Source organism: Indicator indicator, chromosome 3 (genome assembly GCF_027791375.1).
Source record: "Indicator indicator isolate 239-I01 chromosome 3, UM_Iind_1.1, whole genome shotgun sequence".
NCBI lineage: Eukaryota > Metazoa > Chordata > Aves > Piciformes > Indicatoridae > Indicator > Indicator indicator.
The window spans coordinates 50,142,494-50,193,866 of record NC_072012.1 but is presented as its reverse complement, the minus strand read 5'-3'; the positions used below and the strand labels follow the sequence as shown (position 1 = coordinate 50,193,866).

Genomic DNA, 51,373 nt, shown 5'->3' with positions numbered 1-51,373 from the left:
TACAAAAGATGCTGATCCTGATTTCCTACTATCGCATGAAAACACTTACAAATAAAAGTAACCGTAGAAAGGAAACTGGACCAGATACATGCAGAGCAAATGGCTGCTGGGAAGGAAATTTATGCAACTTAAATGTACTGATACTGAAACTTCTTTGCAGCTACAGCAGATCAGATTTCAGACATCGGCGTAGGCATCTAGCAGTGTTTGAGAAACCTGCCTGACCTTCAGCTGCTGCTTCAGAAAGTTTTCAGTAGGCCCTGTATCATATTTGTAGATGTTTTTAGCACTGTGGATGTGTAGAACAGTATAAAGCACCAATGAAACATGATTTTCAGAGGTAACATCCATTTGAAAAGAACTGACATAAATAACACACTACTGTAGTATGGTAATAATATACTGTTAAAAAAAAAAACCTTCCTCCTGCTTTAAACTGACTTCATTCTTTCCTGTAAATATCTCAATAGAATCCACACTGGTTTAAATAATAAAATATAAAAAAGAGAGAAATTTAGGACATGGTATACACATTCCATTACTTGACCCTGAGTTTGGTATGAACTCAAATCACAGGAACGGTATTTCAGTCATGTAGTTTGTCCAGTGTCAAGGATTTGGGTTGGGCTGACCACTAGACATATGACAAGATGCTCTCTATTAACCTCTCTCTCTTCCTAGAAGGGGAAGAGAAAGGGACTACAGGAAAGAAACTTATGGAAATAGAACTAAAACTACTTTAATGAAAACAATAACATTAAAATGAAATATCTAGAAACATACACAAAATCAGTATGGAACCCAAGCCCCTTGATGGCAATTACATCACCATCACCACTGATGCTGTGGGCAGGCATTGGGGAAGCTCCAGACTGGACTTAGTGGCAGATGGAAACTGGATTCAGGAATGCATATAATGAGATTCACACAATCACAGAATGTCAGGGGTTGGAAGGACCTCAAAAGATCATCCAGTCCAACCCCGCTGCCAGTGCAGGGGGACCTATACCAGATCACAGAGGAATGCATCCAAATGGGTTTGAAGGCAGGATGGACAGAGTCTTCTTCAGACACTGGCCACTGAAGAAGAGAGCTTGAGCTTGACTCTCTGGATCCCTCAGCTTTATGCTGACTTGAGGTACATGGAATGCAGTACCTCCTTGGTGAGTTTAGGGTCACCTGAACTGTCTGATCTTCCCTGCAGGTGTGGTCTTTTACTTTCTGCACCCCTAACAAAGTGCACAAGATTTAGCAAGTATAAGCAGGAGCCTTTCTGCATATCAATCCTTTGTACTAACTAGAAACACCAATTGTCATTGCTACTGGAGGCTGATACTGTCTGCAAAAATATGCCATGGACTCCAAAAAGAGCAATTACTTAGAATAGGTTGAGTTGAAAAGGAAAATCATGGAATATAACTAGTTCTGTTCTAGCTCAAATTAGGACATCCAGTTAAACCAAAACAAGATAATGCAAAGTGTTCAAACAAAGAAAATTAAGTTTGGTACAAAATTTTGGACTGTACAAAGTGTATGCATTACCCACTCTCTGTTCTTGCAGGATCTAAAGAAAATCTAGAGAGAAAGGCAAAGCAGAAAAATAAATAGTAATGTGACAGTGAATTTTATTTTTGTGCTTTCATAGCACATTATTCACTGTGGAAAAAAAATAATTCCTTCGTAATTTACCTTCAGAAAAACACAAAAAATCAGCAGACTGAGAACCACGGCAAGTTGGCAAAGGCATTTAGCATGCAAGATCATTGTAAATAAACTCTCAGGGCCTATGCTGTTAAAAGTCAAGTTTTGCAAGTACTCCAGGAGATATCAATTTGACTTTAGAAAGGCCAAAAGGCTTTATTTAAATTAAATGTTGTCATCCTGCTTAAGAAAGCCACCAATGCTCACCTGACAACATGCAAGGAGGAATCTGATCCCCTGAAACAGACAAGGTAGCACAAATATAGTCAGAGAAATGAAATTAATTGTTTTACTATCTCTGATGCTCGTTTCACACTCCTGTTGCAAAAGCCATTAGGGTCAATCCAAAGTTCAAAGCAGTGACAGCTGAGAAGTCTTCCCAGAAATCTCTTCATTAGCAGTAGTTTAACTACTGGGCAAGAGGTGGCCAGCTCATGATGGCAAACAGGATGCTGGGCACTGCCAGAACATCCTCTGCTTTTCCTTCTTTAGAAGCCTATGTACCGTTTGGGAGGTTTTTAAGGCCCGGCTGGATGTGGCTCTGAGCAACCTTATCTCGTGTGAGGAGTCCCTGCCCATGGCAGGGGCTTTGGAACTGGCTGATCCTTGAGGTCCCTTCCAACCCGGACAATTCTGTGATTGTAACAGGCGCCACCGGTGAGGAAAAGGTCTGCACCTTAGGAGAATAAGCACCCACACGAGCACCCTGCAGGCCTAGCACCCCAGAAGCGCCATGGTTGGTGCTGCTCCCGACAGTGCTAAGGAAAGTGACCACTGGCAATCTTGCAGTAGAAAGCAGCGTGGGACAGCGCCACGCAGACCATCAGCATCGATTCACCACTGCCCTCTACCCAGACAGCCCACGTCCTCGCAACAAGATGGGAGGCGCCTCACGCTTCCCCTGTAGCAACCCAGCGGATCAAACCCCAACTAGCATCCTCCCAGAGGCTTTCCCGCCCCGCGCTTTCCACGGCCTGTTCCTAAGGTAGAACTCCGTTACCCAGTGTGCCCCGTGGCCGGGGAGCGTATCCCCCTCCCCGCTCTTTATCCCTGCTGTAACGCGCGCTTCTCGGCCCCTCCCGCGCGGGGCGTGGTCTCGCGAGAGCCTGGGCGGGCGCGGGGCGGAGGCCGCGGCGAGGCGAGGTGTGGGGCTGGTCTGCGCAGGAAACGAAAGCGCCCGAGCGGCTGGGGCTGGGCCGCGCTCTGCCTCGCTGAGATCGTTGGCCTGGGCCCCATGGCGGCCGCGGAGGCGGCGGCCGCGCCTGCGGAGGCGGCGCTGGATCCTAGCAGACTCTCCCCGAAGGAAGAAGGGGAGCTGGAAGACGGCGAAATCAGCGACGATGACAACAGCGCCTTCGGGCCCTGTGGCAGTAGTGGCGGCTCCGAGCCCGGCGGCGGCCTCGTCAGCAGCAGGCCCTACTCAAGGCGCAGGCCGCCTCCTGGTCTCCGCGGGGGTATCTCCCTCTCCTCATCCGGTCGACCCTTCTGCCGTTCGCGGCATCAGCCCCCGCCGGACATGGGGCACACGCACGGCCACGGCGGATATCGACCCAAGGACTCGTTCCGCTCCCATCCGCCGCCCATGCCGGCGCCACGGATGCCGCCGGGCTCGCACTCCGACACGGGCCCCCGGCTCTCCTTCTGGGAGCGAAGCCATCATGCCCTGGACCAATTCCGCTTCCGAGGCCGGCCCTACAGGGGCGGAGGGCGCTGGGGTAGGAGTCAAGGCGGCGGCGATCGGGGAGGCAACCCTCCCGGGAGGCCACCCGGAGGGGGAGGCGGTGCCGGATTCGGTAGCAGTCAGGGCTGGAGGGAGCCGTCGCCTCGGAAGTGTATCCTTGAGACGTGAAAAGGAGCGGAGACAGGAATGGGTCTGGGTGTGTCAGTGCCGCATTACGTGGCCGAAAGCCCTGAGAAGGGGCGCTTTTCTTTCCTGCTTTGGCATTAGGACTCCTCTGGGGTAACGGAGAGGGAGGTTCCCCTTTCAGTCCAAGGGGTTGGCTGAAGCAGCAGGCCCTGCTTTTCGAGGAGAGGCTTCTGGGAAGCCAGATTAGTGCCATGACCTGGCTTACAACCTGGACGATCAGTCCCATGTAGGGAAAAAACCTAAAAAACGTAGCTCGAAACAAAGACTTTAATTGACTGGGTCCCAGACGGCTGGTTTCTAGCCCCGAAGTGCAAATATTGTGAAGTGGGGTCAGTCTTTTGTGCGTCAGTTTTAAAGTATATAATTAGGAAGTGTCACAGTCGTAAAGCTAAAACCCTAAGCTTGTTAAGTTCCCTTGTTGGGCAACGAAGGATACACTTTTGTCGTTCTTGCTTCCAGCACTCGAGAGGCTCTTTTCACATAGTCGAAGCTAACCTTAAAGCTAAACCTAAGTTGAACTGTGTTTGCATGCAGAGAATGTGGTTTATATGCGAGTTTGGGTAATAGGAAAGCTCTAGTTCTCTGTAAAGCCATATTCAGCATTCCTTGCAGATCGTTCACCACAGTTGCTTTAAGAGTCACTATATTTTCGCCTTTGAGGATTAGGAAGCGCAGAACGGTTGGAAAAGGTTCTTCTCGTTCTTCAGATTCTTTATAGTAAAGAAAACTTAAACAATTAGTGCGAAGTATAACTTGGGGGCAGTCTCCTACTGAAACGTGATGCAACTGCATTGTCTGCAACTGAAAATGTGGACAAATTAAAACAAAGAAAAAACCCCCAGCAACAACAAAAAACAGCCCCAGAGTGAGAGAACTAGTGGTTAAAACCTATTCTTCAAAGCCTGACAGTGTTTTATTGTCTTTTGTACAAATAAGACAGGATGTGTGGTGTTTGCTTGAATGTGTTGGTTAATCACAGAAACAGAATTTTTTTCCTGCTTGTTCCAGCACTTGAGGTTTTGAAAGCTACTTGTTGGATCGTTGTGATATTATACATGCAAGGCTACTCATCCACGTCTTTTTTTTTTTTTTTTTTTTTTGAACGTGGATGGAATCTATAATGATAGAGATGCTTTTATTTAGTCTCATCTGGTAAAGTTACAGCATTGCTGATATCTTCATAAGAATTTGTCATTCAAGTATCTTATCTCAAGAGGCAGTGAGTGAAGATGTTATTTGCCCAAGGTCACACAGTGAGACTGTTCTGGTGCTGAAAATAGATTTTAAGTCTCTTAATTGGCAGTGTTGCTCTGAGTGCTAGAAAATGGTTGCTTTCTGTGTAATGCCTAATTGTCAGGACAAGCACATCATCCTAAACAGACCTTGCAATGCTTGTTAATTCTGATACAGTCTTCCCTTTTACTTGAAAGAGCATTCAGAAAATGAGACTTTTTATTTCCCCTCGATTGTTAAGATGCACACTTCTGTTTTATAAGTGATAAAAGTTCTAATGCTAGTGCCCTTTTAATAAGTAACATTCACTTATTTATGGATCATGTAGTTAAGAAGGGCTTGTGATTTTTCTCTCAGTGTAAGTTGTTTTCTGGGTTTTTCATATCCTTGCCACCTGAAAGAGCCAGTGTTACAGTATTCCTGAATATTAAGGTACCTTCATGTTGCTAATATTAATGGAGTAGGAATGTAGTTCATGGGTGTGTGATTTGAGAGGAGGCATTAACATTAACTGGTACAGGGAGTTTGTGGCCAAAAGTAGTTTTTGGAATTCCTCCAGGAAAGAGAAATGATTATCTGCTAAGAGAGAGATGGGGGTTTGTCTTTATCCTTGGAACTAGTGCTTTGCGTTGTGCTTTGCAGGAGTATATATATAAATGGAGTAAATGACATGGTGGAATGTTTAAAGAATTCTTAGTGCATTTCTTTGGATATTAGCTTTTGATAGGCTTTTGTCTTTGAATTCCTAGCAACTTTAACATGAAGCGGAAAATTTTACAGAGAGAATCGTGGAATTCCAAGCCTGAAATAGGGGACTAAAACATGACTTCCCGTTGAATTCCATACTCTTCACATTGTACATTTTTCTTCACTAACCTCCCCAGAGTCTGCAGCTAGTCTCTCTTCTTTGACTGTAGGATGAAGTTTCTCATGATTTGATTGAAGAATATCTGCTGGTTTTTTTAATGTGCATGTGCTTGTCTGCTTTTCAGAGCACTCCATGTAGTCTTGCATTCTATGTGTAGACTTACATATAAAAAAAACCCCAGACTTACATGTGTGAAACAATTTCTGATCAATAGCATTGTGGGATCTCTAGCAGTTGTATCTTTCTGAGTACAGAAAAATAATCACAGAATGTCAGGGGCTGGAAGGGACCTCAAAAGCTCATCCAATCCAACCTGCCTGCCAGAGCAGAAGCACCTAGAGCAGGTCACACAAGAATGCATCCAGGTGGGTCTTGAATATCTCCAGAGAAGGAGACTCAAAGCTTTGTCTTACTATGCAATTCTAGATGACTTTGGAAGCTATTGTTGTATTTTAATATCTAATAAATTTTATAAACGATCTTAAGTCACTTAATTAGCTTGAGACTTTACTGTGACTTGCAAGATCACTGATGTAGTTGTCTTTTTGGAAGGAAAAACGTGTTGGAATTGAATTCGGCCAATATACTGCACACAGATCTTTTTTTTTTTCAGCGTATTTGTAGACCAGTTGCCTTCTGGATCTTATGAAGTTCACTAGTTTCTACTTCTCTTCCTCTGGATTCAGTTTGCCTGTGTTCAGAGGGCACCTATTTTCGCTTTTAGTTTACTGCATTTATTGTTTTATGAGATGACGATGATGCAAAAGCATTTCGCCTAACCGGGAGTGAGTCAGCTGCTATCGCAGCAGGGTTAATACTGAAAGTCAAATGAGTCAAACCTGACTTAGTATTCTAAAAGATTTGCCCTGGAGCCAGTGAACCTCTAGTAGTGAGCTCTTTTATTCTCTGTGCAGTTGCCTAAGAATATTTTCATGGCTTGCCTTGGACACCATGTCAAGAAAATGTATCCCTTGGGCATGCATAGACAGCCTTTGTTGTGTAATTGGTTATTTCCACTCCTCTTAACATTTTTTGAATGTTTAATTGCGATTCTTCAGTCACTTTATTTCTTTCAGTTGTTGATTAGGCTGTGCCTTACCATATGTGTTGAGCAAGTGTGTAATTGCACTGTGGCTAGACACAGTATTTTATGGATAGACAAAATGAGTGAGAATAAACATAATCTGTGTGTTGTTTTTTTTTTTTTTCCAGAATGTCAGGTGGGAAGCAAATACTTGAGTTACAAGCTCTAGAAGTCTGAATTATCCTTTGTGATAGGGAGACTACTGTGTTCAGTTTTGGGCCCCTGGCTTCAGGAAGGACATTGAGATGTTTTGGGTAGGCCCAGAGAAAGGCAAGAAAGCTCGTAAGGACTCTGGAGAACAAGTCCTTTGAAGAGCGACTGAGGGAACTGAGATTGTTTAGCCTGATGAAAAAGGAGGCTAAGGGGAGACCTTACTGCTCTGCAACTACCTGAAAGAGATCGTAGTGAGGTGATCGTTGGTCTGTTCTCACAAGTGTCAGGACAAGAGGAAGTAGCCTCATGTTGCACCAGGGGAGGTTTAGGCTGGGCATTAGGATGAATTCCTTCATTGAAGCACTGGAACAGGCTGCCCAGGCAGATGGCTAAATTAGGGATGTGGTTTAGCAATGGGTTTGGTACTAATGGGTTCATGGTTGAACTCTATGATCTTGATGGTCTTTTCCAGCCTAAACACTTGCATGATTGTCAGCATTACTGCAGTTGTTTCTGGGAGGATGGTGTGAGCAAGATACAAGACTTCTCAGTAACTCAAGAAATTCTTCTTGTAAATTGGATATTTTAAGTTGTCAGTATATAGTAATGGACACATCTTTTTCATACTTCTTGTAATTATAGGGAATGTTTTTCAAGCTAGCCTATTATATATGAGAATGATCTTAAGTTTTGTTTGACATAATTTAGTCTTTGGTGGTAATACTGCCACTGTTTTTAAGGTTCTGCATCTTCTTTTATTTGTTTTCTTGACAAGTAATTCAGCCAAAACTTTTGGAAGGTCCCCATCTAGAAAGCAAAACTACTCTTCTAAAAATGAAAACTCTGTGGAAGAAAGTTTTGAGGATTTGCTCTTGAAGTATAAGCAGATACAATTAGAGCTTGAATACATTAATAAAGATGAAAGACTGGCTTTGAGCAACAGGGAAGAAAATGAACAACAGAATGATGATAAACCAGTGGACACTGAGGACCAAGTAACTGTAGAAAATGACAGTATTAAACCAGATGCTATAAAAGAAGTATCTCCTGAGGAGAAAAATCCAGTTATGGCCTTCCAGGCATTTGAACTGAAACCTCTCAGACAAAAACTGCCTACTCCAGCTGAGAGGAGCAGATTGAAAAAAGGCAAAGAAGGAACGAAACAGTCATCACAAAAATCTGACGGCACAGAATCTGGTCAAGGTAAATACTTGCGGAGTTGTTTTAGCTTGTAAAGTTCTTTTTGCTTTATGCCATTGCTGTCATATTTATTAGGTATTGGGGAAGATACTGTTTCAGTTGAAATACTGATTGTAATCAAAATGTTCAATGTTAGGAATTATAGATTTAATGTACTTAACTCTTGGTTGAGGTAATTCCATGAATTCTGTAAGCATGCTTGGAAGCATGTTTTTGGTTTTCTTAGACCAACTGGTAGTGTGGCAGAAAGCATGAGGACAAGGCTTGAAGGCTTTAATTGCTATTCACAGCAGAAATCACTGGCTTTCACTGTAAGTTTTCTGTTGTTTCTTGTTTTTTGTTTTAACTTTTTTTTTTCCCAGAAGCAAAAGGTTTTAGCTGAAAAGATACTGAGAAACACCTTTTGCTGCATTTCATCTTTCTTACATGCTGCCTTCAAAATAACAAGCTTTATGAGATATTTTTCACCAGAATTATTTTAGTCATTATTGATTTTTATGAATAGTGATGAACTTATGGCCCAGAAATAGAAGAGATGGGTAGGAGACATGTAGCCAAAGAGTAGAAGTAAATGTTTTGTCTAGGTGGTTCTGGACTGCAGGTCAAAGACCATAGCTGCTCAGACGCATGAATGAATTAGTAAATTACTATGTCCAGCTGACCTGAGGTAGAAGTCCTTAGGTCTGCAGCAAAATGAAGCAGCTAGCTTAAACTTCATATTCTGAAGTGTTCTAGTAAGTGTTCACTGTGCTTGTGAATTTTACTAATTTGTGAATGTGTGCCAACTGTCAATTTGAAGGGAAAGAAACAAAGTAGTAGATGGATGGATGGAGTACCAGTGAGTAATTAGTAGGAATATAAGAAAGGGAGGAGTAAGGCACATAACTTCAGAATGAGAATTTAGAAAGACAAAGCCTATAAAGAAACTGATAAATAAAAAACTGGTAATAGTAAAATCACCTCGTTCTAGGTGTGTTTCTCTGCTTATGTCCTTTCTGTTAATAAAAAGGAAAAAATAGGTGCTGATATTCTTTAAGAGGTAATACAGGGTTTTTTTTTTTTTAATGGGAAATATGAGGGGAAAAACAACAGATCTTGACCACAAAAGAATAATCAGTAGCCTTCAGGAAGAGAACATTGCAAGGCAGGAGAAAGAGAACTATTTAAATAGGAAAACAGTCTTTCTACCAGTTTGAATTGTGGGAAATAAGCTCTCCATGCTGCTCCCTAAATGTTTATTTCCTTCCTCTGATGCAGATAAACATTTATATGTATGACTATACAAAACCTCTTTCACTATGTTTTAGTTATCTATTATATTAGTCGTGATTAGCTCTCATGAAATTATGCAATAACATAATACACGTTATGTATTATATATGAAGTATATGCCCATGAGTATATATGCATTTTGTTGTCAGGTTTTTGGACACTCCCAAGAAATTAATATGTAACAGAGCCCTGGAACAGGCTGCCCAGGGAGGTTGTGGAGTCTCCTGTGGAGACTTTCAAGACCCGTCTGGATGTGTTCCTGTGTGCCCTGTGTTAGATTCTATAGTCCTGCTGTGGCAGGGGGGTTGGACTTGATGATCTTCAAAGGTCCAAGGTCCAACCCCTAACATCCTGTGATTCTGTGATCTTAATGTTTGGGAGGAAAACATTACAGTTTACTATTCATTTCCATAGGAAAATGGGTGTTCTTACTGCAGCTGTGAAACTTTATATTTCATTCTGCATAAGGCTGACCAGTTACTCAAAATAGCTGTCAGTGGAATCTGAGACACTCAAGACGGCAGCTGCCATGAGATGGGAGCATGAAACAGGTGGCAAGAAGTCTTCTTTTCCCCTTGTCTCCAACTCTGTTTTTCTACTGCTTGGGGATTTCCCAACCTCAAGACATCATTAAAAAAACAACAAATCTTGACTTAGGCTTATGGCACCATGGTAGTGTGCATTTCATCAGACCTGGCAAGCTTGTATTAATGTTTGTTGGTGTGATCTTGCACATACCACTGCTATTTTGTTATACAGTGTGCACCAATGATGCTGACAAAATATGTTTGTATGGGTTAAATTCTGCATGTTATTGTAATGTACTTCTGTCTCATGAGAAACAGCTTACTTAAAAATACGGTTTTGTTTTGGAAGGTACAGAAGACAAAGGACAAGGTTCAGTGCGAAAATTTAGCAGTTCAGATGTTACATCTGAGAAGGTAAGAAAATATTCTTGTGTAGATGAGATATGATTGCATTATGATACTCTTATGGCTTTTCCTTAATTGCAGTCCAGAAAGGTTTCAGTAATAGAAACAGTCCATTCTTAAATGACACACACCTGTGTAGTAGGATTTCGTAAGCTTTCTCTTGGTAAATAACTTTGGGACAGGCTTCATAAACTTTCAGAAACAATTTGGTTATTAAACACTTCTTGACTTTTTGTCTTATTGTCCTTTCTTCTCTTTTCTTCTAAAGAAGCTGCTTGATGATGAGGAGGAGATGTCTGAATTGCAACTTAGGCTTCTTGCACTACAGTCTGCTAGTAAAAAATGGCAGCAAAAAGAACAACAGGTGATGAAGGAAAGCAAGGAGAAATTAACAAAAACGAGAAGTGTTACACAGAAAGTCAAAGCCAGTACAAAAGCACATTCAACAAAAAAAAATAGTGCTACAGGTAATCAGTTTAATGTTACTGAACTGGCTATCAATGGCATGACCTCATAAAAAACCCACCATAGAATGTTATGTGAAACGTTGAGCATTGAGCCTTTAATCCTTTTAAAACCCCATACATCTACTAAAACCTCTTGAAGAATCTAGGATTAGGAGAAGCCATTTAGGTAATGTGGAGTTAATAGTGTATTTTTTTCTTTTTATGAAGCCAAGCAAAATTTGAGAAAACAACAGACAAAGACATCAAAGAAGATGCAACAGCAAAAGGAACAAGACAGACGTCAGAAAGAGGAAGACTTGAGGAAACAAGAAGAAGAGGAGGAGAGAAGAAAGAGAGAAGAAGAAATCAGAAAAATTAGGGACCTCTCAAATCAAGAAGAGCAGTACAATCGATTTATGAAGCTAGTTGGAGGAAAGAGATCATCAAGAAGCAGGGTAACAGATTTGTTATGGTGTTTGAGTGTTACATTTGGGATTCTCAAGTAATTTTTGTTCTATATCCCTTCTTTCCCATCTCCCTTAAGAAGAGGAAAAATTAAAAGAAAAGCTCAAAAGTATTTTAGTGTTTTAATTCCTTGCTAAACAGACATTCCCTTTGGGTTTGGTGAGGTCAGTTTTGTATGAGCTGTATGCTTGCAAGTCAGTCATAAAGCATTTTCCTCCTAAAGATATTTTGAACATTGTGATCAAAAAGCAGTCTAATGTAACACAAACCAGTCAACCAAACTTGGCTTTTGTCTCTTAGATTGGAGTTTTGTCTTCATGTTTTCAAACCTTCTGTGTCTGCACTACTTCAGTGGCCTGCCTCTTTCAAAGTATCACCTGGGGTTTGGTTTCTTTGTAGTTTTTTTTAATTAGTCAACATACAAAATATGCCCCAGCTCACAAGATAATTACTTCAGCCTCATTACAGGATGGCAGTTTTGTCAAATTGATATATCAAGGCATGGAGTTCCTGCAGTGGTGGTCATGCTGCACTGGTAGGCTGTCTTCATTCACTCATCTTGAGCTTAGCAGAAGGCACTGGAATCACCAATGTTACGTCTCTAAAACAGTACATGTCAGAAAAAATTACTGTCAGCATTAATTCTTCCATCATGGAAGCAGTTCAGCTGCTAAGATCCTTCAAGTGCTGCCAAAATATCTACTGTATGCCTCTGAAAGGCACGAACTGAAGAGTTGAAGAAGTCATACTTACCTGTTGTGTGTATTTTCACTGTTCACTAAACATCTCTTTACATCGATGTAGTATTAGGCATTCTTTAAACAATCTGATTAGTTAACAGTCTCTAGGCATGTTTAAGTGTGGTGTTTGGCTCCTGGGACTGTAAGAGGATTCTCCACTGGACACATCAGTCTTAGAGCAATCTGAACGTGTTTAATCTAAACACCTAACCTTTGACATAGTGAGGTTGATCCTTGTGTAATTTTGTACTGTTTCTAACAAGGGTAGGTCCAAGTGCCCTTGTTAATTGCCATGACAGATTAACAGAAATAATAAAGGAATTTAATTCTTTCAGTGTTTCAAAAATATATAACCATGGCAATTTACCAGATTTACAGTGACCTATTTAGATACTTTAAAACTGCTTATATGTATCATGACACCCTCCCTCGCCTCCCCCCTCTGCCAAGAGATAATTTCTCAAGTCACTGCCTGCAATGGATTTGATTTAAAGGTAATCTTTATTTTTTTATAAAGCAATTAGAAGATGGCATTATGAGGGCCTGTTTCTAAAATTCCAGTCTCAGTTGGTTTGCTCTAAAAGAATAGCATAAGGCCAGCTGAATAAACCAGGCTTTTTTGGTGTGCTTAGTCCTCAGATACTGATTTGAGATGGTCTTTGGATAAGCCGTCGACAGACAGTGCAGGAGGCATCTATCAGTATGACAATTATGATGAAGTTGCTATGGATACAGATAGTGAAACTAACTCTCCAGGTAAGACTTAATTACAGTTATATGGGGATTGGTTAAAAAAAAAAAAAAAAAAGGAAATGAGCTTTCATTTTAGAAGGAAAGTCTGTGATGTTTTGAGATGTGCCAGTTATAGAACTAACACTTTAAGGAGAGCTAATTATCTTGATTTAATTCTGACTTTCTTATCTCCACTGTAGTAGTATTTTGAAGGCCTTCAAGGTTAGAGTCTTCCCATTGTAGTACTCTAGAATTTCTCTTATATTTCCAAGCATCTGTATAGAAATAGAAAGTAAGGGCCCCCAAGGTGCTGACTTGATAGACAGGAGCTTTGCAATGAAGGGCCTGGGAGTCCCAGTGGACATGAAGTAACCTGTGAGTCAGCAGTGTGGCTGTGGGTAATAAAGGCAAACTGCAGCCTCAGTTGTAGCACTGTGACTGTAATGGACAGGTGGTTGGAGGGGGCTGTTAAGCTCTGAGACTGCATCAGTTTTCTGGTTTCATGGTAGGAGAAAGATGGTGACATCCTAGGAGTTTATCAAAGAGCTTTTTTGACTGAGAGGAAACTGTTTCAGACCTGGTTTTCTAAATTTCTTTGAGGAATGGAGCACTTCATTTATGGAAAGAGACTGGGAGATCTGAGTTTTTCAAGAAAAGGTTAATGATGGCTTTTGCTGATGTTTTCAACTACCTAGTTTACAGTTAGAGAAGACACAACCAAACTTTGGAGTGTGGGACATAAGGACTAGGGACAAAAATCATAGCAAAATAAGTTCTGGTTAGATACAAGGGAAAACTTTGTTAACAGAGAATGGTCAAACACTAGAACAGGTTATTTCAGGTGTGTTGTGGATTCTCCATCCTCAAATATACTTGGAGCTTGGCTGGACAAAGCCCTTAACAACTTGACTTCCGGGGCAGCTTTTCTTTGAGTGCCTGTGCTGTGGCATATGTCCTCAGAGGTTGCTTCCATCCCAAAGAAGTTCCTAACTCTGAGTTTGATGATTAGTTGAGGTATTCAGGTTTCTTTGTTCCATCTCAATGTGGTGTGTTGAGAACTTCAATAAGCATACTACTCTGTTGGCCATTTTCATTCCTCTTTGAGAGGATTTGAGAAAATCCAAGGGGGGTGGATGATCCCTAAGGGAGCTGAACAGAACATAAGAGAGATCTTTACCCCATTCCATTGGTCTGCAAATTTTCTATATAGTCTGGAGCACAGCTTGTTCTTTCTCTTCTCCTTGCTCTTTTTTCCCCCCTTGTCTCTCCTTCTGACCTTGCTTGCTCATTTGTTTGGGTTATGGTAAGAAACAGTGGGGGCGAGGAGAAAGAGATAAAACTTGCTAGTCAGCAGCAGCCCTCTGGGCTTCGTGTGCAAGGAGGGTCTGGACTATATTGTTCGTTATATGTGTGTATATGTTTATTACTTCTTATATTTAGTTTACTTGGCATCTATCTACTTTTGTAAACATTATTTTCATTTAATTTCCAAATTCTGAGTGAGTGTGGTTATTTACTCAGTTTGGGGTGAATGCCAAATTCTGTGTGGTATAAAACCACTATAGTCTTGCTTTTCACCTTCCTTTGTTTTTTCCCCGCTCTCCTCTCTTGTTAGCCTTCCATATACGTTAGTTTGCTAAAATACTGCACTTGCTTTTACCAACATGAAAGCATCTTAAACTCTAGTTTTGTTGCATGATTCAGTATCAGCTCTGCATTTGGTCTGCTGCTGTCCTAGTTTATGTGCTGTTTTTGGTAGCCGGTAATTGAGCGACTGAGATACCCAACTGAAGAAGGTAGATTCTTGCAAATTAAGCATGAGGGCTCAATCATTCTGAATCATTACCTTGCCAGTACTGTTAGGCTGTAGTCGCATTTTGTGTGTAAAACAGAAAAAGGACAAGCAACTACTCTTGTTATATTTACATCTCTAAGAAATAAATGCACTGTGCTGTGTCTGGTGTTACCTTTCAAACTGGTGCATAGTAAAAACATTTGTCCCTTCCTTCTGCTTTGTTAGAGGGGTTGAAGTATAAGCATGAGTTGATGTTTAGTAATTATCTGCCAGATTTCTTACACCGCCTACTTTTTTTCATTGCAGCTTCTTCTCCAATGCCACCTCCTTTCTTTGAGTGTCCAATAGGATATTTCCCACCTCCAGTACCACCCATTTCCTTGCCACTGCCACCTCCAATTCCAGTAAGTAACCTTGAAATGAGTGTGTTTTTGAAAGTGTTTGTAAGTCTCTCATTTCTAATGCTAAAGTTGGGGTTACATTTAGATTATCTTTTTGATACTGATCTGTTTGGTGATTTTTCTTGAGCTATCTGATAGACTTGTGGCTGCTTATTTGAAACTTTATTTCAAGTATATTTTGGCTGATCAAATTCCTGTTTAATGGAAGCTTTCTCCAATTGAACTAAAATTCTCTCTTAGTTATTGGAGGTATGCTATTTTGGAACAGAAAGCAAAAGTTGCCTGAAGCATATAAGGAAAAATAATAAATTGGAATTGTTAGTCCAGGGCAACTTTGCCTCTTATCTGTAGGCCATGGATCTAGGTATGCTTATTCTCTGCTTATTCTCTGACTTGTTACCTGGGATGAGGGGGAAGCAACCAAAAACATAGTTCATCACAGTCCTTCAAACTTGGTACATTTTGAATATATGCTGTCTGTCGTCTTACCTAAGAGTCCACATGGAAATTGAATTAGTGTGGATTTTTTTTATCCCACCACTTTTCCTCATGGAATGGTTGGTATCCTTTTTACAGCAGTAGAAAGTTGCCATTCCCTGCCATGACAGCTTCTGAATTATTGACTAAGAGAAATTGTTGTTTTGTTAGCTAAGACAAATTCATAAAGGACTAATTTTAGAAGCAGTGTGGACCTATCTGGTCAGCCATATTTCCATGGCTATGCCATCTCTGCTTCTGGATTCTCACTTACCTTTAGTTTTTGTATCTGCACTACATTGCTGTCCAAATGTAACCTTGTTTCTGTTAATACCTTTGAGTAATTACTGTTTAGCAGCAGCCTTTAACAGTGATCTAGATCTACTCCAGTTTGAATTATTTTTAAACCATGAAGTAATTTAGATCTGTGTCTTCTAAAACATAAAGTAGTAGTAATTGTCATGTTTCAAACTCTTGTGTATGGTTGTTTGTTTCTTTTTTCTTTTTTTTTTAATCTCAGCCTGTACCATCTTTGAGCCAACTTTATATGGAGGGTATTTCTTGTGTGTCTCTCGAGCCACCTCCACCCCTGCCACCTCTTCCCCCTGAGGAACCTGAACAGCCACCAAAACCTCCATTTGCTGATGAGGAAGAGGAAGAGGAGATGCTCTTAAGAGAAGAACTACTCAAATCTTTAGCCAACAAACGAGCTTTCAGATCTGAGGTACTCCATTCTTTATTGTATGTAAACCTGTAGATAGCAATCATAGAGTAGGACCATAGAATAGTTTGGCTTAGAGAGTAACTTTAAAGTTATCTAGTCCAATCCCCTTGCAATGAACAGGGAGGTCTCAGAGCCCAATCCAACGTGGCCTTGAATGTTTTCAGGGGTGGGGTATCTACCACCCTCCTGGGCAGCCCATTCCATTGTTTCACCACCCTCACTGAAGAATTTCTACCTTATATCGAATCTAAATCTACCCTCATTTAAATCAAAACCATTTTGCCTTGTCCTATTGCAAAAGGCCTTGCTGAAAAGATTGTCCTCATATGTTTAGCATGCCTCCTTTACGTATTGGAAAGTGACAGTAAGGTCTCCCTGGAGTCTCATCTCCAGGCTGAACAACCCCAACATACAGTTTTTCCTCATAGAAGAGGTGCTTCAGCCGCTTGATCATTTTTGTGATAATCTTGTTCAGAACTTAACTATGACCTTTTGTATGGCTTTTGTATGCTGCCTTTCTGTTGACTTAAAAAAAAAAATCATTGTAATTTCCACTGCCTTCCAAAAGAAACCAAGAAAAATGGCACTCAGGAACAGTCATTGAATTGTAAATTGCAGCTTGTCTTTTGTTTCTGAAGCAATGATGAAACCTCAGGGTACTGAAAATTTGAGCGTGTTCATGGGAATGATGATTTTTTCTGGAAAAAAAAAGTATCAGCTGTCAATTAGGAAACAAGACACAACTTTATTCTAGCAAAAGGAGTTAGAGGTGAACTTTTGTTTTGTTGGGGGTTTTTTTGTGTTTTGGGGGTTTTGTTGAGAAGCAAAATTTGTGGTTTTGGTCTCACAAAAATATGATGGATCTTTTGCAGGTGACCTGTGATTAACTGGCATATTGTTGTGTGCCTTTCTGCTATTACTGCAGAATGTCAGGGTTTGTCTAACACATTTGGATGGTCTGCCATATTCCAAATTCCAACATGTGTAGGGAAGGATGTAATTTATGCTATGTCTTCTAAAATAGTTGTGTGTAGTGTATATTTTTTATTGTGATTTTGTTTTATTTTACAGGAAACTTCAAGTAACAGTGGTCCACCTTCCCCTCCTGTTACAGATAATTTGCAGTCCGTGCCAAGAAGCAATCTGTCTGCTGTCAGTATTAATACAGTGTCTCAGCCACGGGTGCAAAATACAAAGTTTGTTAGAGTGCCGAGGCCTCCTCGAGCAGTGATCACAGTAAGGAACTCTTGGTGCTTTCTGTTAATAGGGCTGTGAGTTGAAATTGTCCTTAGGTTTAGACCTCATCATGGCACCCCCACTAACACAATTGCTGCTCCTAAAGGTTCAAGTACTGCAAAAGTAACTCAGCATGTAGGGTATGACAGAGTGTGTGCTGCATCTCCATGTTCAACACTCTAAGTAAGCAAGCAGCAACTTTCCAGGGGGAATCTAAGCCAGCTCAGAAAGAGGACAGCTATAGCAAGGGCTGCTGGTGGAAAAAATGGGCAGATCACTTGGGTGCTCAGGAAAACTGAACAGAATCCACAGAGACAGAAATACAGCCAAATAAAATATCAGAAGGATACTTACAGGACAAGGGGCAATGGGTATAAACTAGAGCAGAGAAGGTTCCATGAGAATATAAGGAAAAAACTTTTTCACTACCCAGAGTAGTTGTAGAGTCTCTTTCACTGGAGACCTTCAAAACCCACCTGGGTGTGTTCCTGTGTGACCTGCTTTGGGTGATGATACTCAGGCAGGGGGGTTGGACTGGATGATCTCCAGAGGTCCCTTCCAACCTGTCCATTCTGTGAAGTGAATAGCAGACTTGAGGTTTTCTAGTGATACAGCAGAGCATGGTGGAGCTTCAATTAAGCATTTGAATTATTAGTACCTTTGATAATCCATGTGCTCTTGTAGAAAAAAATTGACGCTGAAGTAAGAATTTACAGCTTGAGAGCATCAAAACACACCACAATTCATCTGAACTAAGAGAGACCGTAAATGCAGTTAATTTATTTTCCAGATTAGCACAGCCTGATGCATGCTGTTCAGTGGTAGTTAAGACAATGTGATCATTGTTTGTTGCCAAAAAAGAGCTGGTCTTGCTCTTTCTCCTGCTGCTGGCCAAATGGTGTCTCCCTTCTTTTAAATAGGAGTCTGGAGCATCAGTCTGATTGCTTAACATGTTGAACTGTTTAGAAGAGTAACCTTGGGTGGGGAAAAAAAGTACTTCTCCCTCTATTGGGCGTGGATTTTTTTTTTTTGTTGAAGACTGTGTGAGCATCAGAGCTAGCACAAAAGTGGTGACAGATGGCATGTCTATGAGTGCAGGTGGAAGGCAGGAGAGAGTATTCTGTTCAGACAGCAGGCTTAGTTATGTGAGCTCAGGCCATATTCCATGGCTTGACTTCTGTTTGAATAGTCATGGGTGGCATGTGCAACTAGCATTTATTGTGATGTCTGCAGTCCCCTTGGATTGTTGGAAATAGTTCTGAGTACATACTTGCCTGTGTTGAGCCACACTGGAAACCCTTCTGTTGTGTTTCTGGCGGTGAACCATACACAGTGGACAGTAAGTGATTATTTTAACACTACCTGTTACAAAGCTTAGTTTGTTGTAGCTCCTTCCTGTGCAGGTTCTCTAATGAACAGTGTGATTGAGTCCACACCTTTGCCTTTCACTTGATGATGTCTCTAATAAACCAATTTTTTTAACTGAATTGGGAAGAATATGCATTATCCCTCAGGCTATATTGCTATGAAGTCTGACTGTAGCTGGTGAATAGACTGTGATCACTTGGTCACCTGATGCCATCATGGAAAAAAAAAAAGGTTAAGATGGTAGCAATCTGGATGGTCCCCTTTTGGTCATTCTGAGGCCTCCTTCTCTTTCTGTAGGAAAACTTGGCTCTTCAGCTTTCAGTGGATTTTTTTTTTATTTTGTCTGTACCCATCTTTACAACCTAGTTTAAATTCTAGATATAACTATAGTCATTGTTCAAATTGGGCATGCTCATTCCCTCCTGTAATCACTTCATAATTAATTACATTTTAAAATGTTCTTATTTTTAAATACTAAAGCTGTTCTGAGAAAAAAACCCAACCTTAAATGACTACATATTCTTTTGTCCTTTTGCTGTTGTATAAATGAAGGTGAACAGGTGAGGAGGTGTTGGTTTGTTGTAGTAACATAATGTCTCTTACCAGCCGTGCTGTTGAAAGAAAGGCATTATGGAAATGTTACAAACACTGCAACTGACATTCGGTCCCCATTGCCGGTGCTGGTTAGCATAGTTACAGCAGACAGGTGAATAGGTTGTGTTTGAATCAGCTGGCTTGGCTAGTCACCTTGACAAAAGGGCTTAATGGAACAAAGCATTTTGCATTTGTTTAATAATTTTTAAAAGTAGCTTGGAATGTAGAATGTTTATATATAAGATAGGTGTTTGTGTTTCCTGTGAAAGCAATGTGATGTGGAAGTATTAATTGCTCTTAGAAGCAGTTTGTATTGAATGCTTATGAGTTTTCTTAACTTCTGTAGTATTTGATATTACTTACTAGAGCCTAAAAAAGTCAACTTAAAAAAAATTAATTTTGAACTCAAAACCTGATGGTTTTGCTATGAGCATTGTTGGATGCATACAGAAATGGAAAAATCACAAAGGTACAGAAAATATAAATTCCTCAGGGTTTTGAAATCAAGTTTCCTAGTTTGGGGAGCTTGGTAGCTTTTGAAGGTTTGAGTATGCTGTACCGTATTGCAGAAGAGGTTTTGAGTTTACAGACCTTGGTGTATCTTCTGTGGATTTGAGGATCTCTGAGGACAGTGAAACAACATGCAGATACTGCTTTGCTTTTTCAATGTAACCCTTTTTTGTAGTAGTTATGGACACTCAGGGGTCTGTTCACCACAGGTTGAAAATGTTTTGGAACATTATGAAGAGATCCTGTGCTACAGCTGAGGCTGTCATTCCCCTTCCTCACTCTCACCTTTTTCCTTAGAAGAAAAACAAGGAGTGCAGCTGGAGACAGTTTACTCTACACATCTGTGCCAAAATTGGCTTGGCACCTTTGGTCTTTTAGTGCCAGGAACCAGTGATAAAGGGGTATATTGGGCATCTGAGGATGAGGAGAAGGATGGAGTGCCTTACCTGGTTAACTTAGGTTTCCATGGAGCTACAACCAGAGGACATTTGAGGAGAGGACCAGTGCCTTGCTCTGTTTCTTGAAGCAATATAATTTGGAATTTCCCCTACTCTGCTCTGGGGGTGCAAAATGATGCATCAGTAGTACATTCAGAAGTAGTTAGTACAGTCCTTATTTTAAGAACTGTCATTGGACATCCCTGAGCAGAGCCTGGCTCCCTCCTCCTGACACTGCCCTGCACATCTTTATCAACAGGAATGAGGGCACCCCTCAGGCTCCTCTGCTCCAAGCTAAAGAGCCCTACATGTTGATAGTGTCAAGAATAGGGATTGGAGGGCCATGATAACAAAAGTTTACCTCCTTATGTTCTCCTAGTAAATACGTGCTCAGTTGTATTTGTCTCTGACTTTTTCTTCTTGCTGTAAAATTTCTTCTGTTCTCCCCACAGCTTCCAAAGCACAAGTCTGTTGTGGTTACATTAAATGACTCTGATGATAGTGAGTCTGATGGGGAGCCATCTAATTCCACCAGCAGTGTGTTTGGAGGACTAGAATCTATGATCAAAGAAGCAAGGAGAAACGTTGAGGTAAACATTATCAGCATTTAATAGGTTTATTCTGTAATTTTGCTTTGTGTATGGAAGTTAAACTTCAGAATTAGGTCAAGAGGTGAGCACATTACTCCTGCCTGGACCATTACTTTTTAATTTGGATTGCATAAGACAATTAATGGTGGTGTTGGTGGTGGTATTTTTGTTTGTTTGTTTTGTTTCTGTTTTTTTGTTAAGATGACATCCTGAAGAGAGATTTTCTTTATTTTTTTTCCTCCCCCCAATTAATTCAGTGCATCTTTAATTACTAGCAAAAAATGTTGTCTTAAAAGATCATATCAGCCTTAAACAGCTTTAAGTTTGTGCTGAAATGCCTCTTAAAAATAGTAGTTAACAGCTGTATTTTAAACTGGTCTGACTGGTGTTGACCTGGACCTCATTGCAACAGGCCTCGAAAATCAAAGCACCTCCAAAAGCAGAAAAAGAAAATGATCCAATGAGAACTCCAGAGGCTCTACCAGAAGATAAGAAGATAGAATACAGACTCTTAAAAGAAGAGATTGCCAGGTACAACTGATTTTAATGGTTAATATACAAAGTATGTTCTTTGTAGTCTGTTGTTGTAACTAGAAGGAAAATGTGAGTTTGGAAACCACCAGGTTCTCCGCTCGATTTGTAGAAGATTGAAGAAAAGTCTCTGGATTTGAACTGAGTTGGAGCAGTTGATTGTAGTTACGGAAAGCTTTTCATTTTAACTTGAAATCTTGTCCTGCTACTTTTAAGATTTTGAAGGAGTACACATCCAAATGAATGTTGAAGCTACTGAACGTCTTTGCCTTTAACATCTGTTTTAGCCGTGAGAAGCAACGCTTGATAAAGTCTGATCCACTGAGGAACAATTCATCCCCTGCAAACTCTGATGGTGAAGTTGATGGGATTGGAAGGATAGCAGTAGTGACAAAACAAGTCACAGAAGCAGAAGCAAAGCTTAAGAAAAACAGGTGTGTATTTTGCTGTCATAAGTCACAGGTTGTGTGCTTAGCAGCATGAACATAGTAGATCTGCTTGAATGTGTAGCATTTAAAGTACAGCTAACGACTGGGCTTCTGTTGTCTTGAACAGCCTTGAATTCAACTGCACAAAAGGAATTGTGTTGTAGTGCCTGTGTGGTGTTTGATGGTGACTTATGTATGATTTGGCATGCTGACTGTTTTCAGATGTACTTCTCTTCAGTGACTAGAATATCTGTGCCACCTAGTAACTCTGAAATACGAGAAAATGAATGTGCTTTTCACTACTTACTACATTTGGAGGGTAGCACATTTCAGAGGGGTGTGCCATTTGTTTATAAATGAGTGCTTCTGCAGAACAGGCATGCTGGTTGAAGCTTTTCCTATTTGCTGGTTATCTTTGTACCAGGCCTCTTCCATGTGTCTCACACTTCTTCCAAATTACTGTGAAAAACAAAGTGCTTTGCATCCTCCTTCTCTACTTCTGTTGTCACCTGATTGTTTCTTTGTGGTCTGGTGCACAAACTGTGATTCAGCCATGAAGGACATTCTTCCCCTCCCCTTTACTCACTATTATATCAAAGTCTTTATCTTGCTTCCTGTAATGTGTAGCTTTTCATAATTAAGTACTCTGCTGCTATGCCATAATGCTGTGATTTGGCAGTCTGCTAATGTGTGTAAGTACTCCAAGGAAAAATTAGGCTGTTACTTAAAGCAAGAATATGTGTTTTGGATGTCTTAATGTTAAACCAGTATTAAAGATGCACCACTTGCTTACCATCACAGAATTGTCAAGGTTGGAAGGGACTACAAGGGTCATCTACTTCCAACTCCCCTGCCATAGGCAGGGACACCTCACACTAGATCAAGTTGTCCAGAACCACATCCAGCCTGGCCTTACTAGCTTCCCATTTTTTCACAAGTAGAATGTTTTCATCTGCTTTAAACTGAGATGCTGAACTTGGGATGCTAAAATCTGCTGCATGTACTATCAGTGTTTATTGCTTCATGGATGTTAAGGCTGTCTGGAGAAACTTAGAATGTTGCTTAAGTGAAAAAGAGCTGGGTTCTTAAATAACTAAGGTTTCAGAGGAGCAGTGAGCTCTGAGAAACTTCCCTTTGGAAACTAGTTTCTTACAAGGCTTTTCTGCTTTTAGGATTCTGTTGATGAAGGATGAATCTGTCTTGAAGCATTTGTTGCAACAAGAGGCCAAGAAGAGAGAGAATGTTCGAATTGCTGAAAACAAAATCAACAAACTAACCGAACAGCTACAAGCAACAGAGAAGATCTTGAATGCTAATAAGATCTTTCTCAAGAAGCTTCAGGAACAAGTAACATTAATTTTGAAACATTTCTCTTCCCTAGAGTTGGAAATCTTGAAAGGGGATGCTTGATTTTTGGAGGCAGTAGGCTTTCTTTGAATTAATCATTATTAATTCCCATGTCTTTTCTGACTGTATTTTATGTGGCCATATCTGAAACGATCTATCTTACTGTTGTATTTATTTTTTTATATATATATATATATATATATATATCTTTTTCAGATTCATAAAGTTCAGCAACGAGTTACAGTGAAAAAAGCTCTGGCATTAAAATATGGGGAAGAACTTGCTCGAGCAAAAGCAGTAGCAAGTAAGGAAATTGGAAAACGGAAGCGGGAGCAAGATCATCTTGGAGTAAGTCTGCATGTGTTTAAGCTATTCTGGAGCTGAACAGCACTAGCAGTTTTGATTAGAAACTTAGTTCAGGTGAGATTTCAGCAAAATAGGAAAAGCCTTTCCAAAGCCTTGTAAGAATTTTCCTGAAGGTTTATTACATTTTTTTTAGAATTCCACAGATGAAGCATTAATCATTTAAAGAAGAATACTGTTCAAAGCCTGCATTTCTGTGCCAGGAGCATGTCCTTAACAGATAAATAATTAGAGGAGCTACATGCCTGTGAAGGAGGGATGGAAATATTTTGTCTCTAGACATCAGTTATCTTGTTAAAACTATCTAGAAAGGACTCTGAGGAGGGGATCGGGTCTTATGTTGAAACAAAGTACAGAAAACAAAGGCTAAAATTTTCATGCAGATCTTTGTGTCCCCCCTCAACACCACTACATGATTTGTAGCATGCCTTTTAAATGTGACTGGAACTTCTGTTGAAGCTCTGCACCTGATGTGGTGGTTTTTATTGAAAAACCTGACAACCTGCCAGCTGAATTGTGGCAAACTGTCATGTGGTTTTCCTGTTGTTTGTAGAAGTTTTCTAGCATGAGTTGAAAATGCTCTGCTGGGTATATTTACATATATTCACAATTTAGCTACCCCATAAACACTCCCTTATACAAAGTCAGCTCTTTCCCCCTCTCCCCCCAAAGGAGCCTGTATGCAGCCCACCCCTTCTTGCTGCCCCTCCTTCCTTCTCCCAGGTACCTCACACTGTGTAGTCAAAACAAAGATGATCTGGCAAGGCCGTGGAGAGAAAGAGACAGAATTTGCAAGCAGAAGCAACAGGGCAGAAAATAGCAAGAGCTATCTGTGGTACAAAAGATAAGATTTTCAACACAGCAATGGGATGAATGTTAACCTATCTATTAGTGTCACTCTGTGTCCAATCCCTAACGTTATTTATCTTCTCAAAGTGTCTAATCCAGGTACTAGTTCAAACTGTCACACTCATCTCACATTTACCTTCTGTCACTAGATCATTAAATGTGAAAATCACAGAAACATTCAGTTTGGAAAAGCCCCTCAGGATCACCGAGTCCAATCCAGAACCCTACTCTACAAGGCTCACCCCTAAACCACAGCCCCAAACACTACATCCAAACCACCTTCAAACACATCCAGGTTTGGGCATTCCACCACCACCCTGGGCAGCACATGCCAATCCCTGACCACTCTTGTCCAGAAAAAATGTTTCCTACTGTCCAGTCTAAATCTGCCCAGTGGCAGTTTGAGGCCATTGCCTCTTCTCCTAATGACTTGGGAGAAGAGACCAGCACCAACCTCTCCACACCCTCCTTTCAAGTAGTTGTAGAGAGCAATGAGGTCTCCCCTCAGCCTTTTCTTTTTGAAAAATGAAATAAAGGCTTCTTTTTTTGTTGTTTTTGTTCTCCAGCCAAACAAGATGTTGAAATTGGAGAGTTCCCCTGCATCAAGTCCAAAAAAGCATTCAGCAGAATTGATTGCACTAGAGAAAAAACGACTGCAGCAGCTGGAGTATGAATATGCTTTAAAGATTCAGAAGCTGAAGGAGGCCCGTGCACTTCAGACCAAGGAACAATCAAATATTGCACCTCATGCAGAAGAGGAATCTGAGTTTGCATTACCTCAGCCATCACTTCATGATCTTACACAGGATAAATTGTCTTTGGACAGTGAAGAAAACTACTTTGATGATGAAGTTCTGTCCAATTCAAACCGAGAGCGAAGGAGATCTTTCAGAGAGTCCAGTTCTTTCACTAAACCAAACCTTAAGCACATGGACACTCCAAAACAAGAAACTATAAATAAACTTTCTAAAAAGGCATCAGAAGAGCCTGAACTGTTCCTTGGGTTGAATATTGAGGAACTGAAAAAACTGTATGCTAAAGCTGACAGCTTGAAAGAGCTGCTAGTGAAAAGTACTGCCTTTATAGTACCTAAGGAAGATCTCTTGTGTGGTCAGGTAAATGCTTTCAGACTGAATATAAAGATTATTTTTCAGTGTTAATGCAATTGCTGTATATCTGTTTATCTCTTCCCCAGGAAATTTCAGTGGATGTGGATTTCATTACTTCACAAAACAAACAAACTGAAGCAAAACCATTTCCCTTTGGAGTGTATCATAGTCCTCTTCTAGTATTTAAATCCTACAGGTATGAAGACTGTATTAGCTTGTGGACTTCTGTGTATTTCTACTTGTTTAAGTATTTTACACTGCTATTTAGAATCATAGAATCAGTCAGGGTTGGAAAGGACCACAAGGATCATCTAGTTCCAACCCCCCTGCCATGGGCAGGGACACCTCACACTAGATCAGGCTGGCCAGAGCCTCATCCATCCTGGCTTTAAACACCTCCAGGGATGGGGCCTCAACCACCTCCCTGGACAACCCATTCCAGGCTCTCACCACTCTCATGGGGAACAACTTCTTCCTCACCTCCAGTCTGAATCTCCCCACTTCCAGCTTTATTCCATTCCCCCCAGTCCTGTCACTACCTGATAGCCTAAAAAGTCCCTCCCCAGCTTTCTTGTAGCCCCCTTCAGATACTGGAAGGCCACAAGAAGGTCACCTCAGAGCCTTCTCTTCTCCAGACTGAACAGCCCCAACTCTTTCAGTCTCTCCTCATAGTAGAGCAGCTTCAGCCCTCTGATCATCGTGGTGGCCCTTCTCTGGACATGTTCCAGCATGTCCATATCCCTCTTGTAACAGGGGCTCCAGAACTGGATGCAGTACTCCAGGTGATGTCTCACCAGAGCTGAGTAGAGGGGGAGAATCACCTCCCTTGCCCTGCTGGCCACACTTCTCTTGCTGCAGCCCAGGCTCTGCTTGGCTTTCTGGGCTGCAAGTGCACATTGACAGCTCATGTTGAGCTTCTTGTCCACTAGCACCCCCAAGTCCTCTCCTCAGGGCTGCTTTCCAGCCTGTCCCTGCCCAGCCTGGATTTGTGCTTGGGATTGCCTCAACCCAGATGCAGGACCCTGCACAACCATGGCTGTTAAACCATGTCCCAAAGTGCCATGTCCACACATTTCTCCTCCAGGGGCAGAAACTCCACCACCTCCTTAGGTGGCCTATTCCAATGCCTGACCACTCATTCCCAAATATCCAATCTGAACCTCCCTTGGCACAACTTCAGGCCGTTTCCTCTTGTTCTATCACCTAACACTAGGGAGAAGAGACCTACCCCCTCCTAAATCCAACCTCATTTCAGGTAGCTGAGATCCTATTTCTCAGTAGAGAATGCCAGAACAGAATCTAGAATCTATTTAGATGGAGAAGTACTGTTTTGGTTCCTCCCCATCTTGTTGTTTCTACCTTCCTTCTAAGTCATAGGTTGGCAGCACTTTTGGATAGTAGTAGGGGTTTAGAAATAATCAGATTTTAATGCAGAAGAACTGATTATTTTTAAAATGTTTGGTTTATAAACTGATGTCAGCTCGTCACGCTTTGTCAGAATAATTCCTTTTTCCTTTCAGGTTTAGTCCCTATTTTCGAACGAAGGAGAAGCTGCACCTCAGCTCAGTAACCTACAGCAATATGATTGAGCCAAGGCAGTGCTTCTGCCGCTTTGATCTGACAGGCACCTGTAACGATGACGACTGTCAGTGGTGAGTTCTTGTGGCTGTTGGTGGGTTGAGCTAAAGCTTTCTTCTAGATGTCTGCCTCAAACGCCAAAAGAGGCACCTTGGTAATTGCTTGAAGAGGTCTGTGTTTAGTGAGCCTGTCCACAAGTTCTAGGAGAGGAAGTTGGTTTTGATCAGAGTCAGAGACTGCTCTGGGTTGGAAGAGGGACCTTCAAAGCTCATCTAGTCCAACCCCTTCTGCAGTCAGCAGGGACATGGGATCAAAGGATCATAGGATGTTAGGGATTGGAAGGGACCTTCAAAGATCATCAAGTCCAAGCCCCGTGCTGAGCAGGGCCATAGAATCCAGCACAGTTTGCACAGGAATGCATCCAGATGGGTCTTGAAAGTCTCCAGAGAAGGAGACTCCACAACCTCTCAACTAGATCAGGTTGCCCAGAGCCCTGTCGAGCCTCACCTTGTTTGGCAGGAAAAAAAAAATCCCTTTTATCTAAGCTGTGAAGAATGGAGGCTTTTTGGATAGAAGTTCAGAAAAGCAGAAATATTTCACCTTCTTAATTACCTTGCAATTTGGATGAGACTCTTCTTGCTTTGTAGATTCAGCATAAATTCAGATCGTCATGGAACCTCAGGTAGTGGATGATACTGTTATGCATACTAGAGATGTATCATGCTGCTGACTGAAAATAAAGCAGATGCCAAATGCTATCTGTTTAGGTAGGAATAATGCTGCTGGAGTAGTGGAATTCTAGTTTTCTGGGAGAATGCTGGCTGGTAATAAAAATACTGGTCAGTAATGCTTTTAAGTCTGGTGTTATATTAAAAAGAGTTTCTTAGCATTGCACAGCATATTGAAATTGGTACAGGAGCAAATGGATATGAATTCATCAGGAATAAAGTTATTTTGGAAACTTCTAACTGCTAAAACGTGAGTGGATTTCACCTCTCTTGCCCTTTTCAGTAATAGGCAGGTTCTGGGTCAGCTTTTAGCTGTTAACATCAAACCTTAGTTGGAATCTTTAAATACAGAGTGCTATCTAATTCTTAGAATACCTTATTTAAACTGCAAAGTTGTAAATACTGTGGGTTTGTGTTAGTGCAAAATGAGATTTGTCATATTTCACTATAGCCTTACTCTTAAAACTAGGATTAAGTTATTAATGCAGGCTTAAGTGCAGAGAAGACCCAAATCTTTTTAACAGAAGTATCAAAGTGGGCTATATTGTAGGGTATCAGTGTCTTTATCACAGAATTTTAGGGGCTGGAAGGAACCTCGAAAGCTCATCCAGTCTAACCCCCCCTGCCAGAGCAGGAGCACCCAGAGCAGATTACACAGGAACACATCCAGGCAGGTCTTGAATATCTCCAGAGAGGGAGACTCCACAACCCCCCTGGGCAGCCTGTTCCAGTCTTCTGACACCCTTACAGGGGAAAATGTTTTCCTTCTGTTTCCATGGAACTTCCTATGCCTCAACTGCCACCACTGCCCCTTGTGCTGTCATTGGGCATCACCCAGCAGAGCCTGGCTCCAGCCTCTTGGCACTCACCCTGCACATCTTTATCAACAGCAATGAGGTCACCTCTCAGCCTCCTCCAAGCTAAAGAGCCCCAACTCCCTCAGTCTCTCCTTGTATACTTCACCCTAGCATGTAGAAAATGAACTCTCTAGTTGCAAGCCCTTGTTAACTTGTTGCTGTGATAAATGCATTTATTGTTTTTGTTCCTTTTAGGCAGCACATGAAAGATTGCACTCTTAGCCGCAAGCAGCTGTTTCAGGATATCCTGTCTTACAATTTAGAGCTGATTGGCTGCTCGGAAAAAAGCACCGAGGAGGAAATCAGCACTGCCACAGGTGTTTAAGTCTTTTGGTCACTTTGTGTACAAAGATTCTTTTCTGAAGTGAGAGGCTTTCATTAAAAGCTGTAGGTGCTGCAAGGACTTGGATGTAATGCAAGATGTCAGATACAGCTGTATAAAAAGTAGGTTTCTACCATTGTCCCATTTGGTCTTTTGTAGTGGATAATTGCTTCCTGTTTACAGAAAGGAAAAAAAAAAGCCCACATTGATTTGTAGAACATTTCACTCAAAGTAAATCAAATATCACTGGGATTCAGGGGATTGGGAAGCAAGGGATGTGGAATCTTTCCTGTCCCCTTCCTCATTTCTTTTTGTAGCTGCTGGACTGGTCTATATCAGTGCAGCTGGAATTTATTGAATTCCACTTTATTTCATTTCCATACTCCATTCATTGCATTCAAACAGCAGTGTTGCATATAGGCAAAATGCTGAACAGAACTGTTTCAGCTCTTTGTTTCTTTGTTCTAGTCTGTTCAATTACCACTGGGATTTCATTCATTCAGCATAGGCTGTGCTAAATTGCTGTGGGGTTACCCAATTTTTTCAATTTACCTAAGATATAAATATTCTTATTTCAGAAAAATACATAGAAAAACTTTTTGGTATAAACAGAGACCGTATGTCAGTGGATCAGATGGCTGTTCTCCTGGCCAGCAATGTCAACGAGAGCAAAAGTCACAGTAAGTAACCTGGCAGATTAAATACAGTAGACGCTTTTTAATTACAGAAATACCTTGATGATTTGTTTCAGACCAAGAATATTTTTTTTATTGGTTTTGTTTCTTATTTATCTCACTACTACAAATTCTGCTCATGGGCAGCAGAGTTTGTTTTAAGGCAGTAATATAAATACTTTTGGAGTCCAGTTTGGAAAAGTGACTTAGATATTTGAGCACAATATTTGGAACTTACACACTTGTATTGTGCTCACAGAATGTTTTTTATCTAAAACCTTTGTTAGCAAATATGTTTTCATCTCGAATACAGTAAGTAAAAGAATATCTACCACTTTGCTTGTTTATAGCACCTCCTTTTACAACATGGAAGGATAAAAGGAAATGGAGACCAAAATACTGGAGAAAACCGCTGTTAGACAGTAGCAGCAGTGAAGAGGAGCAGTTCATTGGACCTATTAAATATGGTAATCTACATGTGGCATCCATTACAAAAGAGTACTGAGGGAAAACACCTACCAGCCTCTTCCCAACATCGGACTTTTAAAGTGGTTTTTAAGAAACTCCATACTCTTAACAGCTCTCTTGAATTTGTATCTCCTGCATGCAAACTTTGTGTATAGTTTGACCTGAATTCTGTTGTATTTAAGGGGAAAAAAAAAAGTGTGACAGGAAGCTAAGGTGGAATTTCTACTTGTCTGTTCTTAAAAGGAACATAAAGAATTATTTCATAGAATCACAGAATGTTTTGGGTTGGAAGGGATCTCCAAAGTTCATCTAGTCCAATCGCCCTGCAGTCAGCCAGGACATCCTTCACTAGATCAGGTTGCTCAGAGCCCTTTGGAGCCTGACTTTGAATATCTCCAGGGATGGTGCCTCAACTACCTCCCTGGGCAGCCTTTTCCAGTGTTCCACCACCCTCATGGTGCAAACTTGTACCTAACATCCAATCTAAGTCTACTCTTCTCTAGTTTGAAGCCATTGACCCTCATCATATCACTGCAGGCCTTTGTAGACAGTCCCTTCCAGCCTTCTTGTAGCCCTCCTCATGTAGTGGAAGGTCTTTATTTGGCCTCCCCAGAGCCTCCTCTTCTCCAGGCTGAACACCCCCAGCTCCCTCATCCTGTCCTCATAGCAGAGGTGCTGCAACCCCCTGATCATTTTCAGGTCCATGACCTTCCTGTGTTGTGGGCTCCAGAGCCGGACATGGCATTCCAGGTGAAGTCTCAGCAGAGCAAAGTGGCAGAATCACCTCTCTGGATCTGCTGTTATTTCTCAAGAATGTTTGTTTCAGCTTTGCCCATAGACTATTAAGATTTTTTTAAAAAAATATTTTTTATTTTTTTTTCCTTCTCCCAGAACTATAAGTAGCAAAACTTGATGTGTTTGATTGTCTCCAGTTTGTACAGAGTTAGTGTTTGGTGTTGAGGTCAGGAGTTAAAAAAAGCCGCTGTTAAATGACATTTGAGACTTGGAAGCTTGCTGAACTGTCAGTCACCTGACAGTGTTTCACATGTGACTCATGCCATGGGAGCTTTAGGATTTGCTAGCAAATCCTGTAAAAAGGGTGTTTAGAGACTCCGAATTGAGATAATTTTTCCTTTGTGAAATGTGTGTATTTCCTGGTGCTGCCCAATGAACTGCCTTATTTGGTGTATGTTGATCAAAGCAGCTTTTTGCTGTTAGCTATTTCTCACCTTCATGTTGGAAAGCAACTTCCTACAGGCTAAACAGCACTAAGCTCTAATTAGAGGACACTCAACAGCCATGGACCAGAGCAAAATAAGGATATACTTCAAACAGAGAAATGCCACCCCTTATGTGAATTCTAATCTTGCATGGATCACTTCTGGTTTGAAAAGAAACATGTTTGTCACTTTTGGTTTGCAGCTCATCCCACGGAACATAAGAAAAGAGTTCCAGCTCTCGACGCTGTGGTGACTCCGGACGACGTCCGGTATTTTACAAGTGAGACTGATGACATTTCCAACTTGGAAGCAAGCGTCCAAGAAAACCCCTCTGATGTACAGCTTTGGATTAAGCTTGCTTACAAATACTTGAATCAAAATGAAGGGTAAGTCTGCTATGTATTAGACTGGATTTTGTGCTTTGCCTGTGCTGCTATGATTGTTTCCTTTCTGGTGTTAAATAACTTCCACAGAATCACAGAATTGGAAGGGACCTCAAGGATCATCTAGTTCCAGCCCCCCTGCCATGAGCAGGGACACCATCCCTGGGCAACCTGTTCCAGTGTCTCACCACCCTCATGCTGAAGAACTTCTTCCTAACGTTTAATCTAAATCTCCCCTCCTCTAGATTGGATCCGTTTTCTCCAGTCCTACCACTACCCAACATGCTAAAAAGTCCCTTCCCAGCTTTCTTGTAGCCCCCTTCAGATACTGGAAGGCCACAGTAGGGTCTTCTGGGAGACTTCTCTTCTCCAGACTCAATGGCTCCAACTCTCTCAGTCTGTCCTCATAGCAGAGCAGCTCCAGCCCTCTGCTCATCCTCGTGGCTCTTCTCTGGACACATTCCAGCACCTCCAGATCTTTATTGCAATAGAGGCTCCAGAACTGGACACAGAGCTCCAGGTGGGGTCTCAGCAGAGTGGAGCAGAGGGGGAGAATCCCCTCCCTGGCCCTGCTGGCCACACTTCTCTTGTCCTGTAGCCCAGGCTCTGCTTGGCTCTCTGGGCTGCAAGTGCTCACTGCTGGCTCATGTTGAGCTTCTCATCCACCAGAACCCCCAAGTCCTTTTCTCCAGGGCTGTTCTCAAGCCAGTCCCTGCCCAGCCTATATTGGTGCCTGCGATTGCCCCAACACAGATGCAGGACCTTGCATTTGGTCTTGTTGGACCTCATGAGGTCAGCTTGGGCCTGTCAACTTTCTTCACCAATGCCACAATTTGTTGTTTAAAAGCAGGTTAAAAAAGTAGATTAGATTTCCTACTGCATGCAGTATAGTATGTGAGGAATAAATTACACTGATGGGTTAACTTTGGGTAGGTTCTGATTAAGAATTTGATGTAAAGTAATGTAGGAGAAATAACTGTCAGTTTGAGGAGTGTACAGCCTAATGTATTCCCAAGATTACAGTGGAATGTTGTACTTCCAGTGATAAAGTAGTGGACCAATAATCTCCAAATCAGTTTCTCCGCTAGGGACTGAATGTTTGGAACAATGTTTGAAATTACTTTTGTCAGAAAACTTTCTTAGAAAACCAGTTCTGCTATGTGGTTTTATCCCTGTACAGCACTCAGCTTCTTACTGTGTAATTTTAAAACTTTTTGATTTCTGATTTTCTCTAATTTCTGTCCCTTGAATTATTCAGCAGGGTACTATGGTTTTATTGGGAATTGGGTAAATTCAGTAGGAATTCTTTCAGGGTGGCTTAATTCTAGTGACTTACTTAAATTTGTAGAGTGAAATGCTAGCTTAAACAGCTGGAGCAGGAAGGAAAGGAGATGGAGAGAAGCAACTGTCTTAAAATCCTTGTGTATGCTGTGGATAATGGAAAAAAAAAACATAGCAAAAGATGAGTTCAGCTATATCAGTACAGGTTAGGAGCTCATCTGCTGGAGCAGCCCCATGGAGAAGGACCTGGGACTCCTAGTGGAGAAGTTCTGCATGGGTCAGCAATGTGCCCTTGTGGCCAAGAAGGCCAATGGGGTCCTGAGGGGCATTAAGTGTATCCAGCAGATCCAGGGAGGTTCTCCTCCCCTTCTACTCTGTCCTGCTGAGACCTCACCTGGAATATTGCATCCAGTGCTGGGCTCCCCAGTTCAAGAGGGACAGGGATCTGCTGGAGAGAGTCCAAGGAAGGGCTACAAGGATGCTGAAGGGCCTGGAGCACTGCCTGGGGAGGAGAGGCTGAGAGCCCTGGGGCTGTTTAGTGTGGAGAGATGACTGAGAGGGGATCTGATCAGTGTCTATCAATAGCTGAGGGCTGGAGGTCAGGAAGGAAGGGACAGGCTCTGCTCACACCCTGGGATAGGACAAGGGGCAATGGATATAAACTGCAGTACAGGAAGTTTCACCTCAACATGAGGAAGAACAACTTTACTGTAAGGGTGACAGAGCACTGGAACAGGCTGCCCAGAGAGGTTGTGGAGCCTCCTTCTGTGGAGCCTTTCCAGCCCTGTCTGGATGTGTTGCTGTATGACCTGTGCTGGATTCTATGGTCCCACTCTGGCAGGGGGGTTGGACTGGAAGATCTCCAGAGGTCCCTTCCAAGCCCTAACATCCTGGGATCATCCTGTGATCAGTAGGTACCTCAGCACTGGAAGGGATAGAAATGGAAAGGTAGGTACTCAAAAAAGTACTACCAACAAGTGGCAGTCAAGAGCAGGAGAATTTTTAAATGTATGTGGACTTGGACAAAGACCCATAAAGGAAGGGAGAAAAAGTAATGGAAGACTTTTTCCTAAACCAGCCACCTCCCCTCATTTCCCTCTTCCCTGCCTCAACCATCTGAAGAAATTGAGTGGTTTAGTAGGGGACAGTGATGATCAAAGGGATTGGAAAAGCTCCAGAGTTAACACATGGTTAACTGCTTTAGTTTGATCTTTTGGGAGGTGGTTTTTTTTCTCTTGTAGATGTCTATGCAAAGTAATTTCTAAATATGTTTTCATAATAAATGTTAACCTCAGCAATTTTCTGTGGTTTTGTGGCAGCTTGTTTATGAGTTACAGTTCAGCTCTGTGGTTTGTAACAGTTATTGAGCTAATCTTGTGTTACTTTACTGGTATTATCTTATGATAGTTATCTCAAGAAGAAAAATCTACTTTTATGGCTTAGAGGCAGAGAAAATGTTCTTGACATGCATGGAAACATGAAATAAAAGCTTATTTATGAGTGTAGAAAGGAAATTGAATATGTAGCAGAAATATTTTTAACTTGCTTTGTCTCAAATTTCTGCTTAAGTTTGTAAGTCTCTGATGATGTAAATGCCTTTGTGTGATTGCAGCTTAAGTCTTCAGCTTACAGATGAGTTTTGCCCATTTTAAATTGGACTCTTTTTTTTGAATTGGCTTTTTTTTCCTGGAAAACTATTTTTTTTTTCCATTCACTGTGATAATTGCACCTAATAAACTTTGAAGGATGAACACTTTTTGAAATGGAAGCTTTCATAGTAAAGGACAGCATATGTTAAAAAACTCCAAACACATGGCTGCCTGTGTGCCTTCCATTCTAATCATAAGCATCCATTTTCATATTTGATACAGTGTAAGTCAGAATACTAAAGCAGTTGATGTGACCATATTTTAATTTTACAGCTCCTCATCTGAGTGTTTAGATTCTACTTTAAATGTTCTGGCTCGAGCCCTGGAGAACAACAAAGAAAATCCTGAAATTTGGTGTCATTACCTCAGACTCTTCTCAAAAAGAGGAACCAAGGAGGAGATACAGGAGATGTGTGAAACAGCAGTGGAATATGCTCCCTCTTACCGAATCTGGTGGACAGTGAGTGAAAAACATATGTGACTTGTTGATTGTGTTTTGTGCTGTGGAAAGCCAGTATGCATGACAGAGTGGGAAATGAAAATCATCACAGCTTTTTGAAAACTCAGAAGTTGCTCAGAAAATGAAGTAATTCAGAGTTCTATTTGCAGGATGTTTTTCTAAGTCATTGTATTTCCACGGGTGGTAAAAGTGATTTAAATTCAAGATGTTCTGTGTTTTTGTTACTTAAGCTTATGAAGTGAATTTTTGACTATTTAGTTTTTGGTATCTAAATGGTCTGGCTTATAAAAATGTGGTGTGAGGGAGGGAACTGGTTCATGAAGTGGGGAAAGACATTCTTTGAAGTTTGTGATTTATGTGATTTTTGTTGGTTGGTTTTTTTTTTTTTTTTTTTTTTTTAAACTTGGATCTAGAAGCTGTGCTATTATTAATGGGAATTATTTCTCTCCAGTTTTTGAATTTGGAGAATTCCTTTGATGGAAAAGACTATGTTTGTGGAAGGATGCTGCAGTTCCTAATGGAAGAAAGAGGGGGAGAAGAAAATCCAAATCTTGTGTCCTTTCAGCTGCTGGAGACTCTCCTGTATAGGGTTCACTTAAGCCTGTTTACAGGAAGACACCAGGATGCTCTTGTGCTGCTGCAGGTAACTTCTAGTAATTGTTTTCACGCTTTCAGCTTCTGAATGGTTTTGACTCTGATAGTGTAAACTTCAGAAGAACTGCTTCTTCCTTTATTTGCTGAAGGAATTCTCCTAGAGGCTTATATTTTGACACATGATGCCATTGTAAAATTTGGATATACCCTTGGGGTTCTTTAAAGCTGCTATTCTTTGCTCATGTACCTGGTAGCTTAGACTGATACATCTCAAAAGAATTCCCAGGGGATTGTCTGACTGCTTGGTTTCTGGAAAGCTACAGACCACTCTTCTGCAGTGAAGGGCCTATAAGTGATGTATTTCCTCAGGTACTCAAGTGTTTAATGCTACAGTAATTAACAAACTAGTAGTTGTTGGGAAAGAACATGGTGTGATGTCATCTAACAGTATTGCCCTGCTCCAAAACTTGAAGACTGTTGAATCAGACGTTTTGGAACCCATGAACTCCGAAGTGATATTTCAGACTTTTAATGTGACTGTAGAGAAAATTTTACATCACTGTTACTGTTTTGTGGACAGCAGAAGTGGTAGATGAAGGTGAGAAATGGAGAGCTGCCATCAGCTCCTACTAGGAGTGGAAGCTGCGGTGGTTCCAGTCGCAGGTTGGTTTCATTCCTACCAGCAGGTGGCAGCTGTTGCCTGCTGTGTCCTAAGCGATTTTTCTCAGCAGTGTTTTAAGGCCATGGTGTTTTTTTTCCTAGCTCCAGTTTAAATAGGAAAATCGTAGTGCTGTGATGACTCCCTCCAAAAGCTGTTATAAACACAGGAGTACAGATAAATATAGCTCTGAATGTTTGACTGAATGAACAAAAAGGAACAGAGGGAGAAGAAAATCAGTTTGTGCCTAATTAATATAGAAATCCAGTGTGTATGGGGAGAAACCTTCCTCAAAGCACCATCACAAAGCTAAACCTTATTTGTTTTTTTAATATTCATCTGAAATATGTAGCTGAAAAAAATGACTTGGGGAGAGATTATTTACCATATTTAAGAGAAGATAATTTTTAAGTGCTACTTCAAAATAAGTAGCAATACATGTCTTAGAAAACTTGAAAGCAGTTTTTCTGAAGTTTTAAAGGGTGAAATGTTTTTGAAACATCACTTTTTGCTTGTTAGAGGACATGGGAGTTTTTCTGAGGGCTGAATTTTGCCTACATTTTATAAGTGCTTTCATTCCCTTGAAAGTTTATTCTTCCATTGTACTGCATTTCTTGAGAAAAACATTGGCATGTTACTAGCCATGAGATTCTATTCAGGAGTGATCGTGTTTAGCATTTGATTGCATGCTCTAATGATTTTGATTGGGATCTGATAATTTAATGGGGCTATTCTAGCTCTATAGAATCATGGAATCACTTTGATTGGAAAAGACCTTTAAGATCATGGAGTCCAACTGTTATCTAACTCTATCAAGCCTGGTGCTAAACCCATGCCCCTTAGCACCACATTATGTCTTTTAAACACCTCCAGGAATGGGGATTCAACCACCTTCCTGGGCAGCCTATTCCAGTGTTTGATAACCATTTCAGTGAAGCAATTTCTTCTAATATCCGTCATAAATCTCCTTTGGTGCAAGTTGAGGACATTTCCTTTTGTTCTATCACTTGTTACTAGGAAGGTAGGAATGTTGTAAGCAGTATCCCTCATCTCAGTAACATTTCCAACATGCTTCTTAAAACAATGTGTCCAGAGCTGGTGGATCTTTCAGTAAACTTGGATAGTTCTAACTTAGTAGCTGCATAACTAGAACATAATAACCAAAAAAAAACCCCAACAAACAAATTCCCCAAACCACAAATCCCAGTAGGCTGTAGCAAGCTGAATCCAACTTGCAGCTGAATTGCCTCTAGAGCTAATGCATTATTTCCATGCACCTGGAAGTAATTGTCCAAGGTTTCAGTAGAAAAATGGAACAGATGTGGAGAGATGCACGTTTCCAAAGTCTCTCTGTTCACTCTTCAAACCAATAATGTTCTGCAGTTCCCTAACCCTGTTCCTGGAAGTGACACGTGTGGTTTGAACGCTCACATTCATACAAGCCAAACAGGGTCAGGAGCGATGTAAACAATTAGTTCCTATCTTTTCTATGAAAAAAGATATGAGAACATTAAAACTTAGGTCTTCCTGTTTCCTTTTCTCATTTTTAGATCTTGAAGATTTTATGGTTGAAATGTACTGTATTTGTTCTAACCTTTACAGAATGCTTTAAAACCAGCAAAGGAGAAGATAATATCGGAGCGCCTTACCGTAAGTGACCGTTGCTTGGCTTGGTTGGCTTACATCCATCTGACAGAGTTTGGCCTGCTCCCAGGCAAGCTCTATGACCCAGCTCACGTCAGTCCTTCAAGGATCGTGAGCAAAGAGCCGTTTCTGATACCCTGGCAAACAATTCACGATGTGAAGACCGATCCCGATATGCTCCTGGCTATGTTTGAAGGTAAGATTAAAGAGGTAAACTGCTTAAGACATTACTCGCTTCTTGTAAATAGAAGCATAGAATAGTAGGGTTTGGAAGGGACCTCAAGGATCATCTAGTTCCATCCCCACTGCTATGGGCAGGGACACTTTCTGCTAGATCAGGTTGCCCAGACCCCATCCAGCCTGGTCTTCCACCACCTCCCTGGGCAACCTGTTCCAGTGTCTCACTGCCCTCATGGGGAAGAATTTCTTCCTACATCTAATCTAAATCTCCCCTCCTCTAGCTTGGATCCATTCCCCCCAGTCCTATCACTACCTGACATTCTAAAAAGTCCCTCCCCAGCTTTCTTGTAGCCCCCTTCAGATACTGTAAGGCTACAAGAAGGTCTCCTCAGAGCCTTCTCTTCTCCAGACTGAACAACCCCAACTCTCTGTCCTCATAGCAGAGCAGCTCCAGCCCTCTGATCACCCTTGTGGCCCTTCCCTGGAATGCAGTTTTAAACATAGTGATATGCTGCTATCTGTAACGTGGCTTTAACACTTCAGTGGTAGGATGTTTCCTGGTTTTTAAATGAATGAGAGACCAAACTTCTGAAAGTCTTTTTTGTCTTTGTACTGTGATGATTATGGTCTCTTTTATTTTTTGTAATTTTCAAAAGCATCACTCTGAGAGATATCTTCCCACACTTACCTATTTTCATTGTGTTAAACATTTTTTTTTTTGATGTTAAGGTTTCACATAACTTTGACATTGAGGTCTAAAGGCTTGATTTTAATCCTTTTGTTTTAAAGATGCAGTCAAAACTTGTACTGATGAAAGTCTGGAGGCTGACAAAAGAATAGCTATCTGCTTTCCTCTCTACAGAAACATGATAGCTTTGCTGAAACTTCTTGAAAGGTAAGTTGTTTCAAGACAGTTTTACTTGGAGTACTCCCTTCTGCTTTTTTGGAAACTTACTTTTACTTTTCTTCAAGGTGGGAATCTGCTGCAGAACTTTGTAGATCTTTATTGGAGCTCTGCCCTAACAACTGTCAGCTCTTGGAGAGTTTGGCCACCTTGTATTTGCAGATGGAGCAGAGTGACAATGCCTACAAAGTGTGGATGGAAGCTTTTGAGAAGAATCCCCAGAATGCAGAAATTTTTTATCAGTTGTCTAAATTCCTTGTTTCTCAGGTAATGCTTTAAATCTCAACTTGTCGGCCTGCTGGCTTGATAGAGTTTGGGATTTATGTATTGTTGCAAACAATTATCAGATTGATTAATCTTCACAGTGTTTGTGTAATGTGTAGTAGTATTCCTTTATATAGGTGGGGAAAAATAGTACTGTGTAGTATTAAAGATAATCAAAGGAATTACATAAAATCCTAAATTTGCAGTTCAGTGCTCTAACCCAGGGTTATTATCAGCAAGAATAAGAGAGAGAATAGAGAATAAATCTGATGAAGAGCAACTGAAGGAGCTGGGGATGGTTGGTGTGAAAGAGAGGAGGCTGAGGGGAGACCTCCTGGCTCTCTACAGCTCCCTGAAAGGAGGTTGTGGAGAGGTTGGTGCTGGTCTCTTCTCCCAGGTCATTAGTGGTAGAAGAAGCGGGAATGGCCTCAAGCTGCCACTGGGTAGGTTTAGACTGGACAGTAGGAACCTTTTTTTGAGGGCAAGAGTGGTGAGGGACTGGTATGTGCTGGGCAGGGAGGTGGTGGAGTGCCCAAGCCTGGCTGTGTTTGAAGGTGGTTTGGCTGTGGTGCTTGGGGCTGTGGTTTAGGGGTGAGCCTTGTAGAGTAGGGTTGTGGGTTGGCCTTGGTGATCCTGAGGGGCTTTTGCAACCTGAGTGTTTCTGTGTGATTCTGTGTGTGATAGACATAACAGTAATAAATTTTCTACTTTGCTACCTGATAACTGATGCAGAGAGGTTTCAGTTTTGAGAGAATCAAGACAATGGAGCATTGCAGAGATAGACACACTGCAATGTTATTTGTTGTGCTTAAAATTGTACTTACCGTTTTTTATATGATGTTATTTTTCTTTTGAAAAAAACCCAAACAACTAAACCCAAAACAGGAAAAGTCAAGCAGTATTCTTCCACTGTTGCAAGATTTTGTGGCAACTTTCTTTGAGAACACGTGCCCACAGCATGGTCCCATGGATCTCTTAAGGTACATTTAGAAGATATTTTTTTTTCTGTTTAAATTTTAGTAATATTGCCATTTTATTGAAAGCCAAACCAGTCTAGAATTGCTGAACTCCTTTATTTTTTAGCTTGGCATGTTTTGCTATAACTGAAGTGAAAAAATGGTGTGGTTGTTCATAAGGTTTCTCCTGGTTGTTTGTGCACATACTCTAAATTGTAAAACCATAAGCATTGAAAGATGAAGAAGCCAACAACCTTAATGTCTGGATTTGAGGGAAGAAAATCAATCCTATGTATGCCAGAGTTGGTTTGGGGGTTTTATGTTGTTTCCCCCTTCACACCATGAAGGCACTTGGGAAGACCTCATTCCAGAGGTCCATCATGCTATTAATCAGATTAGTACTGCTGAAAAGGCACAGGTTCAGAGCCAGCCTCCTGATTTTCCTCTTGGATTTTAGCACCTAATGAGAAACTTACTGAGGTTGTGAAACCAGCAAGTTCTCTGTGGTCAAAGCAGATGCTTCTGAAGGACTTCAAAGGAAGACCTTCTCTGCTAAAGTTTATACAGATGAGTCTTTGAAATGTTTTAATTTCCAAGTCAGGTATTGGATTTTAGTCCTCTTTACACTTGTCTACATCAAATCTAGTGCTGGCATTGCTGATGGTGTGCAGGTGACTGTTCATTACCTGATGTATTCTACTTGGGAGGGAGGAACTCTGAAATACAAACCAGCATTTAACTTCGGACATAATGAGGGAGCAAATGATTTCTGCATCAACTGTTTGTGTGATGCTGATGTATAAATTGTACCTGGATAGTGTTAAATCTAGGGGAAAGTGTCTTGAATATGTCCCCTGAACTGAATTTTGGAACTAAATGTTACGATCACTCAGAACTGCTCCATGTGGAGGGATGTTCTCATTTGCTGCTACCTCTTCTTTCTCTTGTAGATACCTCTTGAATTTTCCAATGCCAATTGAATTTACATCACCTCTCTATAAAGAACATCTTACAGATGATGTTGTAAACCAGCAAATCCCATACCTGTGGCAGATCTACTGGTGAGACTTCTAAATTATTTCTGAGAAACAGCTGTTGAGGCTGAATATGTTGCATTTCCAAAAGCAGAACCTTCAGTATTTGCCTAAGGGTATATCTGGGTTCTTTCAATAAATGGTCTGCCAGTCCTTAGAGAACTTAACTGCCTGCTGCACAACAAAGGCAGTTTTATGGAGCTATGAATTCCACATCAACTAGATTCTCCACTTGAGAAATCTTCTATAAATTCTGTCCTACTGGAACAGTAACAGGTGTGTTCATGTTTGTTGGTTTGTTTCTTGTTTGCTTTTGGTTAGCATTGTTAGTCGTGGTGTTCTGGCTTCTCTCTTTCATTGTCTCCCTTTTATTTTTTCCCCACTCTATTTAACTTGTGTAGCCCTCATCTCCCTATGTTACCTGACCCATTGTTTCAGCTGGTCGCGGAGCTACTGTTCAAGAGACTATAAGGGTTGCAACTAGCCACAGACTCCTCCATAGCAAAGCAATAGAGCAGTGTTCTTTTTCTCTGCAAGAAATTGCCAAAGTGACAGATCCTTGTCACATATACACAGTCTTGCTTTGTTTCTTCCACAATTGCATGTGATAGCAGCAGTTCTGTAGCAAGGTATCAACATCAGCCTGAGCATATCTTGCATTTCTGTAGCCTTCCTCTTCATCGGTTTCATTTTTCCTCTTATGACTTACTGGAAGTCTTACTTTTTTTTTTTTTTCCCCACTGTTGCTTTACTCTTTGAAATAAGCTTTATTCACAGAATCTTTGTCAAAAAAGGTTTACTTTTGCGTTTGGTGAGGTCCTTTTTGTTGGTCTGCCCAACAGCTATGGGACAAAAGTAAGGAGTTTCTGGAATATTCTTTCAGGTTAGTGGTTTTGTTTTGTTTGGTGTGGGGTTTTTTGTTTGTTTGTGGTTGTTTGTTTGGTTTGGTTTGGTTTGGTTTGGTTTTGTTGCTGCAGTCCAAGACCATTTCTCAAGTGGATTTAATCGGACTGAAATTTGTTGCTGTGGAACTCTCTCCAAACAGAAGCTCAAGGCTTGTCTTCATTCTTGTAGCATCAGACCATCCCTGTTGAAAGGATTAGTGAAATGGGTCTTTGCAAGAGTAAAAGACAATTTATAATATTGAATTTCTGTTTAATAATTGCATTCTAAAATCCCTGGTTTCTATATCAATTCCTTATGACCTGCAGCTCAGACATACCCATTTTAGTGAGTTGACTGATAAATGAATCCATAATGTTGCTGAGCTGAAAACACTGTTTTTTCTAGCATCTCAGAGTGAGAAATTCTTCATTGCTTATTACTCTTAAGGTGTTAAGAACGTGCATTGTTTATGAGACACAACACTTCTATCTCTTAATGCAAACAGTTTGTGCCAGTCCCTTCAAGCAAGTGTCGGGGAAGCACTGGATGCTTACGAAGCAGCTCTGGGGGCCGTGATGCAGCAAGACATTGTTCAGAATATCTGGCTGGAGTAAGTTCTTAAGGCAGGAAAGTAAATTAATCTGAAAACTGAGTGAAGCCTACCAGAACCATCTTTTTTTTCTTCTTCTTTTTGTGTTCTTTTTCTTCCAGTTACCTTGTTTTTATCAATAGCAAAGTTGTTGGATCCAACAACAAAGTTCAAGAATTCAAGCTTTTTACTGACCTAGTGAACAGATGTCTGGTTACAGTCCCCACACGATACCCAATTCCTTTTAGTACTGCTGATTATTGGACCAATTATGAGTTTCATAATAAGGTAAAAATGTGTCTGTGGACAGTTTTAATTCAACAGGCTGACCTTTCAGCAGGTACCTCTAATTTACTCGTTCAAGTACAGCAACATTGAGAATAAGGAATGAGAAAAACAAGCAAGTGTCTGAGGAGAGTAGTGTTGTGAGCAGAAGACAATCTAGCAGTGACCTTTTGAATAAAGGATGTGCAAGGCAAAGAGAAGCTTTTATGATGGCCTGCTGTACTACTGTGAATATTGCTGTTAGTGACAAACTTGACTAGAGAAAAAGAGAAACTGTGTACTGGAGGGAGGAGATGGCTGAGCAAGAGGGGCCTGCAGGGCTGTAACACTGGCAGATGGAAACGGTATTTAAGTTGTCAGTCCTGATCCTAGAAATTACAGTGGTTAAAAATCAGAAGAAATAAAGTAGGAGTGAAAACAAGTGAAGCACTTAGACTGAATAAAGCTTATAGAAAACCTGGGCCTGGTTTGTTAACATCAGTGCATTTCTCTTTGCTCACTAAATGCAGGCTAAAAGGGCTAAAATGTGCCCTTAGCTACTTGACATTAACTTTTTGTTATGCAAATTGTTTTTTACACACTTGAGGGATAGTTTTTAGTTGATGAAGTTTGTAGATGGTAACTGACTTTAGTCATAACACTCCTAGTTTGTCTTTCCATCATTCTTAGCAAAATGAGACAGCTATAAAGTGGATTAATGTTTATAATTCAAATTCTACAGGTAATTCTTTTTTATTTGAGCTGCATTCCAAAATCCCAACATTCCAAAACCTTGGAACGGTTTTGTTCTACCATGCCTGCTAATCCTGGACTTGCACTGAGGTATGTACAAATACTTGTAATCAAGACAAACACCTGACTGACATAGCTCCTGAGGTGTTTTTTGCAAGACCTGCATAGTTAGCTTTCTACCACCAAAGTAAAAAACTCTTCCTGTATTGTTGCATGTGGCTTGAGGCATATTGTGCCTTCTAATATCACCTCAGTTTTTCTTGAGGTATTTGAAGGGTTCTTGCCTATCTACAGAAAGGTTTAATTATCCAGGAGTACACTCTGCTTTGTACAGGAGTAAATGGTCAGAATGGCATTATGGAATGGGCTGGGTTGGAAGGGACCTCCAAAGGTCATCCAGTCCACCCCCCTCTGCAGTCAGCAGGGACATCCTCAGCTAGATCAGGTTGCCCAGAGCCCTGTTGAACCTCACCTTGAATATCTCTAGGGATGGGACCTCAACCACACCCCTCCCAGGCAACCTGTTCCAGTGTTCTGCCACCCTCATGGTGCAGAACTTGTTCCTAACATCCAATCTAAATATGCTCTGCTCTAGTTTGAAGCCATTGCCCCTCCTCATCCTGTGGGGGCCTTTGCAAACAGTCTCTCTCCATTTTCCTTGTAGAAGGCTGCTCTTAGGCCTGGGGACTCCTCTTCTCTAGGCTGAACACCCCCAGCTCCCTCAGCCTGTCCTTGTAGCAGAGCTGCTCCAACCCCCTCAGCATTTTCGTGGCCCTCCTCTGGACCTGCTCCATCAGGTCCATGTTCTTCCTATATTGAGGGCTCCAGAGCTGGATGCAGTACTGCAGGGGTCAAGGGTTCACAGAAATGTCAGATATATATTAAAAATCTCATTGTTGTTTAATGATCTGTTAAAATACAGGTCCAGCACAGTACAAATAAAAACGGACACACTAACATATAACAGTGCTCATCTTGGCTTTTATTTAGTAAAGAAACTATTCTTTATTTTGGAAAAAAAAAATCTTAGGGGAAACAAAGGCAGTTAGTGTAAGCATCACACAGATTCTTACCTGAAGAGTATTTCAAACTGGCTTAGAGTCCACATTTTACAGTATTCAGCTACTGAGTATTGTTATCAGTTAGAATAGTCCTCAGAACACTTGCTGTTCTAATCAGCTGTGACCTCAAGAATTCAAAGCAAGGCTTGAAATAAGTAGATGTGTCTGGGGATGTGGGGAGAGTATGATGCAGCTCTTCTGGCATGTGAAGTTGAATGGCTGCATTCTGAACCAAACTGTAATTCCGTCTAGGTGGAACTCACAGCTTCCTTAGGCAGTGTTGATACTACATGAAATGGGTGAGCAGAACTGACTGAATGAGGTCCCTAGCCACATGGCTATAAAACTAGTTAGTCTCCTTTCAAACATACAGCAACCTCGTGCATGCTAGAAGTGGATCTTGCAGTGTGCCAAGATGGCATTTTCTCTCCAATTTATCACTTCTTAATTATCCTCTGGGAGTGTCTTAACTGTTTTTGTTTTGTCATGAGAGCACAATCAGCCAATAGTTTAGAGAGTAGCTTGGGATGTTTTTCCTACAAGCAGCTCTTGGCTCAGATTAGCTAAAAGTTTAGTTAAAAGTTTGAAAAAGAGGAGACACCTCCTGGCTCTTTACAACTACCTGAAAGGAGGTTGTGGAGAGGTTGGTGCTGGTCTCTTCTCACAGGTAATTAGTGATAGAAGAAGAGGGAATGGCCTCAACCTTCCACTGGGTAGGCTTAGACTGGACAGTAGGAAACCTTTTTTGAGGGCAAGAGTGGTGAGGGACTGGAATGTGGTGGCCAGGGAGGTGGTGGAGTGCCCAAGCCTGGCTGTGTTTGAAGGTGGTTTGGCTGTGGTGCTTGGGGCTGTGGTTTAGGGGTGAGCCTTGTAGAGTAGGGTTGTGGGTTGGCCTTGGTGCTCCTGAGGGGCTTTGCCAACCTGAATGTTTCTGTGGTTGTGTGAAAAGGTGTTGTGTGTAACATGTCCATACCTTGGGGTTGGTTGTGTGTTCCCAGTGACTACAGCAGTGTTCTTCTCTCGTCAATCCCTTTTACAGACTGCTGCTGCAATACTGGGAGGAGAGCAATGTTCAGATTCTGAAACTGCAAGCCAAGATGTTTACATATAATATCCCAACATGCCTGGCCATCTGGAAAATGTAATGCAACAGTCATACATCTGTTTTCATAGCTATTGCTTTTGTTTAAGGTTTGCATCACAAAGGTAAATGTGAAATGTCCTTCCAGTTGGGCTTGTACTGGAAGTGTCTCTTCCATTAGCTTATTATCCAAGCAGTAGTGGTTTGGTACCACAGACAGAGATATTGTCATTTCTTGAAAATTAAATGGTATTTCCCTCTTGGGGAAACCTGTGGGGATGGATATTATGCAGAGAAATATGAATGATGTATTTACCAGTTGCCTTTTTAATTCAACTATTGACTTCTGTCTCCCCCTCTCTACCCTCCTCTTTATATATCACAATAGCAGTAATCTCCATTATCCAGTGATGCTGAACTGATCTTTTTCTTCAGTGTTTGTTCATAATGGGGAAACCACTGAAATGTCTTGCTCATGTAAGGTTGTTTTAAAAAAATGGCTACTTTTATCTTTTCCTTGTAGACTAACATAACTGGAAGTTAGTCAGTTTCTCCTCAAGGAATTTCTAATTCCATGCCACAGTCAGTATTCTGCCACTAATGGCATTTAAAACCATTCAAGAATAAATATTTGTATATATTTCTTTTCCTCAGAGCCATTGCTGCCGAATGCTTTCTAATGGGACAAAGAGAAGTAAGTCAACACAGCTTACTACAATGAGTAATTCTAACAGTGTGTAAAACCTCACACCTTTGCTTTCTCCAAAGCAAAGGTCATCTCTTAAACCCAAGATTTCTAGAGAGTTGAAGTACTCTACATAGAATGGATTATATCTTCATTGCCAAAGAGATTTCTCACACTTGAAGCCAATGCTTCTGTGTTTGTGTCATGAGTACTTGTGCAGAGTATTTGTGTGTATCCTCCCATTACTGGCATTCTCCCTTTTTTGGGGTTTTGTTTGTTTTTAACTGAAGGACGTTGCTAGCACTTAAAATACAGTAGGTGGGAGAAAAGATTTTTTTGAGCTGGGTCAGCATAGAGAGGCTTAGTTCCTGACCCCACCAAAGACATCAGATTGTTTGTTGTTTGGGTTTTTTGTTTTGTGGTTTTGTTTTTTTTTTGTTTTTTTTTTTTTTACTCCAGAAGTCACAAGCTTACACTGGTATTTCAGGGAGACAAACATTTTTTTTATCCCTTTATATACAAATACAAGAGGTATTTGGCACAGCAGCTGAGTCACTTTGCAGTTCAAACAGAAAGGATCTTCTTGGTATTGCTGCTGTCACCTTCAAAATATTTTTCTGCCTCTGGAAAGATGCTGTGTGTTGGGAGGGTCGTGAGGCCCTGGGTTTGTGACTCATCACTTGTTTGTGGTGTTCTGAGCTGCTTGTGTGCTGTATCTTGTGTCATTCTTGTAGGGCCTGATTTTCAGCATCCTTTTTGCTGTCATTAACCTTTCTTTTGGAACAGCGTTAAACCTTTAACTGATCTGTAATGGGCAGCATGGCTATTGTCAGACTCACATTTGAAATCTTCTCTTTTGTTACTGTCTCCTACAATGTTTAAAAAGAAACCCACCCGCTCCCTGCTCCATCCTCCCAAGCAGACAGTTATTTGCTTTGTAAGATCAAATAGTTCAAAGTCAGGAGATATCAAAGGCACAGTTGCCTCTTCAACCTTAATTCTGTCTCCATGTTGATGGTTTGGTGTAGTCTATAATTGGTCACAGATCCCTGCTTCAGTCATTGTATTAGATGGACTACATTTTAAAGCCCTGCCTGTAGTAATGCTGGTGACAATAAGATCCCTGCTTTGTTTGGTTAGAAAGATAGAAAAATACATTTGAAATGACTAAAAAAAGAGGGTCCTTAAAGAAAATGAACTAATTCCAATAAAAGCATATGGACAACATGGAAGCTGGATTACACCCAGAAGAAATCTTGTGGTTTTCTTCTGCAACCCCCTGACTAACTGTATGGTGTGGAGTTAAGTCACTTAAGTTGGCATACAAAGTGTAGTTGTTTGGTTTTTTTTGGTGGGGTAGGTCTTAGTTTGTGATGTGGTGAGCACTTAAGGCTGTTTACACAAATCAGTGGAGTGTTCCAGATAACTGGGTTTTCTAGTGAACAAGTAAGATATCACTTTAAAACTGATTTTGGATTTCCTGTTCCTGGAGAACCTGCCATTCCTTTTAGAGGTTATGTAAAGGTTTGCTAAAACTATAAAAATGGGCACAAGTATTTAAAATGCCAACAAACACTTCCCCTAATGACTCTGTGATTGAAGTTGGTGCATTAGATACCAGTAGTTGAAGGAAACCTGAGTAAATACTTCCCTTAAACATTTTGATCCTCTGTTTCCAACCACAAAATGGTAAACCCATTTGTTCTTTTCAGAGATGCATACTGATTGTTAAAGCACAGATAGGTAGATGTTGAAGGGAAAAAAAAAGCCTATGAAACAGTTATTTTCATTGCAGGGTTGAGCTGATATGCAATAAGCAAGACCTTGAGACTCCATATTGAGTGGTGACAGAAATACTCAGTAAGCTGCTTCATTCCCTGAGCGTGTTCCATCCTGTGCAATGAATGAGGCAAGAGTCTTGTGAAGAAAAAGAGAATGTCCACATGTAATTAATCATGTGCATACAAGGGTCAGAATTAAGGTCAGACATAAACTTGCCTTTGTTTTTTAGTAGCAGTTTAATGCTTGACTTTGAAACTTTTCTTTTAAGACCACATTTTAAAATTATTTCAAGTGTTTTGTGCTTCATATGGCTGGCTTTGAGTGCACCAAGCTGTGCTGAGTTTTAATACCTGTTTTTATTTTACAGGTCCATCATTTATATCAGAGAGCCCTTCAGAAGTTACCTCTATGTGCAACACTGTGGAAAGATGTAATGTTTTCTCTTTATGATTCAGTTTGAGGTTTCATTTAAATTTTTCTGCATATCCCATATCCATAGATGTGGTGATGCTCAAGCTCTGGCTAAATCTTATATCTACTTCCCCATCTCTTACAGCAACTCTTGTTTGAAGCATCAGGAGGAGGTAAAACTGATAACCTGAGAAAACTAGTTTCCAAGTGCCAAGAGGTTGGAGTCAGCCTAGATGAGCTTTTAAATTTAAACACTTACAGAACAGAAAGCAAGAATCACTGAACGCTGGGCACGGTCAGCCATAAGTCCTAATAAATGCCAAAATCAGTTGAATGGTTCTTCAGGCTGAGCCATGCCTAACATCTGCGTAAGGCAGATGAGTATTGCCGAGCGTGTCGAGTCTCCAATCTGCTTTCCTTCAACCTGGAAACAATGAACGTGACCCTCCTCTGGGAAAATGAACTCCCTGTCTGGCCTTGCTTCTGGGCCCTGCCAGATTCTGATAACGTCAGCTCCGTAAGTATGGTTAATCCAAATGACAGACATGAGTTTCTTTTTTTATGTGTTCTTTTCATTTTCTGTTGGTTTGGCTGTTCCTGAGTCACTTGACACTCTCGCTGATGCCTGAGAGATCTGTGTTTGGGATTAATTTTACTGGGCTGTGTTTACAGTACAAAGCAAAAGTAGTCCATTTTGGGGTTGTTTTGGGGTTTTTTTTCTTTCCTTTTTTTTTAAACCTTTTTTTTGAGACTTTTTCATTACAGGATTTAAAACAAAAGCAGCCGCTCTTAAGGGAAGTGTAACTGCCGTGGCCACAAGTATGCTTCTTGCACTTGAAGGCTCTAAGAGGGTTGCTTACTGCCCTTTTCTGCATTGGACTCACGGCAGAGACTATTAAAACTTGAAGATTAAAGAAACTATTGCAAATGCCAGTGCATCAGAACCTAAGAGTGGTCACTTATGTGCAATTTTTTTTGTAAAGAAATTTTAATTTATAATAAAGTTTAACAGTTTAAAGAAAGTTAGCACTGCTCTGGTTTGTATTGGGTGCACCCTCGTAGCATTGCAGGTGTTTTTACAGAGATATTTTCAATACAAGCTGACCTGTTGGGGGGGAAAAAAAAAACATTGTCTTTGGTTATTTTGATCAGAAGGGAGGCAAAGGTGGTTGAGCTACCTATTGACCAAGAGGGCCAATGGGATCCTGGGGTGCAGCAAGAAAAGTGTGGCCAGCAGGGCTGGGGAGGTTCTGCTCCCCCTCTGCTCTGCCCTGCTGAGACCACAGCTGCAATCCTGTGTCCAGTTTGGGGCTCCCCAGTTGAAGAGAGACAGAGACCTGCTGGAGAGAGTCCAAGGGAGAGGCAGGAGGATGCTTAGGGGACTTGAGCATCTCCCCTGGGAAGAGAGACTGAGAGCCCTGGGGCTGTTTAGTCTGGAGGAGAGAAGGCTGAGAGGGGATCTGATCAATGTCTCTCAAGAGCTGAGGGGTGGGGGTCAAGTGGAGGGGGCCAGGCTCTTTTGGGTGGTGCACAGCAATAAGCCAAGGACCAATGGAGACAAACTTGAACAGAGAAGGTTTCAGCTTAACATGAGGAGAAACTTCTTTCAAGTGAGGATGACAGAGCCCTGGAGCAGGCTGCCCAGAGAGATTGTGGAGTCTCCCTCTCTGGAGACTTTCCAAATCCTCCTGGATGCATTCCTGTGTGGACTCCCCTGGGTGATCCTGCTCTGGCAGGGGGGGTTGGACTCGATCTCTGGAGGTCCCTTCCAACCTCTAATCTACTGTCATACTCTGTGATATTGTGGTTGTAGAATAACTATATTTCGGTGGGATTTTTTTCCTTTGCTTGTCTCGGGTACACAGATGTTTGGCCCATAACCGCTCCTGTCAGCGGTACCACTTCAGTAACAAAGTGCACTGCCAGCATGTTTGCAGATGACACACAGCTGGGTGGAGTGGCTGACACAGGAGGGTTGTGCTGCCATTCAACCAGACTTAGGCTGAGAGTTGGGCTGGAAGTAATTGAATGAAATACCACAAGGGCAAGTGTAGTGTCTTGCACCTGAGAAAGAACCACCCCATGTACCAGTATAGGTTGGGGTCTGATGTGCTGGAGAGCAGTGAAAGGGAAAAGGACCTGGGGGTCCTAGTGGATGGGAGGTTGACCATGAGCCAGCAAAGTGCTTAGCTAGGAGCTGGTCCAGTGTTTCACTACCCTCATGATAAAAGAAATACCTTCCTTAAGTTCAGCCTAAACTTATCCTCTGACTTTAAAACTGATGCCCTCTTCTCCTCTAGCTACAGGTCTTGGTACAAAATAATTTGTCATTCTTGTAAGCTCTAATTCTTAACCCCACATCAGCTGGCAGTAGAAGCAATGACCACAACTTTAAATGCAGGAGGTTTTGGACGAAAGAAAACATTTTTATACTTTTAAGGTGAGCAAGCACAGGCTCAGCAGAAGGGTGAAGTCTCCCTCCTTCTAGACATTCAAAAGTTTTCTGGACAAGTCCTGGACAACCTGCCTCAAGGTGGCCCTGTCTGAGCATGGGGT

At 41.3% G+C, this 51,373-nt stretch overlaps 1 protein-coding gene across 3 annotated transcripts; it reads left to right on the top strand.

Annotated features, from left to right (window-relative positions):
• Positions 1-2,935: 2,935 nt before the first annotated feature.
• On the top strand, positions 2,936-49,778 carry ZFC3H1 (zinc finger C3H1-type containing). 3 transcript variants are annotated; one of them, XR_008489507.1, is made up of 36 exons: positions 2,936-3,533; positions 7,690-8,109; positions 10,255-10,319; positions 10,579-10,777; positions 10,985-11,211; positions 12,594-12,717; positions 14,795-14,892; positions 15,887-16,090; positions 17,162-17,326; positions 20,688-20,825; positions 21,238-21,356; positions 21,644-21,790; positions 22,957-23,131; positions 23,348-23,479; positions 24,910-25,458; positions 25,539-25,648; positions 26,973-27,104; positions 28,811-28,932; positions 29,516-29,617; positions 29,962-30,078; positions 31,502-31,685; positions 34,886-35,072; positions 35,524-35,715; positions 37,927-38,164; positions 38,938-39,043; positions 39,121-39,319; positions 40,202-40,296; positions 41,223-41,333; positions 42,697-42,801; positions 42,903-43,068; positions 43,787-43,887; positions 45,898-45,999; positions 46,594-46,633; positions 48,774-48,836; positions 48,963-49,334; positions 49,583-49,778. XR_008489507.1 is itself a non-coding variant. In XM_054399963.1 (35 exons), exons 1-35 carry the CDS (start codon positions 2,936-2,938, stop codon positions 49,098-49,100), a joined length of 5,970 nt encoding a protein of 1,989 aa, XP_054255938.1. In that variant the 3' UTR covers positions 49,101-49,778. The 3 variants fall into 3 exon arrangements, 1 of the variants encoding a protein (XP_054255938.1); XM_054399963.1 differs by having other exon boundaries at positions 48,963-49,778; XR_008489508.1 differs by lacking the exons at positions 2,936-3,533; positions 48,963-49,334; positions 49,583-49,778 and adding an exon at positions 48,420-48,605 and having other exon boundaries at positions 7,937-8,109; positions 48,774-48,794.
• The last annotated feature ends 1,595 nt before the right edge of the window (positions 49,779-51,373 follow it).

What these genes read in the sequence shown, in the direction of transcription:
- ZFC3H1 (XM_054399963.1), top strand. Translation starts at nt 2,936, where the DNA reads ATGGCGGCCGCGGAGGCGGCGGCCGCGCCTGCGGAGGCGGCGCTGGAT. An exon ending in AAGATCTCTTGTGTGGTCAG is followed by an intron (nt 25,459 to 25,538) that starts GTAAATGCTTTC and finishes TCTCTTCCCCAG; the next exon opens with GAAATTTCAGTGGATGTGGA. An exon ending in CTAAATTCCTTGTTTCTCAG is followed by an intron (nt 39,320 to 40,201) that starts GTAATGCTTTAA and finishes AACCCAAAACAG; the next exon opens with GAAAAGTCAAGCAGTATTCT.